The sequence below is a fragment of the Capricornis sumatraensis genome, chromosome 12, assembly GCF_032405125.1.
Source record: "Capricornis sumatraensis isolate serow.1 chromosome 12, serow.2, whole genome shotgun sequence".
NCBI lineage: Eukaryota > Metazoa > Chordata > Mammalia > Artiodactyla > Bovidae > Capricornis > Capricornis sumatraensis.
The window spans coordinates 62,514,304-62,586,392 of NC_091080.1; the positions used below are offsets into that span (position 1 = coordinate 62,514,304).

At 40.1% G+C, this 72,089-nt stretch overlaps 1 protein-coding gene across 1 annotated transcript; it reads right to left on the minus strand.

The window, feature by feature from the left end:
* Positions 1–27,772: 27,772 nt before the first annotated feature.
* EDNRB (endothelin receptor type B) lies at positions 27,773–57,352 on the minus strand. The gene is made up of 8 exons (XM_068984210.1): positions 57,255–57,352; positions 55,883–56,414; positions 36,163–36,275; positions 35,824–36,028; positions 34,055–34,204; positions 32,878–33,011; positions 32,169–32,277; positions 27,773–30,240 (listed from the first exon to the last, which is right to left on the minus strand). Exons 2-8 carry the CDS (start codon positions 56,360–56,362, stop codon positions 30,106–30,108), a joined length of 1,326 nt encoding a protein of 441 aa, XP_068840311.1. The 5' UTR covers positions 56,363–56,414; positions 57,255–57,352; the 3' UTR covers positions 27,773–30,105.
* Between the last annotated feature and the right edge of the window lie 14,737 nt (positions 57,353–72,089).

The following is a 72,089-nucleotide window of genomic DNA, read 5'->3' on the forward strand; positions in this document are numbered from 1 at the left end:
TTATTTTTAGCCATGGTGCACAATGAAATTCCCTGAGGAGATTTAAAATGATCACTGCCTCAGTATCCTCCTCAGAGATTATGGTTTAATTGACTTGGGGTATGTTCTGGGCACCAGGATTTTTAGCAGCTCCCCAAGTGACACTGATGGAGAGCCAAGATTGAGAAAGACTGGTTAGAAGTAGACCTGTTCAACTATGTGAGATTGATGGCTTATGTATTTATGTATGATGATTCTTTTATTGAGAAAGAACTTGAGCTAGGGTAAATAAGTTAGTTTACAAGCCAGACCATTGGAATTAAAACAAAACAAATCAAAAAACCCCAACAAATTTAGAACATCCCTATAAATGACTCTCAACTCCTCCTCTATGTGTGAATCATCCAGTGCGTGCTAAGTCGCTTCATTTATGTCCAACTCTTTGCGACCCCATGAGCTGTAGCTCGCCAAGCTTCTCTGTCCATGTGGTTCTCCAGGCAAGAATTCTGGAGTGGGTTGTCATTTCCTCCTGCAGAGGATCTTCCCAACCCAGGGACTGAACCTGCGTCTCTTCTGGCTCCTGCATCGCATGCAGATTCTTTACCACTGAGCCACTGGAGAAACCTCTTGAGTCATTTCAGAGAACATTTAAAATACTCTAGGACCTGGCCCCCACCCTTAGATCTGGCTGAATAGGCCCCAGATATCCAATATTGTTGAAACGGAAGATTCTAATGAGCAGCTAGGCTTGAGAACCGCTGAAACAAACTGCAGTACCCAAATAGATGCTACCAAGCACCTGAGATAAACATTTTACCTCATTCAGACATGAAATGGAGTGGTGTGTGTGTATGCAATCTAAGTCACTTCAGTCATGTCCGACTTTGCGATGCCATGGCCATCTGTCCACTAAGTTCTGCCTTAAGACCTAATAAAAGGGAGCTGAGTTGCCATCCAAGTAAGAATCCTGGGGTGGGTTGCCATTTCCTCCTCCAGGGAATCTTCCCAACCCAGGAATCAAACCTGTGTCTCTTATGCCTCCTGTATTGGCAGGCTGGTTCTCTACCACTCGTGTCCCCTGGGAAGCCCACATGGAGTGGTTCCTGGCAGCAAATCCAAGGGGAAAACATGTTACGTGGCTTCCAGTTTCTGGATGAAGTATACTAAACTCTTCTTTATTTTTAAAAAATTATTATTGTTTTTTTCTTTTTATTTTAATTGGAGGCTAATTACTTTACAATATTTAGAAATGACATATTTCTGGAGTAAAATTTAAGGTTGAATTTTCCTGGATTGACCCTTGTGTAAAGTCCTGAGCAGCGATTTATGGCTTTAATCTAAGTATTTCAACAGACACATATTATATGCCATGATGTTCAAATGAATACTTCTTATAAAGACCTGTTAGAGATGCAGAGGATCAGTTCAGTTCAATTCATTCTCTCAGTTGTGTCCGACTCTTTGTGACCCCATGGACTGCAGCAAGCCAGGCTTCCCTGTTCAACACCAACTCCCAGAGCTTGCTCATACTCACGCCCATTGAGTTGGTGATGCCATCCAACCATCTCATCCTCTGTAATCCCCTTCTCCTCTTGCCTTCAATTTATCCAAGCATCAGGGTCTTTACCAATGAGTCAGCTCTTCACATCAGGTGGCGAAAGTATTGGAGTTTCAGCTTCAGTGTCAGTCCTTCCAATGAATATTTAGGACTGATCTCCTTTAGGATGGACTGGTTGGATCTCCTTGGAGTACCCAAGGGACTCTCAAGAGTCTTCTCCAACACCACAATTCAGAAGGATCAATTCTTTGGCACTCAGCTTTCAGCTAAAATGGGTCTGTGAAGGAGATTTTGGCTAGGTAAAGAAGCAAGGAGACCTGAGAGAGGAAAGTCACTTATTATTAACCTAACTTATTAATAGATATAACTCAGTTACCCCATTAGAATTAGTTTGTATCTCTGGCTTGAGGAATCATTGTGTGGCTAGGAATATTCCTGAAGCCTGATTTGCACAGATGTCTCAGCCTTTCATGAAAAGGTACTATGAAGATCTATCTCAGCTTTGGCCTAGTTCCTTAGTTATCCTAAGTGACTTGCCTGGGGGTCATCCTGATAAAAGTTGAGGAAGCAACTTGAAGAGAAAAGGCTACTTGGATACTTGAGGGCTAAGGACTTGACTTCTGCCTTAAGACCTAAATAAAAGGGAGCTGAGCTGCAGTCCAAAAGTGTGACACTAAACCTCTCTGCAGCATGTGTGCACCAGAGCATGTGGATCTTGTAGCTAATATAGAGTACCTGCTCTATAAGTACCAGAAGGAGAATTCAGTCCTGAAAGAGCTCCCAATCAGCACTTGATAAAGGTTCAAAATATCTGAGTTGAGGCAGACTCTCCCACATTTATGTTGACATCATTAAGGTCCTCAAGTTCTGTCCCTAAACAACCCTCTTTTTTGCCTAGTTATAGTTGGTTCATCTCTGTTCATCACTTTGAGTCCTCTTTGAATTTTGGGGTTAGGCGCACCTAACCCCACTGGACTTCATGGTAGGAAACTGTTAATGAAGAACAAGATAAAGAAATCAATCATTTCCACCACTGTGGGGATTCCTATTCTGAGTCCTCTTCTTTCTAGCTAAAATTTGTAAAGGTGAGTTATTTAACTCTTTTTGTACCTCACTTCACTCATCAACAAAGTGAAGATAATTATATGAAATTGGTAATGTTGGTATAAGAATTAAATGAGATAATGCTTACCCAGGTCATTATATAGTTCCTGACTCAAAGCAATCATTTGATAAAAATTAACTATTTTTGTGGTCATCATTGATGATGACTATCATCATCATCCCCTGAGTGAAATACAAAGCTTTCCCAGGTAGGCAAGACAATAAGATAGACATCTATTTCTGGAGTGTCAATTTTACTATAAGACTGAAGAGTTGGATTGGAGAGAGAAACATTTTTTATTAAAACAAATATCAACATACTTTGAAATAAATTTCAAAAATCCCAAGGATATTTAGGCTAAAATATGAGCAATCTGTGCTTGCAAAATGTCATAAATCTGTGCAACTTCATGTAAGTCTCAAGACCTCAGAGGTCACACATCCGCTCTCTTCTGCCGTCACTGGAAATTTTCGGGAAATGTTGGAAAGTGTGATGTAGCAGAACTCTGTGATCAGTTGCATCTTAAGTAGTTCCTTTCCCTAGAAGAGTTAAACATCACTGCAATTCCCACTGGACTTTATACTGCACTGTGGGTTCTCCAGTGAGTGTCGGGTTGGTGTGGTGCTTGAGGAATCAGCTCAAGAGGCAAATGAGCAAATAGGCGCACACACACACATACACACAGAACCCTGGATGCTGTAGGGAGACAGGTGCTGAAGTTCTGTCTAAGAACAGCTGGGCGGAGGAAGAAACCACCTAGGCCTGGTGCTGACTGCGAGGGCAGCATCTGTTACCTGCTGCCCAGGGTTGCTTCATGAAGCAGCATACGGAATTAATCCTTAGTACTGGGACTTCCAGGATGCTCCATACCTCTCTGTTACCTCAGCATGAGTCTCTTGAAAGAAATGTGTGTGTGTGTGTGTGTGTGTGTGTGTGTTTGCCCACATGAACACACACACGCCCAAGGGAGAGAACCAAGAAAAAGTTAAAATTAGATTGGGATTTTTGAGAAGTGATATTTTTTCTTAATCATCATCGAGAAGAATTAACGGCATCTGTGGTGCGTCCCAGTGGGACTGAGTGCCTGGGAATTCAGAGGGGACCCTGGAACCCAGTGAAAGAGAATAATAGGAAGTAGGCAAGCAGTGTTGGTGTCCAAGGCAAGAGGGCTTAAGGAAGGACTAAGGGAAGCCAGAATTAGCCATCTCTGAGATTCTCTCTCAACTCTCAGATATTATTCAGATTCTTTTGAGTCAAAATGGAAGACTTAATAAAAATCAGAATTTGCCTCCATGATATTTTGTGGACTTTAATTTTTTTCAGATATTTGATGAAATTGAATTGTATTAATATTTCTTAATTTGACAGAGTAGGTACCCTATGTAGACTGAAGGAGGGCCACATTGTGCGTGCGTGCTCAGTTACTTCACTGAGTGGATGTCAAATGTAATCCTTTAGTTGTAACCTATAGGAGGATCTCATTCCTTTTGGGTCTGGTTTGAAGTGGAGCTTGCAGGTGGGGCCAGTGCATCAGAAATCTGCACTTCTTAAGCACTTGAAATCATGCATGATATAGTATTTTAAAAACACTGATGTAGCAGGAGCTGGTTCAAAGGACTCATATACCTCTTTTGAGTGCTGCTATTCAAGCAGTTACATTTTTAGTTGCTTATGGGATCAGAATATGGATTATGAAACTATTATAACATGTAATACACATAGCAAATACAAATATATGTATATGCATTGAAGATGCATATATAAGAATTCAAGTTGCATTTTCTTACTTATATTGGCAATAAAGAGTAATAAAGAGGCTAAAACCTTATTTTAAGTTTAGTTACATAAAATGGATTAAAGTTTTATAATTTTTCTAAAATGAAATGGAAAAAAATTATAGTCCACAAAATATCACCAAGGCAAATTCTGATTTTTATTAAGCTTTGCTGTTTTGACTCAAAAGAATCTGAATAATATCCTGTTATAACAGGGGATTGCAATGAATGTCTGAAATGAAGCAGGTAAACAATTTTGGCTCAAGTATACTTAAGGCAGCTAGACGAAATATGAACTCCTGTAGCCTAAAGCTTAAAGTGTGGGTCTCCTAATAGGAAACATATAACTAATAATTTCATCCAAAATCAGAATACACTGAAACTTGATAGAAAAAAAAGATAAAAATGTTTTAATAGGAAAGGGGATATTGCAAGGAAACTTCTGTTTTACCTCATTTTCGGCAATTTTGCTCACTGAGTCACTGTCATGAGAGCTTGAGGCCAGGTCCTCTGATATCATTCTTCTTTTCATATTTTATATATGATGCAGACTAGTCAAACAGATTACAACTCAATTTCTTTGAATCAGGCTGCTATGACAGATTAATCATGCTGAGTAATAGACTTGAATTCTTAAACCAGTGACGCTAATGCTTGTCATTGCATCTGACAAATTGGCTTATTTCCATTAATGATTGAAGAAAGAGTGGACTTAAAGCCATAATACTGTAAAATGGGCTCACAAAGAAATTGAAGTTAGACAAAATGCTTTAAAATGTTTTACCTTCTCAAAATACAATTTAAAAAATTTCCAAGTGAACATCTTTTGGGGGGTTCAAGGGGTATATGTGGATAGTTAGCATTATCTGTCTCTTTTCATTCAGAAGGCTAGTAGATCTTTGTGGGAATTGTTCTTTTGCAGATTTTCGAGAGTCATAATCTTTAAGAATCTGTACCTGGAATATCCTATGAGCCCACATGCTGCGCTTGCTCCTAGATGGTTTGTTTAGGAATTGTTCCCTACATTTGTCAATGTCTCTTAAATATATTCCACATGAAAAATTTCCTGTTAATTTAGGCCCCATGGAAACTTTTTTCTTGATTAAAATCTTTTCGTTTTCTGATTTTGGAAAATGATGTTTTGACATGTCAGCCTGCTCACAATCAATTGCACCCATTCATAGAAAAGATATATGAATAAATCTGAATTTGTTGTTTGTCTTTTTCATATATTTGATATATTCTCAATTCTAAATGATCAACTTCTTTAACCTGCCTTCTATGTTTTGGACTACCTCAAATCTCATATGGAAATAAAGTTGCTGTAAGTAGAATATCCATGACTTTTGGAGTCCATGTCAAAGTGTGGCTGGGTTATCCCAAATTTTTAACTCTAGTTAATCAAGACATAGTAAAGCTATAGTGTTTGTGCAAATAAATAAGTATATATAGGAATAAGATCTTTTAATATTTGCTGTCCTCAAAGAAGTTTTTAGGATAACCAGGTTGGGCCAAGTCATATTCTTACTATACCTTTTCTTTGTCACAACGAAATTCAATAAACTCACCAATCCTAAGTATTATATTCTTTATAACAATGGTGCCTTATTACAAGTAAATTCTAGGGACATCTATACTCACAGCCTAACACACACCCTAGTATATCTTCGCAGACTAGTGAAGAGGTTACTTTAAGATTCAACGGTTTTAACTTCTCCAGTTATCTCCATAGGCTGTTTTCTATCTGATACTTTTATTTGGTAACTTAATTAAATAGGTCTCCAGAGGTTCATAGCAATGCAAATGATTCCTGCTTATGGCAACACAAATGAATTTTGTCTGGTAGAGGAGATATGATTTTTAATATCTCTAATTTCTACTCGGCCCTCTGCTATTTGAGAGGTCTTTAAAAAAAAAGTCTTTATTGAATTTATTACAATCTTGCATCTGTTTTATGCTTTAATTTTTTTGGCTGTGAGGCATGTGGGATATTAGGTCCTAGATCGGGAATTGAACCCCCACCCTCTGCATTGAAAGACAAAGTCTTAACCACTGGGCCACCAAGGATGTCCCTGAGAGATATTATATCCAATGTCAACTCATAGCTCCTGGAGTCAATGTGAATGCCAGAAAAGCTGGTCTGAGAGTGGTTAACACCAGCTCCAAGTCCTGGTGGCTTGGTGGTAAAGAATCTGCCTGCAGTGAAGGAAACTGCCAGCAAGGCAGGAGATGTGGGTTTGATCCTTAGGTCAGGAAGATCCTCTGGAGAAGGAAATGGCAGCCTGCTTCAATATTCTTGCCGGGGAAATCCCATGGACAGAGGAGCCCGATAGGCTACAGTTCATAGGGTCGCAAGAGTCAGCGTGACTTAGTGACTAAACCACCATCTCTAAGTCAATCGGTGGAGACTGAAAGTAATGATGGGTGGAGAAAGAGGTGACTTCTGATAGACATATGACTGCCTATTTGCTGTGTCTGTTTAATCTCCCACAACAGTGAACATGCTGAAGAGCCAGCCTTCTGGAAGAGGACAGTGATGTTATCTCCCAGGCAAAGTTGAAAAGAGAATAAACAACAGATTCCTCTTCATTAAAGTACGTCACACAGCAGATTTTTTGCACATAAGAGTTTACCAGAGAAAATCTGGAACCACTAAACTCTACTTGCTCAATCAGGACCATGTAATCATAACATTTAGCTCTTTGGAAGACAGAAGAAGCAAGATGAGGAATAATTTAAATCAGCCAACGTCCCTCTAAGTGACAGATGCACCATTCATTCTGGAAGTCAATAGTGTTGGTCAGTTTTTAAGTCTGTAACTCAGTTAAGTTTGATAAGCATGAAAATACTATGTTTTCTCCAGTTGTATGAAAAGGAGATAAGCTGAACTTTCTCAGGCATTTCTCACTCTTTCAAAGGCTCTCTAAGATATAATGAAAATTCTGGGAAACTAGTGACTATACTTTAAAAAAAAAAACATGACACATTGTTAGGCTCTTTGACAAAATCATTTCTGTGATTATTTGTCCTTTTGCTTGAGAATAAACAAATAATCAAGACATACTTTAGAGAGAACTGTTAGATACATTTAAGGCTTCCCAGGTGGCTCAGTGGTAAAGAACCCATTTGCTAGTGCAAGAGATGTAGGAGACGTGGGTTCTATCCCAGGGCTGGGAAGATTCCCTGGAGGAGGAAACAGCAACCCACTCTAGTATTCTTGCCTTGGAAATCCCATGAACAGAGGAGCCTGGTGAGCCACACTCCATGAGTTCACAAAGAATCGGACACAACTGAGCACGCACGCATGTTAGATACATTAACCTTGGAGATTTTCAGAGAAAATCAAGGGCAGATTCTTCCAGACCAGTTAGACTGACTTCATGAAGTGCTTAGCAGATGAGAAGTTTTTGGAAAAGTGCACTTGAAAGTCTGGCTGATAGATGGCTCTTTGTTGCCCTCTCCTTCCCTGGTAAACTTTCAACTATCTGCTCTCTTATTTCATCAGATTTAAATATTCTTTGGATGGAAACAGATAAAACATGGAAATGAACAGATGAAAGGCAGAACTCTCTGTTACCTGCAGCTCCAAAGGAGAGAAGGCTGCTCAGCTGGGCAATCTCAGGGGTTGCAACTGCGTAACAGTTAGCTGGAGCTATGGGGAGAAATTATTAGTGCAAGGGGGTGGGGTTATCTTGGATTCTGGGCTCCCCATGAACTGGCTAATCTGAATAGTTTCAGGTCCAGGACAGAGGAGCTGTTCCTGGTTGTTGTGTACCTGGCCCTGGTGATTAGGGCTGTCTTCTTATAGTAGCCCCAAGTGTGAGAGCCTAGAAGGAACGTGGTTGGAGACTTAATCAATTGTTCAAAAAAAGAGAACTGATGGGCCTCTAACTAGCCAAGACCTCAATAGCCAGGTCAAGACAATGTTTAAAAACCCAACTCTATTCCATCCATACCTACCATTGTGCTTGGACTTCACAGGATTTATGGTGTAGAGCAGATGAGTGAGAAGATGTGCTGCTATTGAAGAAACATCCTCCAGAAGAGGAGGATGATTTCTGAGATCAAATTCCCAGGTGTATGCAATAGTTGCACAAGGTGCCTAATAAGGAGAAAAAAAGGTATCATAATTACTTCTGGCTTGGAAATTCTGGATGAGCTTCTGCAGTCTTCATCATTGTTTGGAGACTAACAGAGCACCTGGACCTACTATTAGACAATATTAGCTACAAAGCCCTTGATGACAGGGAAGAGATTTACTACACAGCACAGTCCTAGGTAGTAGGGTCAGTGAAAGGACAGGAAGAGTTGAATGGGCCCAACATGGCATTGGTTATAAGAACAATCCTACAATTGGTTTGATAGTGTGTTTGAAATGCATCTTTACCCCAAAGGCCTCTTCTATTCTATGAGGTGAAGATATTACCTCTGTCTTGGAGCTTACTTCCCAAGCTTAAGGGGAGGCATTCAGTTCCCTTTTGTTAGGACTCAGGGATCCAGGAAATGGGTTTGTACCTGTGTTCTTTCCTTGTTAGTCCCAGAATGCATGATGGATATTTCTGTATTGATTCCCTAACCAGAAAGTCATGAAAAGGTATGATAGATGAAAAGTGAGTGCTTATTTCAAGCTTCATCTGTGGTAAATGATTCTATGGTGATAAATACCTCAGAATTAATTACTGTGGTCCTATCATCCTTGGTTAATTGCAAGCACATAGCTGAAATACTTTGGAGTGAGAGATGGCAGACCTAACCCAGATTATCTGTGTTTCAAAATAATTTGTTTATGGAGGAGAAAGTTGGTACAAGGATATGAAGTTTGGATGAGGACTCAGAAGACCGATTATTATTAGTCCTCAAAGTGAAAGTGAAAGTGAAAGTCACTCAGTTGTGTCCAACTCTTTGTGACCCCATGAACTATACAGTCCTTGAATTCTCCAGGCCAGAATACTGGAGTGGGTGGCCTTCCCCTTCTCCAGGGGATATTCCCAACCCAGGGATCAAACCCAGGTCTCCCACATTGCAGGTGGATTCCTTACCAACAGAGCTATCAGGGTATCACTGATACTGGGCCTTGAGCAGGGTTCTGGGACATAGTTACATTATCCATAGAATGGAAATGGTAAAATAATGAGGATTTAAAAACTTAAAAAAAAAATATGACGTTTTCTTTTATCTGGAAGCCTAAGGTACTAACCAGAAATAAGAGGGTTCGCTTCAATTTGGAATGGGATGAGACGCTAAGCTCCTAACTTTTTGCATTCTTTGGTGGTTCCTTATCTCTCTCTCTCTCTCTTTGGGTAGCAATATTAACAGATCTCTAGGAATGTGCAGTAAGGAAATCACTGACAATATCATCTGTGAAATTCCCACTCAGTAACTAGGAATCTATCAGTATACAGCTTTTGAATTCTAGGAAAATTTCTTCTGATGCACTGTATAGATTTTGCTGTTGTTCAGTTGCTAAGTCATGTCCAGCTCTTTGCAACCCCATGAACTGCAGCATGCCAGGCTCCACTGGGTTCTTCAGGCAAAAATACTGGCTACCATTTCCTTCTCCAGGGGATCTTCCTGGATCAGAGATCAAACCCACATCTCCCTCATTGGTAGGGGGATTCTTTACCACTTAGCCACCAGTGGAGCCCACAGATCCTCAGTTGTATAGATTTTACCTCTGTGAATAAGCAATTGGCATTAAAGAAGCTCAAAACAACTTATTTATAATATTTTACATGAAACTCATAAGCTCAAAACAATGTATTCAGACTATTTTACATAAAATTTAAAGAATATCAGTTCAGTTCAGTCAGTCAGTTGTGTTTGACTCTTTGCAATCCCATGGACTGCAGCATGCCAGGCTTCCCTGTCTATCACCAACTCCCAGAGCCTACTCAAACTTATGTCCATTTAGTTGGTGATGCCAACCAACCATCTCATCCTCTGTTGTCCCCTTCTCAGGGACCAGGTCAATTATCCATAATCTAATGATTAAAATGCAAAAGAAATAGGAAGGTTCACTTTCATAATTTTGCCGTTCTTAGACTTCCCTGGTGGCTCAGACGGTAAAGCATCTGCCTACCATGCGGGAGACCCGGGTTCAATTCCTGGTTGGGAAGATCTCCTGGAGAGGGAAATGGCAACCCAGTACTCTTGCCTGGAAAACCCCATGAACAGAAGAACCTGGTAGGCTACAGTCCAAAGGGTCACAAAGAGTCAGACATAACTGAGCAACATCGCTAACTTTGATGAACTTCAAAATGCAATTTTTTTTTTTTACTATATAGTTATTACCTTCTTGATTTTTAATTTAAAGAATCTAGAAGAATACGACATACTATGTGGGCATCACCTCATGTCTTTCTACATACACAAGTTTTAGAAAATCTGTCCATTTATCTAAGCAATTATTGGAAACAGCAGTTCATAAGAAGAAGATGGTATGATCTACCAGAAAGACACAGGACAGGGAGTCAGGGGACCTAAGTACTCATTCTGGCTCTATGTCCAACCATCTATGTAATCCTGGGCAACAGCAGTCAACAAATACTTGGTGAACAAATGGATTGACTCAGCCAATATTTGTTGCATGTCCACCATATTCCAGGCACTGCTGTATGTCCTAGGGTTAGAGCAGTGAACCAAAGAAACCCTGCCCCTGTGGAGCTGTGATTCCAATTGAGAAAAGGAGAGCAACAAAACAAATACATTTATAGGGTGGCAGATCTGATAAGCACTGTCGTGGGGAAAAATAAAGCAGAGAAAGAAGAAGCTGTAGATTGAATGTTTGGGTCCCCTCAAAATTTGTATGATGAAACTTAATCATCAGTGTGATGGTATGTGGCAGTGACAACTTTGGGAGGTGATTAGGTCATGAGAATGGAGCTTTCACGAGTGGGGTTAATGCCCTTCTAATAGAGGCCCCAGAGAGCTCCCTTGCCCCTTCTGTCATGTGAGCACAGAGAGAAGACAGCCATCTGTGAACCAGGAAGAGGGCTTTCACCAAATATCAAATCTGCTGGCTTTGATCTGGGACTTCCCAGTTCCAGAACTGATAAAGGAGGTTGCTACTGAGGGAAAGGAAAGGACTTTGTTTTCTCATACAGGGCTGGGTTTTAAAAATGCTTTGGGGAGTTGGAGCGGGGGAGTCTCTCTGTGAATGCTCACACATGTGTGTGTGTGTGTGTGCACGTGCACACGCACCTGCGTACATGGTGGGGTAAAAGCAGGGTGAGGTATGTGGTTAGGAAAATTGCCCTTCTGGCTCCACTTGCAAGTACCACAGTTTAAAAGGCATGACTATGTGCAGATCCTGGCTGTGAGTGGTAGTTAATAGCTGCATGAGGCCTCTATCACATACACATGGGACAGAAGGGGGATGTCTCTTCACATCTACTCTCTGTCAGCTCCCTTTGTGTACCACATATTTATTACCAATCCCTGAACAGGAAGAACAACAGGCAGCATTCATTGTATTTTCCCCTTTGGTTTCATGCTGTGTGTGGTCTTACTTCTTACCCCTACTTTTGGCACAGCTGATTTCTTAGGAACCACACTATTTGGAAAAAGAAATCCTTCTGACTGATTCATGACTTCTTCCAAGTAATAGAGCTGAAGGTAGGTGCTAGATAATTGCATATAAGTACTTTTTAAGAGATGTTACCATTTGGGATGAACATTCAAGACAAGAAAATCAGGTATTCCTCTTATTGTCCCTAAATGGTGGATTGCATCACACGGAACTCATCATGACATATGGAGGAGGGCATGGCAACCCACTCCTGTATTCTTGCCTGGAGAATTCCATGCACAGAGGGGCCTGGTGCGCTATGGTCCATAGGGTTGCAAAGAGTTAAACACGACTGAAGCAACAGCACACACACACATCATGACACACAGTGGTGGGTTTTTGGATTGATATTAGCCTCATTGATTTGTTCTCAATTACTCCTGTGAGTTGAAAAGCATACAGTTTTTTTTTTTTTTGGATGTATTAGGGTATATATATTTATTATTTTATTTCTTATGCCTTGATCTATTGACACTGATTCACAACAGATTGAAAACTTAAAGCTGAATTTCAAAAATAACTTTTCAAGCAATAGGCCTGGAAACAAGGTGACTTTTTGGTTTATATTTTCTGGGTAAAGGCAAACTTAAAATGTCTTTTTGGAAAGAGCACATGTTTGTTAAGATGTCTGGCTGGGTAAGGGGGACTTACAAAGAGGCAGAGGAAGGAGAACTAATCATAAACTTCCAAGAAAACTATAATTTCAATTCAAGCTGCTGTCCAATATTTATAGAAAGCAATTAAGTAATTTTCTTATGTAATAATCTCAACAAAGTCCTGTTGTCCCAACCATAGTTTATTATGTATAAGGAAGGTTTTCTGTAAAATTTATGTATTGAATATCATCTGTTTCAGCATTCTAAATTGTATTTTGTAGATATACAATTATGTGTGTCTAAATAACAGCTTTTTAGAAGTCAAGGAGAAAATAGTGACTTGAACCAAGATTAATCAAAAGTGTTGTTTCTAATATAAAAGAGATGGGAATACCAGACCACTTGACCTGCCTCCTGAGAAATCTGTGTGCAGGTCAAGAAGCAACAGTTAGCATTGGACATGGAACAACAGAGTGGTTCCAAATTAAGAAAGGAGTATGTCAAGGCTGTATATTGTCACCCTGTTTATTTAACTCATATGCAGAGTACCTCATGAGAAATGCTGGGCTGGATGAAGCACAAGCTGGAATCAAGATTGCTGGGAGAAATATCAATAACCTCAGATGCAGATGACACTACCCTTATGGCAGAAAGCAAGGAACTAAAGAGCCTCTTGATGAACGTGAAAGAGGAGAGTAAAAAAGTTGGCTTAAAGCTCAACATTCAGAAAACTGATTTTATTGATTTGATTTTTCTCCCTTTGTTTCTTGATGAGTCTGGCTAATGGTTTGTCAATTTTATTCATCTTCTCAAAGAACCAGCTTTTGGCTTTGTTGATTTTTGCTATCATCTCTTTTGTTTCTTTTGCATTTATTTCTGCCCTAATTTTTAAGATTTCTTTCCTTCTGTTAACCCTGGGGTTCTTCATTTCTTCCTTTTCTAGTTGCTTTAGGTGTGCTAACTGCTAAATTGCTTCAGTCGTGTCCAAGGTTATTTATTTGACTTTTTTCTTGTTTCTTGAGGTATGCCTGTATTGCTATGATCCTTGCTGTTAGCAGAGGAAGGTAAACTTCCAAACTCATTCTATGAGGCCATCATCACCCTAATACCAAAACCTGACAAAGATACCACAAAATACATGCATACCAAAATCCTTAACAAAATTCTAGCAAACAGAATCCAACAACATATTAAAAAAATCATACATCATGACCAAGTGGGCTTTATCCCAGGGATGCAAAGATTCTTCAATATTCTCAAATCAATCAATGTAATATACCACATTAACAAATTAAAAAATAAAAACCATATGATTATTTCAATAGATGCAGAGAAAGTCTTTGACAAAATTCGACATCCATTTATGATAAAAACCCTCTAGAAAGTAGGAATAGAATGAACATACCTCAACATAATAAAAGCTATATATGACAAACCCACAGCAAACTTTATCCTCAATGGTGAAAAATTGAAAGCATTTCCCCTAAAATCAGGAACAAGACAAGGGTGCCCACTCTCACCACTACTTTTCAACATAGTTTTGGAAGTTTTGTCCATAGCAATCAGAGCAGAAAAAGAAATAAAAGGAATCCACATTGGAAAAGAAGAAGTAAAACTCTCACTGTTTGCAGATGAAATAATCCTCTACATAGAAAATCTTAAAGACTCCACCAGAAAGTTACTAGAGCTAATCAATGAATATAGCAAAGTTGCAAGATATAAAATCAACACACAGAAATCACTTGCATTCCTATACAATAATAATGAGAAAATAGAAAGAGAAATCAAGGAAACAATTCAATTCACCATTGCAATGAAAATAACAAAATACTTAGGAATATATCTACCTAAAGGGAGTTGGTGATGGACAGGGAGGCCTGGTGTGCTGTGATTCATGGGGTCACAAAGAGTCAGACACGATTGAGCGACTGAACTGAATTGAACTGAAAGAAACAAAAGACCTATATATAGAAAACTATAGAACACTGGTGAAAGAAATCAAAGAGGACACTAATAGATGGAGAAATATACCATGTTCATGGATCAGAAGAATCAATATAGTGAAAATGAGGATGCTACTCAAAGCAATCTATAGATTCAATGCAATCCCTATAAAGCTACCAACGATATTTTTCACAGAGCTAGAACAAATAATTTCACAATTTGTACGGAAATGCAAAAAAACTGAAATAGCCAAAGCAATCTTGAGAAAGAAGAATGGAACTGGAGGAATCAACTTGCCTGACTTCAGGCTCTGCTACAAAGCCACAGTCATCAAGACAGTATGGTACTGGCACAAAGACAGAAATATAGATCAATGGAACAAAATAGAAAGCCCAGAGATAAATCCGTGCACCTATGGACATCTTATCTTTGACAAAGGAGGCAAGAATATACAATGGAGAAAAGACAATCTCTTTAACAAGTGGTGCTGGGAAAACTGGTCAACCACTTGTAAAAGAATGAAACTAAAACACTTTCTAAAACCATACACAAAAATAAACTCAAAATGGATTAAAGATCTAAATGTAAGACAAGAAACTATAAAATTCCTAGAGGAGAACATAGGCAAAACACTTTCTGACATAAATCACAGCAGGATCCTTTATGACCCACCTCCTAAAATATTGGAAATAAAAGCAAAAATAAACAAATGGGACCTAATTAAACTTAAAAGCTTCTGCACAACAAAGGAAACTATAAGCAAGGTGAAAAAACAGCCTTCAGAATGGGAGAAAATAATAGCAAATGAAGCAACTGACAAATAATTAATCTCAAAAATATACAAGCAATTCCTGCAGCTTAATTCCAGAAAAATATATGACCCAATAAAAAAATGGGCCAAAGAACTAAACAAACATTTCTCCAAAGAAGACCTACAGATGGCTAACAAACACATGAAAAGATGCTCAACATCACTCATTATCAGAGAAATGCAAATCAAAACCACAATGAGGTACTATTTCACGCCAGTCAGAATGACTGCTATCCAAAAGTCTAAAAACAATAAATGTTAGAAAGGGTGTGGAGAAAAGGGAATCCTCTGACACTGTTGGTGGGAATGCAGACTAGTACAGCCACTATGGAGAATAATGTGGAGATTCCTTAAAAAACTGGAAATAGAACTGCCATATGACCCAGCAATCCCACTGCTGGGCATATACACTGAGGAAACTAGAATTGAAAGACATGTGTACCCCAATGTTCATTGCAGCACTATTTATAATAGCCAGGACATGGAAGCAACCTAGATGTCCATCAGCAGATGAATGGATAAGAAGGCTGTGGTACATATACACAATGGAGTACTAGCCACTAAAAAGAATACATTCGAATCAGGTCTAATGAGGTAGATGAAACTGGAACCTATTATACAGAGTGAAGTAAGCCAGAAAGAAAAACACCAATACAGTGTAATAATGCATATATATGGAATTTAGAAAGATGGTAACGATAACCCTGTATGTGGGACAGCAAAAGAGAGACAGATGTACAGAACAGTCTTTTGGACTCTGTGGGAGAGGGCGAGGGTGGGATGATTTGGGAGAATGACATTGGAACATGTACATTATCATATGTGAAACGAATCACCAGTCCAGGGTCAATGCATGATACAGGGCGCTTGGGGCTGGTGCACTGGGATGACCCAGAGGGAGGGGATGGGGAGGGAGGTGGGAGAGGGGTTCAGGATGGGGAACACATATACACCCGTGGTGGATTCATGTCAATGTGTGGCAAAACCAATACGATATTGTAAAATAATTAGCCTGCAATTAAAATAAATAAATTTATATTAAAAAAATGAAAACTGAGATCATGGCATCTGGTCCCATTACTTCATGGCAAATAGATGGGGAAACAATGGAAACAGTGACAGATTTCATTTTCTTGGGCTCCAAAATCACTGCAGATGGTGACTGCAGCCATGAAATTAAAAGACCACTTGCTCCTTGGGAGAAAAGCTATGACCAACCTAGACAGCATATTTAAAAGCAGAGACATTACCAACAAAGGTCTGTCTAGTCAAAGCTATGGTATTTCCAGTAGTCATGTGTGGATGTTAGAGTTGGACTATAAAGAAAGCTGAGCACCAAAGAATTGATGCTTTTGAACTGTGGTGTTGGAGAAGACTCTTGAGAGTCCCTTGGACGGCAAGGAGATCCGACCAGTCCATCCTAAAGGAAATCCGTCCTGAATATTCACTGGAAGGATTGATGCTGAAGTGGAAACTCCAATACTTTTGTTGCAGGAAGGGGGACCCCTTCCAGGGCCCCCAAATGGGCTCTTGTCTAACACTCAGAAATGAATTGTCCGAGGAGACACATGTGCTGACAAAGCAAGAGATTTTATTGGGAAAGGGCACCCGGGTGGAAAGCAGTAGGGTAAGGGAACCCAGGAGAACTGCTCTGCCACGTGGCTCGCAGTCTCCGGTTTTATGGTGATGAGATCAGTTTCCGGGTGGTCTTTGGCCCATCATTCTAATTCAGAGTCTTTCCTGGTGGTGTACGCATGGCTCAGCCAAGATGGATGCTTATGAGAGGGATTCTGGGAAGTGGACCAACAAGTGTTGTCTCATTTTGCCCTTTCCTGAACTCTTCCGGTTGGTGGTAGCTTATTAATTTTGTATTCCTTACCAGGATCTCCTATCATAAAACAGCTCATGAGAACGGTTACTAAGGGGCCTGACCAGGGTGGGCAGTTTCAGTCAGTGTGCTTTCCCTAACACTTTGGCCGCCTGTTGGGAAAAAATGACTCTGATGCTGGGAAAGCTTGAGGGCAGGAGGAGAAGGGGATGACAGATGATGAGGTGGTTGGATGGCATCAGCAACTCAATGGACATGAGTTTGAGAAAGCTCTGGTAGTTGGTGTTGGACAGGGAAGCCTGGTGTGCTGCAGTCCATGGGGTCACAAAGAGTCAGACGTGACTGAGCAACTGAACTGAAGTGACAATTACATCACTATTTTTAAAAAAGTTTTTTTTTTTTCCCTTTCTCTCTTCCCCAGTTTATACCCAGTCTCTCCTTCTTGAAATCCAATCCCATCTCCTTATGCTTTCTCAGGACTCTCTTCTTTACACCATTTCCCAAATCCTCTTCTTCTGTGTCTTCAAACCTCTCCCTCTCCAGCAATTTAACCCCATCGTTATATAAACTCCGTCAAGATTCTTGTGTATTTTTTTTAAAAGACAAATGTTGTAGAAGTTCTTCAAGTGTAAGTGACGCCAAGTCAAATATTTATATGTTCTCCCTTTTCTCTCGGCGTGTCAGGTGAGTGCGTGTGTGCGTACACACACACACACTCACACACACACACCCTTCAGAAGCATTAGCGGCTGCCTTTCTCTTGTGGCTCCCCCTCTCAGTGAACAACATCACCCAAGTCAGACACCTGGGATGTGTCATTGACTCTTTGCCTATCTGATGCCCACTTTTCATTCATCACTAGGTGGGATCCTGTTGATTTATTTTCTAAATATCTCTTTAGTCCAGCTACATCATTCCAGAACTATTACCCTAGTCTAGGGTGCAATATCTGTTACCTCATCACATATGACCTTTTAATCCATTTCTAGAATTCCAGTTTTACCCTCATTCACTGTCTGTAGTAGGTCCATGATCATCTTTCTAAGTGCACATCCTAGATTAAAAGTACTTAGTGTCTCCCTGATCACTGATTTGAAACTCTTATCTTTGAAGGGCCTTTCTGAACTGTTTACTTGTCTATCACTATTCTCTTGCTCTGATGCCACATACACACAGAGTTCAGATACACACACATACATATGCACACACAGACCCACACCCATGTACATACATATGCATACACACACACACACAGACATTATCAGAGATCATGTCCTCTCTCATCTCTAGGCTGTATGTGTGCTGTCCTCTCTCAGGAGAAATCTTGTTTTGGACCTTGGTCTGGCTAACTCCCACTTTTAGACTTCAGCCTAAAAGTCACCTGCCCTAGGAAGCTTTCCCTAAATGCCACAGAATCCAGGCCCCTCTGCGCTTCATTTTTCCTGTAAGAGTTCTTACTGAGTTCCATGTATGTTGTTGACTTTTGAGAGGAATAAATGAACGGTGTTGCTTATCTCAGATTTATAACTTGGCTTTCTCCACAATCTGTTTAATATGTACTGAACAGTGAGGCCAAAGCTGACTATGGTGTCAATTTAAGTACTTGAAACAATAAAAATTTTCCTAGTCTTAAAGCACACTAGGATAATGCTAACTGATACTACTAATTGCTAATTAGGATAATAGATTAAGCTATGTTTCAACCTCTTGGAAAAAAACAATTTTTCTAGCACCACCTACAATGTAATAAAGTGGACTTCATGCTCAGCCATTGTTTTCCTTTTTTCCTGTTTCCTTTGATTTGCTAAAAAGTTTAAACTTTCAAGAATTAATCTAGTAAGTCATTCAAATTTGCCTGTTTATTATGTTAAATGTATTACAGTTTTAAAATCCCCTTTGGAATTTATCTGCTTAATCTTTAGTAAACATTACAAAATGCTTCTATATTGCCTATTTAGTAAAATAGCCTTGTTATACTTCTGCCAACCCCAAAGCGTTCAGACACTCCGCAAATAATAAACACTCTGATTAATACATGGCATTAAAAAATCTAGCCAGAATGCTTACAGAGCTTACAACTCAGGAAATGTATTCATATGCCTCTACCAATTTCCACTTTTAAAGCTTAACTTTTACATTTAATATACTAACATATGTGCCCTAGTTTATTGTAAGAAGGTTTATAATATTAGCTTCTTCCCGCCCCTCCCCCATCCTTTGTTCCTGTGAATTCTGTATCCTTAAGTAATATCTTTCTCTTTTCCTAGCCTTTCAGCCTTTTTTCTTTCATATTTCTGAAAACATAATTTACTGCTATTTCTCAATTTTTCAGTTAGGTGTTATCTACATTTTTCCTTTTTTTTTTTTTTTTTCCACTTCTTAAATTGTGAACTACAACACAACTACAGAAGCAGTCATAAGACATTTATACTTAAATAAATAATTATACAAATTTAGTAGTATATAAAGTACATCATATTTTATGTACATGTATATATAATAGTATCAACATATGCATATATAATATATGCAAACTTACATTACATATATAATACATGTATGTATAATATATGTGTGTGCCTGTTAAGTTACTTCAGTTGCATCTGACTCTTTCCAAGCCTATGGACTGTAGCCTGCCAGGCTCCTCTGTCCATAGGATTCTCCAGGCAAGAATCCTGGAGTGGGTTGCCATGCCCTCCTCCAAGGAAACTTCCCTAGCCAGAGATGGAACCCAAATCTCTTATGTCTCCTGCATTTGCAGGCTGGTTCTTCATCACTAGTGCCACCCGGGAAGCCGCATGTATAATATAGGTATATTTAAAGTACATGTTGGGCTTCCCTGGTGGCTCAGATGGTAAAGAATCTGGCTGCAATGCAGGAGACTCAGGTTCAATCCCTGGGTCAGGAAGATTCTGTGGGAAAGGAAATGCAACCCACTCCAGTGTTCTTGCCTGACAAATCCCATGGACAGAGGAGCTTGGCAGGCTACAGTCTATAGGGTAGCAGAGTCAGACATGACTGAAGTGACTTAGTACAGACACGAAGTATATATTTATATATAATATAGTTGTTACTGTTTTTGTTTAGTCGTTAAGTCTTGTCTGACTCTTTGCAACCCCATGGACTGCAGCCTGCCAGGCTCCTCTGTCCATTTGGATTTCCCAGGCACGAATACTGGAGTGAGTTGCCATTTCCTTCTCCAGGGGATCTTTCCAACCCAGAGATCAAACGTACTTCTCCTGGAATTGACAGGCAAGTTCTTTACTGCCAGCTACCAGGGAAGCCCCTATATAATATAGTTAGGTATTACCATATATAGCCATATTATATACATCATATATTATGTATTAATATGCATGTTAGCATACAGAATACTACAAATTAATAACATAACAAATAATAAGCATCTCTCCAAAGCCAGTAGAGCCTCATGTATCTCTTCTAAATCACAGTGATCTCCTATCTCCCATGAATAACCATCATCCTTCCTGTATAATTATTTTCTTGCTTACCTTTATTTATTTATTGTCATCTATGTTTGCAATACTGTAAAATATAGCTTGGTTTTGCAAGGTTTTGAACTTCATGTTAATGAAATCAGACTGATGGAACTCAGTGGTTCTCAGCAGGAGGCAGTTTGGCCCCCACGAGGCACTGGACAATGTCTGGAGACATTTTGTTTGTAACAACTGAGTGGGTGGATGCTACAGGCTTCTACCAAGCTGAGGCTAGGAATGCTGCTAAACATCTTAAAATGCACAAGAAAGACTCTTTAAAAAAGAATTATTGGGTCAAAAATGTAAATAGTGCTGAGGCTGAGAAAACCATAGTAGAGTATATCACTCTATGGCTATGGACCACAAAATCTAGGCATAGAAGGTATCATGGATAGAGTTAGAGTTTTTCTGTTTTTGACTGAAACAAACAATACTTCTCTGAACATTCTGGTATCCGTATCCTGATTACATAAGCAGTATTTCGAGAAGTAGAAATTTTGGTCATAGGATAAGCATATTTTCAACTTTTTTAGGTAGTCAGCAATTGTTTTCCCTGGCATGCTGTTAGTCCATGGGGTCACAAAGAGTTAGACATGACTTAGTGGCTGAACGACAACAACAACTGTTGTTTTCCCAAGTCAATGTTAGGTTTTTATTATACAAAATTTAGATTTACCTCTGTTGCACCATAACCATTACACACGTTTCTTCTCCTTTTTTTTCTTTCAATTTATTTATATAACAATTTCATTTGTGTCACAGGATTATTTAAAACAATCTTCAGTGTTCACATTGACAACAACATATCCAAGTCATGTAGGTATGATCATTTATTTTTTCTCTACCAGAAAAAATTTTGGAGATGAATGATTACCTAATTACTTTTTGTTTGCTTACATTCTATGCAACTGTTATCCATTTATCCTCAGGTGCTTTAATAGACTTGCAAACTCCTATGCTGCTAAGTCACTTCAGTCGTGTCCGACTCTGTGCGACCCCATAGACGGCAGCCCACCAGGCTCCTCTGTCCCTGGGATTCTCCAGGCAAGAACAATGGAGTGCGTTGCCATTTCCTCCTCCTATAAATATGGTCAAATATGACAGACAATCTCTCTCTTCTGTTTTTTTTGTTGTTGTTGAGCTCCTCCCCTTGCTCTTCAGCTCTGAACTAAACTGATTGCACCGTAGACAGGTTAAACAGTACTTCCTCCCCCTCAGTTATCTTGGGAATAGTTTCTGAGCCTTTCCTGTGTGGGAGTCACCTGTTTCCTGGATTCCTTAATTTCCTTCCTCAGTTTAGCTTAAGCACGCTTTGGTAGAAGAGCATTACATTCTACTTTCCCTCAAGTTCATCTCTGAAATCCTTTCATTGTATTTTATTTTATTTCTCCTACCAATTTTCATTTTCCAGGAGCATGTTTTCCATCTTTGAACGTTCCTTTTGTTTATACAACATCCAGTATTTGCTGCTCATTATTTATTGCTCTGGGAAAATCAGTTATGATTTTGCTGCGTTTTTTTTTCACGTTTGTTTCCCCAGTCCCTTCACTTTTTTTTTTTTTTTCCTGTTTGTTTTGGGTTCTTTCACTTCAGATGTTTTTCTAAAATGCCTACTGATCTTTGCTTGATTATTCATATTTCAAAATGTGGCACTAAGGTAATTCTAGGTATGTGGTGGGGTAGAAACCCCACTGCAATGAGAACCTTCCCCACCCTCAATAGAGATATCTGTAGACATTATTTGTCTTGAGTTGAGCTGGTTATTTCCTCAGAACAGAATTGTCAGTCTCCTGCCGGGACATACAAGACTGCCAGTCACTCTTCTGGTGTGTCTGGTCGGGGATGAGGGCTGAAGCTCCCACTGTCTACAAGGCAGTCTTTGCTTCATCCTTTTGATTCCAGTAAGGGATCTCTTTCGCCTCCCACTTTCTCCTGTCCTCCATGTGAACACAGAGTTGACCTCCACGGACCATGATCTCCGCAGATAACCTGGGGCAACCTCTCCAGAAGTTCAGCCACATGTCTTCAGCGGACTAGGGGCACTCACTGGTTTGTACAGGCTAGAGATGGATGCTCCAGTCTGCTCTCTTAGACTTTTAATCAGTCCTTTTGTTTCTTGCTCCACTTCAGTCCCTTGTCTTCAAAGGGAAAGAAGACACCTGCCCCTCCAACACCTGAGTCTTCTGGGCTGTGAAACACGTCAACCTGCCTCTGCGGCAGTCACTGCATAGAGAACGCCCAAATTTGATTGAGTTGTTTCTCATCTTTCTGGTTTTCATCTTACTCACTTCTGTTACTATTTCTAATCAGCTGCTATCTTCTCTTTCATCTCTGTCTTTGTGGGTTTATACCTTAAAAAATTCTTTTTCTGTCATTTTAGTGGAGTTTTGGAAGGAGTATGAGGAAAAAAGCATATATTTTTAATACACTAATGTTAATCAAGAGCCTAATCTTCCTCTATTGCTAAGGTGGCATGATATATGACATATGTATGAAATACATATTAATGAGTGAATAGGAGATGAGAAAATGGAGATATATTGCCGTCGTCGTCATCATCATCATTATCTCTCTCTCTCACACACACACACACACAGAAACTGCTCCTGATGACGTCTCTGATGTTTTTCAAATTTCCAATTTCAAAGATCACTTTGAACATTCTCATTTTACTCTGATTGACAGCTTATTCCTTTGTTTCTGCACCACCTTCCCATGACTTTAGTGACACCAGCCTTCATTGTTCCTTGGAGTCTCTTCTGAATTTTTCTTCTCTGTTCACCCCTCTTGCATTTGTGACCCCTGTTATTTTTTTCTTTTTTCTACTTTTTCTGATTCTCCTTGAATCTTTCCCCCTTTAATGAGCATCTCTAAACTGTGGTGGCTCAGATGGTAAAGAGTCTACCTGCAATACAGGAGACTTGGGTTTGATCCCTAGGTTGGGAAGATCCCCTGGAGGAGGGCATGGCAATACACTCCAGTATTCTTGCCTGAAAAATCCCCATGGACAGAGAAGCCTGGTGGGCTACATTCCACGGGGCCATAAGAAGTCAGACTATGATTGAAGTGATAAACGTATCTTTGTCCTGAACCTCGACATAGCTTCTAAATTTCTCTGTGGATGTTCCATTCCACCTTAAACTCATTCCATCCCAAACAGACTTCATTTCATTCCCAGAATTCACTTTTGTCCTCCAATTTAATTGCTGCCTCTCTTTTCCTTTAATGTTGTTTACCTAAGTTGTGCCGGTGTGCTAAGTTGCTTCAGTCGTGTCTGATTCTTTGCAACCCCATGGACTGTAGCTGCCAGGCTCCTCTGTCCATGAGGATTCTTCAGGCAAGAAAACTGGAGTGAGTTGCCATGCTCTCCTCCAGGGGATCTTCCCAACCCAGGAATTGAACCCTATTCTCTTATGTCTCTGGCATTAGCAGGCAAGTTCTTTACCACTAGCGTCACGTGGGAAGCCCTTATCTAAGTTTGCTGCTGCTGTTGCTGCTAAGTCGCTTCAGTTGTATCTGACTGTGGGCAACCCCATAGATGGCAGCCTACCAGGCTCCCCTGTCCCTGGGATTCTCCAGGCAAGAACACTGGAGTGGGTTGCCATTTCCTCCTCCAGTGCATGAAAGTGAAAAGTGAAAGTGAAGTCGCTCAGTCCAGCCCGACTCTTAGCGACCCCATGGACTGCAGCCTACCAGGCTCCTCCGTCCATGGGGTTTTCCAGGCAAGAGTACTGGAATGGGGTGCCATCGTCTTCTCCGTTATCTAAGTCAGGGACTGGCAAATATTTTCTGGTAAAGGCCAAGTAGTAAATACTTCAGGCTTTGCAGTCAATGAAGTTTCTGTCACAATTGTGCTATTATAGTGAAAGGCAGTTATAGTCAATATGTAAACAAATGGATGTGGCTGTCTTCCCAGACCTTATTTAAAAAAAAGAAAGAAAGAAAGAAAGAAAACAGGTTAGCAGACTGGCTTGGCCCTTGGGCCACAGTTTGCTAATTAAGGTTAAAGGCCCACCAGCCAAAAACCTCTTAAAAACTTTACCTGCCACATCTTTCTGCTCTAGTAGGTTATGATGACCCTGTCTTTCCAGGTCTGTTCTCCATCCTCTCCACACACATTCTTCCCTCAGACCCTCATGTCTCTATTCTGTCTCCTTGCTTTCTGTCTTTTAGTCAGGCTCCACGCTGCTTCCAAACCAGTGTCTTATAGGAACAGAATTTACCCTGTTGCTTCTTATTTAAAATACTCGGTGTTCTGCAGACATCTACATTGCAGGGCTTCCTCAATGCTACATGCATAAGACCTACTTGAAATCTTCATTAAATTAAAGACTTCTGGGCCCCACCCCAGAGATTCTAAAGATATGAGTTGAAGGCCAGGAATCTGCATTTTAAACAAACCTCCAGATGGATTGGCACATGTGGTCCTCAAACATTTGAAAAACAGTAGCCTTAGAAAAAGGGCTTCCCTGGTGGTTCAGATAGTAAAGAGTCTGCCTGCAATGCAGGAGACCTGGGTTTGATCCCTGGGTCAGGAAGATCCCCTGGAGAAGGGCATGGCAACCCACTCCAGTACTCTTGCCTGGAGAATCCTATGGACAGAGGAGCCTGGCGGGCTACAGTCCACAGGGTCGCAAAGAGTCAGACATGATTGAGTGACTAACACTTTCACTTTCAGCCTTGGGAAAGGGCAAACCCCTCTGAATGGAGCACAAGTCCTCATGACCTGTAATCTCTCCAGCCCCACCTCTCACAACTCCTCCTTCAACATACTATGGGTCAGCCCTTTTCTTGAACTGGCCATACTGGTTCATCCTCTTTTTCCCCATTAGATAGTCACTTTGCCAGTAATGCCATTATCTCCTGGTCTGTTGGGTAAACTTCCTTTAAGGTTCAATTCAAGTTCCAACAGCTCTGATGAGTTTCCTTGAACTGTCTATTCTTACTGTGTATGTATCCATATTCTAGAACCTATAACATATTAGCTCCTTGAATTTATTTGTCTACTTCTCCCATTAGAGTGTGAATTCCTGAAGGACAGTGACTATGTCTTCTGCTTTTGAATATACCTATGTTTTAGAGGGTACAATAAAATTACATATTAAGATTGATGCTTTCAAACTGTCGTGCTGGAGAAGACTCTTGAGAGCCCCTTGGACAGTAAGGCAATTAAATCAGTCAATCCTTAAGGAAATCAACTCTAAATATTGACTAGAAGGACTGATGCTGAACCTGAAGCTCAGGTTAATGCTATGGCCACCTGATGCAAAGAGCCAGCTCATTGGAAAAGATCTTGATTCTGGGAAAGATTGAGGGCAAGAGGAGAAGGGACAACAGAGGATGAGATGGTTGGATGGCATCACTGACTCAACGGACATGAGTTTGAGCAAACTCCGAGAGACAGTGAAGAGCAGGGAAGCCTGGCACACTGCAGTTCATGAGGTCGCAAAGAGTTTGATACCACTTAGTGACAGAATAACAACAATGTTATAAATGTGTTGATTTGATATAAGAGTTAGACTAAGAGTGTTCATATCTATATTTTATAGATAATTCAACTGGAACTCAGAGATGTTAACTGACTTGAGATCAACCAAAGTGTCAAAACAATCAAGGGTATCACTTTTTTTTTTTACATTTGGAGTTTTTTCCATTACACATGCTGCCTTCCTACCATGATGGAGTTATTCCCTGGGCTGGTGAGCCTTACATTCTGGAAGTGTTCAGTGGGATTTTCTGATTTGGGTATACACATTCGGTTCGTTGATTATTTAATGTTGTCACTTCTGTGGCTGACTAATGACTGAAAGTGAGTCAGTCCAGCCAGATACATTATTCTTCATGAGTTTGGCCTCTGCACTGTTTGGATTTCTGGACATTTCCATCTTAGTGCTGCCACATCTTTTGGTTTTCTTCCAAGAACCTAAATTATATTTGTTTTGCTTACATTTACTATCATGAATCATGTGGGCATTATTATTATTGTGACTCCATAACTAATATAGTTCAAGAGAAGGAAGGCTTTTTGTTGAATCCTTAGAGAGGATTCTGCCTAGGTTTTGCTTTCTTGTACTTCTCACATAGCTCCTGAATTCAGAACTTCTATATCTCAAAGTACATGGGGGCTTCCTAGATGGTGCCAGTGGCAAAGAACCCACCTGCCAATGCAGGAGACATAAAAGATGGATATGGTTTCTATCCCTGGGTTGGGAAGACCCCTTGGAGGAGGGCATGGCAACTCATTCCAGTATCTTTGCCTGGAGAATCTCATGGACAGAGGAGTCTAGCAGGCTGCAGTCCATTGAGTTGCAAAGAGTCGAATGCGACTGAAGTGACTTAGCACACAAGCATATCTCAAAATGCCCAGCTCAGATTAGGTAACTTGCCATTCAGAAAAGGTGAGGAATAACTCATACAAACCTCTGGAACACTAGGGTGAGTTTAAGATAATTATTTGGTAAAAGAATAAATGCAAATTCTTGATTATTTTTATCAGGGGAAGAAAGAGATTGTGTACTAAGAGATACAGGCATGTGAACCGTGACAGCTGCAAAACACAGTTATTTAGTGGTCACTTCATTTTGTCTTGTACTATTTTTGCTGTCATTTCTATCTCCTATCCAGTAAGAGCCGACCTCTTTATTTTCTTAATTTCATCCTATCTTTCACTTAGTAAATACTCAAAAGGAGCTTGTGAAATGAAATGAGTGATTCCAAAATCTCATTTCAGCCTTTCACCTTTCATCTATGATACAGTAATAATTAGACAATGAAATGCTCCCCAGGCAAGAAACCAGAGGTGGAAAGACATAAGGTGCCATTGGCAACTATCAATCAGATAACCTCGGAAAACTGAATGTATATATGTATCTGGTTATTCACAACAATAAACCATAAACCATTAACAGAAACTTTGGCATTTTAATTTATGAACTTTCATATTTTCTTGATGGTTGTGTGTTTAACATAAGTAAAGTCCATTTGTGACATTTATATTTCCTTTAAATTTTAATACTAAATTAGTGTTTAATAAATTATTGTTTGCACATTGAAAAAAATAAGCTGGTCTTTTTCAAAAACAATTTAAATTTTTATTGATTTTGTTTACATCATAAAGAATTAGCAACTATAGTAGTTGCCACTTTAAGTGACCTCAGAAAAAACAAAATATATAATTATTTTACATGGTTATATTACAATTTTATAAAGTTAGTTACAGCATACTCGTGCTTTGTTATAAACTGTATTCCTTTGGCCATATGTTATAAGCTATCAATACTAATGCACACCCATATTAGCAAATATAAAAGAGAAAATCTAAAAGTGTCGTAAATCTTTTAAGCTTTCCAACCATGTTAACACTACTTTTGTCCATTGTTATATTATACAGTCCTTAATACTAGAAAATATGTTTGAAAATTAAACGGTAGCCCCTTTCCCTGTATTGATTTTATTTATGCTGAGAAATCATGTTTGTTTCCTACCAACCTTTGTCAGTCTGTTTAAATTTTGAATCAACCATTTTTAGAAAAGCTACGGAACATGAGTTCATTATAAATAATGCATGCATATACTTTCTGTGTGCAGTTTAAAATTTGGCAAGATGTTGACAGCCCATGATTCTGACACAGAGAAAAGGCATTATAATGTAAATGAGGAAGAAATGAAATGGTCACAAAATGAGCTCAAATTTAAATAGGAATTAAAAAATCCATTAACAAACTGAAAACAGTAGTGACCCAAAGTTAATTTAAGATCCGAAGTTTAAAATGTCTTTTGTGATAACAAAGATCTGAAAATGATTAGGAAGACATTAATAAACAAGACTGTGATGTGTAAATAAATTCTATGTGGCACATGAATCCATGACTTGTCTTTCCTTTCTGGCATTGTTGGGTTTTTGGTATCATCACATTAGGTGCTGGAAAGCAGCATCGCTCATTTATTCCCAACATGTGGCTCTGGGTTACCAAAAAAAAAAAAAAAAAATTCAGAAACTCTGTTATATTTTAAGACAGAGTTAAAGCTCTTGGGCCCAATTTGTTCCTGAAGCCACTCTGAGAACATTGCACTGTGTTTTGCTGGAACAGAATCAGGACCTTTTGCATTGATGTAAAGGGCAATGACGAACATCAGGCTAAGAATGGGAATCTGTCCCCATGGGTCTCTTCCCGCCCCATCTCATTTCCTCTGTCTTCCGTTTTTCTCTCGTACATACTTTCACACACATCTCATCTGAGTTAACCTAAGGCACTTTGCTGGGGAGATGAAAGAATTCGGCAAGAATGCACAAAGTTAAAAGGTTCTTAACAGTCTCATATAGCAGTTTTGCTGTGACAGGAAAGCACCGCATCCAGAACTCTTTTCTATTAGTTATTTACAAAAATAATATAAAAGTTAGTAATGTTTTAAAGGTGTCTCTTGCACTGACTGTAATAGCTATGATCTTAGAGACAGTGTTTTAACTATCATATGGTACATATGCCAGATTCCACCTTAATTGCAGAGAAGATGCTGCTGTTTTCTTTGCCATATGGTCAACGCTCCAGGCAACTCACATTCTGTCCATGATGGGGTTACTGGCATCTCTCCATTGTAAAGGTATGAACACTGGGGCCTGCCCTCTGTTTAATCATCTACACATCGTGTATTATAGCTAAGTATTTACAGATGACAAAACTAAACGTACAGAATTTAAACTACAGTGGTAAAAGAAGAATGCTTTAATAATCCTCAAAAAAATTGTAGGTAGTCCTTTCTTTGCCAAGTACACGAATAGGCGATTTCAAAGCAGTATTTTGGCATGGCATTCCGAAACTTCTCTCTCTGTCCCTTTGTGACATTTGATCTTATCTGAATGTAAAGTTGCATGATTTTCAAAAACCTCAGTCTCTGATTCTCCCTCCTGATCATTTAAATATGTCTCTAATGTCAAAAGTACACCAGCCGAACTATTTTCATGTGTTGTTTCCAAATATAGTCCCACCAAAGGTGTGAAACTTTAAAAGATTTAAAAATTTTTAAATTGAGTAATTTAAATTTCATCTAAAAATTCTGTTTTGCAGTGACACTTTTTTCCTTTACATCAGATGCATCTTAATTTACAAAAATAAACATCTTTCACAGGAATTCTGAGTGAACTCAAGTTAAATGTAAGTGGTGTATGAATAGACCAGAAGTTCTGAAGAGCTATAACAGTGAAGTGCTAACTGTAAAGAATTAAGTGCTTTCACAACGAGGCTTTCTTAATTCTCACTGCTTGTCTTCTCATGCTGGAAACAGCTCGTCAAATGTCATGTGGAACTCTTGAGCGTGAAGAAAATAATCACTCTTAGATTTGTACATTGTTTTGTGCAAACACACACGTTGTTTTGTTTCACTTTGGCAGACACCTCTTTGTTTGAATGATTTCTGTCCAAAATAAAGAAAATGAATATTCCTTCTTTCAAGATGAGCTGTATTTATTACTGGAACGGAAGTTGTCATATCCGTGATCGTTAGCTTTGAACTTTAAGCATGACTGCTTTTCCTCCAAGGACTGCTTTTCTTCAAATGATTGGCACCAGCAGCATAAACATGACTGCCCAAAACAAAGTAACTTTGTTATAAGTTTACATCAAGTTACACTATCACAACCCTCCCGGCTCACCAGAATTCTGGCTTTCTCTGCATGAACAGCAATTCTTGGGCCACTTTCTTGCCATGCCCTCTTATTTTCCCCTTAAAAACATATAACTACAGAAGTAGTATTTGATAATTTTTTAAACTAGAAGCTACACCGAAGAAAAATGTATATAATTACATTTCTTCATCTTTTAATTAAAATGAAATAGAAAGACACTCAATTCTTGGATACTTACTCTTGATTACTTGAGAAATAGTCTTAATATTTGATAAATATATAACTCAAACCTTTTTTTCCTATGCAAGTGGAAATATTACCATACCCATACATACATAATAATCTGTAACTTTGTGGGCATCAAAATAATTGTAGCTTGTTTCACCCGTATATTTAAGGACACAACTAGAATTGTCAGCAAAGAGATGCTACAGAACCATGTTGACATCTTCCCCTCTGAGAATATGGTGCCCTAGGACTTCACCCCTAATCCTATAGAAATGGAATGGTGGTTGACAGTGGGGGAACTGAAAACAGCTCCTTTGTCCCTTTCCTGTTTGCCTATTTCTGTTTACTTCTAACCTTAAAAGAACCTAATTATAGGCTTCTCTGGTGGCTCAGAGGATAAAGAATCTGACTGCAATGCAGAAGACTGAGGTTCAATCCCTGGTTTGGGAAAGTCCCCTGGAGAATGGAATGGCAATCCACTCTAGTATTCTTGCTTGGAGAATTCCATGGGCAGAGGAGCCTGGTGGGCTATAGACCATGGGGTCACCAAGAATTGGACATGAGCAACTAACACACCCCTGGGGATTTGATCACTAAGCAATTGAAACTAACTCCTGACTTAATGCTCAACTGAGTGCACAAGATGCCTTGTCTAACCTGTTGATGCTTCTCCTAGATAAAACGAAGCAGGACTAGGTCTGCACCCACAGCAGTCCCCGCAAGGAATCCTGGGAGCAGATCACTTGGCAAGATAACATCTGAAGAGAGAGCCAGACAGTCTGCCTTCCATGGAGAGGCAGAGCCCAACCTTCTGCCTGGATGATTCACTGAGATTCTTCTCCCTCCATTTTTCCCTTTAAAAATTGTCGTGACTGAACAGAATCTTTGGAGTCGGTCTCTGGACCTGAGTCCACCATCTCCCTAGATTGCTGGCTTTTCTGATGAAAGCATTTTTCTCCATTTTTTCTCCTTTATTAACACTTGCCTCTGGAATTATTGGTGTATGAGTGGCAAGCAGCCAACCTGGGTTTGGTTACACTAGGAACAAGTGGATATAAGGGAAGGAATGTTTTATTCCATACTAGGTAACTGAAGGAGTGAATGAATGGATGGATGTTACACACAAATGGAAGCAGCCAAATGAGGAATAATTTCATCTATTCTATATCAAGGAAGACTGCTATCGAATGAAGGCAAAAAAGTGAAGGTAGAACTTGAATTAAGCTGCTTTGTTTGACTTGTAATTCTCACCTGTGTATGAAAAGGAGACTAACTTAGTTATAATTAGCAGTGTGTTACCTAGTCCAAAATCTTCCAAAAAGGGAAATAGTGCATTTAATTCACGTGTAGCTCTTATTTTATCATGTGATAGCATTCAGATATCAATGCATGTAATTTTTTATTCATTTTCTGAGTAATTCTATGAGTAAGACTGATTGGTTGAGGCAGTAGTGAATGGTTGACTGGGATTTGTAGGGAGAAATCAATTATAGTGATTTATGAGCAAAATTTATATTTAAAGAATCATCCATCATGTAATACAAGGGAAAACTATAAAACAATTGACTAGATCTCTCTGGTTAGAAATATTAATAGTTTGTAAGGGTTATATTTGATACCAGATTAAAAGGGTTTTTGATTTTTGAATACTCTCTTACCTTAAAGCAGTTTTTGAATCTTTTGCTCACCAAATACAGAGCTATTGGGTTAATACAGGAATTCAGGGAGGCCATGTTGATGCCAATGTAGTCCAATACCAACAAAAAGCTGCAAAAATAATACAAAGATTTATTTATGTGCTATGAGCACAAATCCTTTACAGACATTTGTACTTTATAAATTAAAAAACTACCCATTTATAATTATTTTTACTTTATCACTAGTCTTTGCTGATTTTGATCTCTCTCTGTCTCTCTTTCACTTTGCCTCTGTCTCTCTCTTTCTCTTTGCTTCTGTCTCTCACTTTCTCTTATTCTCTGTCCCTGTCATATCCTTAATCCTTATTCCCACTCCCATGCTCAATTCTCTGCCTTAAAATAAAATATATTTTGTAAGTGCTCAGGCTGTCTAAAAAACAAAGGATTTACAAAGTGCATTGGAGAACCAGATCTGATATTTTCAATCATGTCATTCACTCACTTGGACAGCCCTGGCTCTCCATTCTCAGTGCTCTCCAAAGCTCCCCTTACTTCTCCGTTGGAAATAGAAGTAAAAGTTAAAAGAAAAGCTGGGGAGGGGGGGCCATCTTAAATTGCTCCCTTAGGATTAGAAAAATGGTACTTTCTCTTCCTGCCAATGAAAGGAATCAATGGAAAAACTTCTGAATGGCATTTATTTACACAACTATTTCTATTTTACCTTACTTACCTCAAAAATTCACATCTACGGGGATCATGCTGATCATAAAGAGTGAGTTTCAAAATCCTGCTAAGATGAAGAGGAAGCCAACACAGAGCAAAGACAAGGACCAGGCAAAATACTGTTTTGGCCACTTCCCGTCTCTGAAATAAAACCACAATCAGACTCTGTAACGGATGGCTCATTATAATCACAGCATTCTCTCTTTCCAAACAAAATGTTTAATAATGTTTACAAAAAGTGAGTGGCATTTGTAAAAATTCAGGATACAGAGTTTTAAGCTGAATAGTTACTTTGAATTAGAACCTAAATGACTAGAGATTCATCTTTTTCTTTAAACTTTTCATTTTGCATTGGAGTATAGCCAATAAACAATGCTGTGATAGTTTCAGGTGAACAGCAAAGGGACTCAGCCATACATATACATGTATCCCTTTTCCCTCAAACTCCCCTCCCATCCAGGCTGCCACACAACATTTAGGAGAATTCTATGTGCTAATATAGTAGGTCCTTGTTGGTTATTCATTTTAAATATAGCTGTGTGTACATGTCCATTTCAAACCTCCTAACTAGCCGGCCTTTCCTCTCATCCTAGAGATTCATCTTTAAAAAGTAATGGCTTATATGTGGAATCTAGAAAAATGGTACAGATGAACCTACTTGCAGGGCAGGAATAGAGACACAGACACAGAGAAAGGGTGTTTGGACACCAAGCAGGGGAGAGGAGGGTAGGGTGAACTGGGAGATCAGATTTGACGTAAATACACTACCATGTGTAAATGGACAGTGGGGACCTGCAGTGTGACACAGAGAGCTCAGCTCAGTGCTCTGTGATGACCTAGCTGAGTGGGATGGGCGGTGGTGAGAGGGAGGTCAAGAGGGGGGGATCTATGTACACATACAGCTGATTCACTTCACTGCACAGCAGAAACTAACACAGCACTGCAAAGCAATTATACTCCAATAAAAAGCGGTTTCTCTAAAAAAGTGATGGCTCTTTTTACATTCCTTTAGATTATGTAGGATACCTCCAGGTAGATAGCATAAAACATATTAAAAATATCAGACTAAGAAAAAGCAATTATGCTCTAGTAGATGATACTTTCAGTTTCTTGTCACTATAATAATTTTCATATTCATAATTGGAATTGTAATCATGAGTCAGCAAATATTTCTATTTCCTTACCTGTTTTAAGTGATCATTTAAAGCAATTTGCATACCACTCTTCTTTCTCAACATTTCACAAGTCATCAGGGTATAAAACAATGCAGTGATGGCCAATGGCAGGCAGAAATAGAAACTAAATAGCCACCAGTCTTTAGCTGTCTTGTAAAACTAAGGGGAAGAAAGGATGCTATAGTTAATATTCCTCTGTAAGAAACTCTTACATATCAAATATTAAAAAATGCTCATCAAGGAATAATCTTCTAAAGTAGATCCATTTTATAAATACTATGTAGAATCTTTCAGTAGAATCTTTACTCTACTATGCAGAATTTTTTGTCTGCTGAACAAAAAATTACATTAAGTGAAACAAAGTTTTCCTAAAAGGTGTTTCAATTCTCTAAGGCAGTGTGCTATAATTATATATAAAAATGTAAGCAATTGGGCAAATTTTTAAATACTTGATAACTCAAATATTTTTGTCTTCACATAAGTGAAAGGAATTCCTTACCACATCTGGATGTGTAAAGATATTCTAGTGTTTTGGGGAACTTCTCACTTTTTAACAAGTTTGTTTCTGGGGAAAGCAGGTAGGAAGAGGTTTATAGTAAACATTTAGCTCAGGGATGTATACATCTAAACTAGCAACTAAAAATCAAAATTGCTTATAAAATGACTCCTCTCTTACTTGTTCTTTTTTCCTTTTCCTTTTAAAGATTGTTGTTCCAGATATGTCTCTGCTGGAACAGAAGCTATGGAATCTATGCAGTACTTTGGGCTTCCCAGGTAGTGCTTATGGTAAGGAACCCGCCTGCCAATGCAAGAGACATAAGTGATGTGGGTTCGATCCCTGGGTCGGAACAATCCCCTGGAGGAGAGCACAGCAACCCACTCCAGTATTCTTGCCTGGATAATTCCATGGACAGAGGTGCCTGGTGGAGTAAGATCCATGGGGTCGCAAAGATTGGGACATGACTGCGACTTAGCACACACCCATGCAATACTTTTTCCATTGTAACTAATAAGAAACAAGGAAACAGCATTTTCATTTTCAGTTTCCCATTAAAGCCCCTCTTTAGTCTTTTGTTTGCCATGATCTATACACATATACATAAAGTCTTATATAAACTTATGTGTAAAGTAGAAAATAATTATTTGTGACATTTGGACCCACTCCTTTTGCATTAACTCCTCTTTACCCTTTCTGTTGGGAAGAGCCTTTTTCACTTACGGTCTATTTTCTGATGACCAGCATTGCTATTTTTCCCCATTTCCTAATTAAACACTCTCAAATAAATTGACAAGATGGAGTTCTTTGCAATGGTAGTTTTCCTTTTAGAGACAGGACAGGCTTGTCATTCATACCAAGATTCATGGAGTCATGTAGATTTCTACCAGTCTATCCATATCAGGGTGAGTTCCACTTGATCATCCCTTTAACCACACACTGCCTCCAATGACTGCTGTGTTGCTTACTGCAAACTATGTTGTAGCTGCCAGTTCTTATGTGAATTTGAGTAGGAAAGCTATAAATTCCAATCGACTCTCTTATGTCAACTTGGCTTATCTGTATTCCTGAGAACCAGGGGATTCTTGGAGAAGTAATGACCTAGCTTCTTGCAGCATGGGTCATTAGTCCTGCTGTTAACCCTGAGGTCCTGGGACCTACACTTCTAATTTATGCCAAGGACAGTCATAAATCAATAATTTCCCAAGAAGAGGAGATTGGGGGAAAATAGCTAAACATTTATAAGGCAAGAGCAGAAAAGGGAAAGAAAAGTAAAATTTACCTGCATAAATGCTGTTTTCTGAGTGGGATGGAGCAAGCAGATTCTCAGATTATTTCCTATGTGATCACTCGTAATTATATCAAAACCCACGGCCTCAGGGACAGCCAGAACCACGGAGACCACCCAAATTAAAACAATTTCTACTGCTGTCCATTTTGGAACCCCGATTCCTTTAATCCGACTCCAAGAAGCAACAGCTCGATACCTGAAGAACAAAACAGAATCAATTGCCAAGCTGGCAGAGCCTGGTTATTATTGAATTACAGTTTACTTTCTAAGTAACGTAGCAACCACTAGGATTTTGGTCAGGATATATGTTGCTTAGATACACGCTCTTACCTGTCAATACTTAGAGCACATAGACTCAGCACAGTGATGCCCACGGAGGCCTTCTGAATGAAAGGCACCAGCTTACACATCTCAACCCCAAAGGGCCAGTCCTTGGCGAGCAGCTGCATCGAGGAGACACAAAGCTCTGTTAGGGAGATGTTCACAGGGTGCTCTTGAACTGTATTTATTACTTAGTGGAGGTGAATGAGCTTGTGGAGTAAAATAACAAATTCCAGTTCTTATTCTTTTTCTCATGGACTCCTCTGAAAACCACCTGCATTTGTTAGGTATTTGGAATAAGAGTGGGCTGGCAATCATGAAAGGGCAGCCAATTCAGGAGAATTAGCTACACATGAACAGGAGCTCAGGGTCCAAGTCTCTTCTACAGCAGGGCCAATTGCTTAAGTTCTCCTTACAAAAATGGGAAGCTGCTGTATAGCACCAGGAGCTCAGATTAGTCTTCTGTGATGATCTAGAGGGCTGCCATGGGGGGCAGTGAGAGGGAGGCTCAAGAGAGAGAGGATATATGTATACATATTGCTGATTTACTTCATTGCACAGCAGACACTAACACAACATTGTAAAACAATTACATTCCAGTTTTTTTAAATATTTAAATTGAGCCTGTAAAAATAAAAATAAAAACAAATAAATAAATTGAACCTGTAGTGCTGAAAATGCCTCTCATACTCTTATGAAGTCTCCAATGCTCAGTTAATGGCCAAATCAAAATAAAGATTAGTCAAAAATAGGTGAAAAGTGTTCCTTAGTTAGACTAGATGCCTCCCTGGGGTTCCCTGGCACCTCAGCTGGTAAAGAATCTGCCTGCAATGCAGGAGACCTGGGTTCTATTCCTGGGTTGGAAAGATCCCCTGGAGAAGAGAGTGGCAACCCACTCCGGTATTCTTGCCTGGAGAATCCCCATGGACAGAGGAGCCTGGTGGGCTACAGTCCATGGCATCGCAAAGAGTTGGACATGACTAAGCGACTAAGCACAGATGACTCCTATGGAGAACACAGTGTGTGTTCGTGTCCTTACTCTTCACTCTGGTCAACTGCCCTGTCAGTCAGCACACTGTCCAAATGTGTTCAACACAAGGCATGCTTCTTCCTTAAGACTTCACCTGAGTTCTTCCTTCTCCCAGAAGGCTTTCCCCGCACAGATCCACTTGGCTAAAACTTTTACTTCTTTTAGCTCTTGCTCAAGTCTCATCTTTTCAATATGACCACACTGCTAAGGATAGAAAATGGTCAGGCCTCCCCATCTCTGTCTTTCTATTCCACTTTCCTTTACACCTATAGCACTTGTTAACTCTTATTGTGTGTAGTATAGTATACTTGTTTGTTTTGTTAAGTTTTTGCTGTCTGCAACCCCTAGCCTATCAGACAGAATACAACTTCTGCAATTGCCTAGCACAGTTCCTGACACAGTAGATGCTTAAGTATTCAAGTCCCTGAAATACATAGGCACTGGTTATTCAGTGAGCAAAATGACTTAGTTCTTGCTACTATACATACATTTCTATTTCAAACTAACTATGCAGCCATCTTCTGTTAAACTCATGATTTTTCTTTTGTAGGACAACTGGGTATGCCCCACACCCAATGTAAATGAATCATATTAGGTAAACATCTGGGTCAAATGTTTACACGGTTTGAAAAGAAACTGTTTTAAATCTACCTATGTGTGTTTTAATGTTTTAAAGAATAACCTTCCAAAGTTGAAAACTAGTTTGAAACATAATTAAGTCTTTCCATTCTTCTACTTGTAACATTTCTTTGTAGAGTTTATCATGCTGGGTAACTGTTTGGCAACTAGAATGGCACCCAAAGCTGAAACGTGTGTCTCAGTATGAATATGACTCAGAGCTCCAGCATGAGACCAATTTCATTTCTAAGACAGACATGAAAAATTACACCGACATGTAGACAAATGTTGGCAAACTTACAGCAAATATGCTTTTTCTAGGGTCGGAAAGCCTGCAAGGCCAGACAGATCACACAAGAGTGAAGGCAGCCAGGTGCAAGAAAGTCATTGGTGTCAGGAAATAATAGAGGGCAGAGGGGTCTGCGGTAAATCCTGTCTAAAAGGAGCCTGTGCTAATAAACATGATGTGATTGTTGATAAGAAATCCCCAATACCAAAATATCTTGATTTTTATCCCCAAATGTTTATATAAATCTCACAGTTTATAAAAATTGTCAACTAATTCAAATTTTTGAAAAAACAAAAACACTAACAGATAATAACATCATGTTAACAAAATAATTTTATGTGTCAGACCAGCCTCTAACTTGTGACCTTTGGATTAAAATGGGCTGGCTCATAACTCTGCTTATACATTTATTCACTCAACAAACATGTATTCAATACCCACCATGTGCCAACACCATTTGGAGTATGGGGGCCTATCAGTGAACAAGGCAAACTCCCTGCTCTCATGGAGCTTACAGTCTAGTGAGGGAGGCAGAGGAAGAATACCTAAATACTTAATATGGTGTTCACAGGATTTGTGGCAGCTGATGCGAAGAGCTGACTCATTGGAAAAGACCCTGATGCTGGGAAAGAATGAGGGCAGGAAGAGAAGGGGACGACAGAGGATGAGATGGTTGGATGGCATCACTGACTCAATGGACATGAGTTTGGGTAGGCTCCAGGAGTTGGTGATGGACAGGGAGGCCTGGCGTGCTGCAGTTCATGGGGTCACAAAGAGTTGGACATGACTGAACAACTGAACTGAGAAATTGTAATGAAATTTTGGGTGCTTTCTTATTTTAAAGATAATTTTGATGTGGACCATTTTTAAAGTTTTTATTGAGTTTGTTACAATATTGCTTCCACTTTATGCTTTGATTCTTTTGGCCATGAGGCATGTGGGATCTTAGCTTCCCAACCAAGGATCCAACCTGTACCCACTGCGTTGGAAGCAAAGTCTTAACCCCTGCACCACCAGTCAGGTCTCTCTCACAAGTGGCAACCTTCAGTAGGGATTTGACTAAAATAAAAGAGTAAGCCATGCAGACTGTATTTTAGGCAGAGGAAAGAGCAAATAGAAAGGTCCTGAGTGGAGAGTGAAAAAGTTGGCTTAAAGCTCAACATTCAGACAATGAAGATCATGGCATCTGGTCCCATCACTTCATGGGAAATAGATGGGGAAAGGGGGAAACAGTGTCAGACTTTATTTTTTAGGGCTCCAAAATCACTGCAGATGGTGACTGCAGCCATGAAATTAAAAGACGCTTACTCCTTGGAAGAAAAGTTATGACCAACCTAGAATAGCATATTCAAAAGCAGAGACATTACTTTGCTGACTAAGGTCCGTCTAGTCAAGGCTATGGTTTTTCCTGTGGTCATGTATGGATGTGAGAGTTGGACTGTGAAGAAAGCTGAGCGCCAGAGAATTGATGCTTTTGAACTGTGGTGTTGGAGAAGACCCTTGAGAGTCCCTGGCGTGCTGCGATTCATGGGGTCGCAAAGAGTCGCACACGACTGAACGGAACTGAACTGACGTCAAAATAACCCTAGTGAGAGGAAGAGATGAAAAGAAGGTTCTTAAGGCTGACTGGAGTGGTCCAGACCAGTCTAGATGTAATTAGAGGGAGGAGTGTGATTTGTTTTTTAAAGGAAATTCATTGCAATATTTTGAACATTGAGATGGCATCATCTTATTTATGTTAAAAGAAAATCACTCCAGGGGCTTTCCTGGTGATCCAGTGGTTAAGATTTCACCTTTCAATGCAAGAGTTGCAGGTTTGATTCCTGGTCAGGGAACTAAGATTCCACATGCTTATGGCTAATAAAACCAGAACATAAATAACAGAAGCAATATTGTAACAAATTCAACGAAGTCTTGAAACAAATTGGTCCATATTAAAAAAAAAAAAAAAAATACCAAAACCCCTTTCATTCTAAACACATAAAAAGATCACTCTGGATGCTCAAGATAAACTAGAAAGTGGAACGGTAGACTATGAATAGACTAGATAGACAATGATAAACTAGAATAGTCAAGAAAAGAAGATTTGATGAGAGATCACGGGCTGAAACTTGTGGTGCCTTGCAACTGAAAGGAATGGATTACAGACAGGACATATTTTGATAACAGAGCTAGCAGGACTTGTTGATGGGTTGGATATAAGACGTGAGGAGCCAGAACACTCAAAGAAGTTGATCATATGAATGGTGAAGACATTGACAGAAATGTAGAAGACCCAGGATCCGGCGAATCTGAACCAGTGACAAGCTCGAGGTGGTTTAGAAGACTTGCCAGTTACCCTTGCAAACATAATAAAAAGATTCCAACCGGTTGAAAGAATGCTTCCAGACACAGTTTGGTATAAACTATTGCATCTAGGTGATAGTCTTTCTAATCATTCTGTCTTCATATCAGAGGGGGAAGAAAAAGGGAAACTAACACTTACAATGGGTTAGGCACTATTCTAAGCCATTTACCTATGGGATATCATTGAATGCCCAAAGCAATCCTATAAGGGAAATTACTACAATCTGCATTTTAATAGGTTAAAAGGCTGAGAGGTACTTAGAAGTTTATTAACTTGCTGTGTTGGTTTTTTAGGGCTCCCCTGACAGCTCAGACAGTAAAAGAATCCACCTGTAATGCAGAAGACTTGGGTTCAATCCCTGGATCGGGAAGATCCCCTGGAGAAGGGCATGGAAACCCACTCCAGTATTAAACACGCCCGCAGATTCTTTGACAGTCCTCCCTTCGAAAGGTGAAGCTCATTTCCCTCCCTTTGAAGCGGCAGGGCGCGGGGAGGGACTTAATGATTCACATTTAGTGAATAGAATGTGATGGGACTGATGATGCCTGACATCTGAGACTAGTTCATAGATGGCATTCTGGCTTTCTCCTTGCTCACTCTTGGATCATCACTTTGAGGGAGTTGCCATGTCAAGGAGGAGACTCAAGGGTCCCTGTGAAGAGGCAACATGGAAAGGGACTGAGGCCACCTGAAAACAGCTGGCACTGATTTGCCAAGTGTCCAGCCTTGGACAAGCCTTCTCATGACTGCAGCCCCGCCAATAACTTGACCCTTGTGAGAGACCCTGAGTCAGGAGAACCTAGGTCTCTCGCATTGCAGGTGGATTCTTTATCAGCTGAGCCACCAGGGTAGCCCAAGAATACTGCAGTGGGTAGCCTATCCCTTCTCTAGCGGTTCTTCCTGACCGAGGAGTCAAACCGGGGTCTCCTGCATTTCAGGTGGATTCTTTACCAACTGAGCTACCAGGGAATATATTTGTCCTTGGTCACTCACTTATGTGAGGCCTCCTGCATGGCGTTTGTGGTCAAGGACCCACCTGTCATTGCAGGAGACATGATATTGTGGGTTCGATCCCTGGGTCAGGAAGATCCCTTGGAAGAGGGCATGGCAACCCACTCCAGTATTCTTGCCTGGAGAATCCCATGGACAGAGGAGCCTGGAGGGCTATAGTCCATAAGGTCGCAAAGAGTTGGACATGACTGAAGTGACTTAGCATGCACACACATGCTAACTTAGGTAAGTAATAGATAACTCCCTAGCTATTTTATTCATCTAATGTACAAAAATTCAGATAGTTTCAATTATTTTATTGTCTCGAACAATCTCTAAATATGCAAATGTGAGTATCACAGGGTATAGTCATTAGATGAGTCAAAATGAATGAGTGTCTGGTCACTGAAGGGAGAGACGTCTGGCCAATGGAAATGAGTTCTGCATTGAATCCAGGCTCTGTTTTGAGGTTATTATTGCTTTTGGCTCATACTAGACATTGGATGATTGCTCTTCATACCACTGGGAGGCCTGCAGTCCAACCTCTGACCCAAGTTATCACAGGGGACAGGGAAACACAAACTGAAAATTGTAGCAGTTCTCTTCAAGTTCAACACAGAGATAGTCAGCAACTTAATCACAACCGACAGATTACAATTTTCTAATCTACCCTTCCAAAGGAAAAGAGACTGCCAAAAAACCCTTCATGATTTCAGTTCAGACATGAATGCTGCCAGTCCTGAGAGGCCACAGAAGGTGAGGGATTAAGTGCCCATTTCTATTATTTTGTAGTCAGAAGGATGGCTTTGGCAATCTCTGCTTCTCTCATCAGAAGGCTTTGTAGAGACGCTGAGAAGCCTGATCTCCTGTGACATAGACCATGCTTACTGTTGATGCTCATCTCTGCCTAAATGGCCTCCATCCAGAATATCTTGGCAATTTAGGGCTTGGAGCTTATTAAGAATGCAAAGACATTAATCTCTTGCCCTGAGTGGAGGAAAAGCTGTGAACTTAAAAAAAAAAAATCAATCTCAACCAAGATGCCACTTTAAAATTTGGTGAAAGAATGTTCTTACAGGTTTTCATAATTCCTGGAAATTATTTCACTATTTCTTGACAAAAATAATGACACCCAATGCCTATAATCTGAAGTTCAACGATTCAGTTTTCCTTTTGGTAGAGGAAATGGATTCTCTTTTATTGCAAGAAGAAGCAAGTCTAACTTTAAACTTAGCAATAACACATTCATATTTCTTATTTGCAGTTTTGTCATTCAGTTAGATAACTTAAGGGCAAAACCTGAGTACTGAAGACAAATCATGCCTGTAATCAAATCTCTCTGATTGCAAAAAAAAAAAAATGTCAGGGATCAATATTGTTTCTAGATCCCTGCCACGTAACTTAAATGTTTGGGGCCTGCTTAAAATTAAGTTTGAATACGTATTACTTATCATTTATCAAATGTGAGCCAGTCAGAAAATATTCCCATTACTGACACTGGTTTGCAATGGTGATGGCTCATTTGAGAAAGAGCTTTTGTTAGTGTTGTTCCTTGGAGCAATGTAGTGTCCATTTGACAAATGATAGCCTCTCCTCAGGCTTGCCTCTTTCCCCTAAAGCTTCCACTGCTTTGCTAGCACATTTCTTTTGTATAAATAAACACAAATAAACAAACAAATAAACACTAGATTGAAAACAGTCATAGTAATACTGACTATAAGGTTTCTATTCAAAAATGCCCATGATTTCATAACTTTATGTTGAAACAGCTGTTTGAGAAAGAAAAAAGGCAGCAGAATACTACAAAATTTCATATCATATTGTAAAATTATTTTTACAGTACATAGTTTTACTATGTACTATATGCTATTATAGTATATCCATATTTTTATATTACATAGTTTAAAAAATTTCTAAAAGGATAAACAGTATGAATAGAAAATCAATGTCTTTTCTTTAAAGGTATTGCTAAATGAGTCTTACAAAATCTTTCCAACTGGGGAAATTTATATTTTCCAATTCTTTTTTTAATTAAAAATTACATTCTTGACAAATTAAATGGAGAAAATCCTATTAGTAGATACCATTCTTAATACCCAATGGAATATAGACCCATAGGGTCAGGAAATGCCAAAGGTAACCATCTTGCACTAACAAATGTTCAATTGTCTCATTAACCATAACCACCATTCTCCGTTCTATTTTTCAAAAAAATTAACAGGATGCACTGAGCTTTAACTGGTTCTTAGTTTCAGAATATTCTACAACAGTTTTAGTGGCTAGCATAGTGCCTGGCACACAGTGACTGCTGATTAAATGTTGCTGTTCAGTCACTAAGTCGTGTCTGACTCTTTGCGAGCCCGTGGACTGCAGCATGCCAGGCTTCCCTGTCCTTCACCATCTCCCGGAGTTTGCTCAAACTGACATCCACTGAGTCCGTGACGCCACCGAACCATCTCATCCTCTGTCGTCCCCTTCCCCTCCTGCCTTCAATCTTTCCCAGAATCAGGGTCCTTTCCAGTGAGTTGGCTCTTAATGATGAATGAATGAGTTCATGGATGAGTGAATGAATTTGATCATAAGACAGACATCTTGTATTAAGACTTGTCATGAGCTTTTCAGTTCCCATATTTGAAACAGTTCTTCTGAGAATTGAAATGACTGGGCTTACTACTGATTGATTGATTTTGTACTGTCTAGTCCAGGTCCTCCTCCCTACCAGATAGATCAAGTCTTCTTGACACATAAAGCCAGGGCCTCCGGAAATGAGGCGTTGGCTCTTCTCTGGGAGTTCCGCTTGCCAAGCAGACAGGAAAAAGTAGAAAGCAAAATTCCTCCCCTCCCCTCTCTCTCTCCTCCTCAAACATGTCAGGGAAATGACTGGTATAAAACAGAACCCACTATTTCTCACTATCTGATGGGATTCTATGAGGTGTGTTATTTGTAAACGTGGCGGAGATGAATGCAGAAAGCACAGAGATGCTTTCAGGAAGGTGGGTGAGCAACACATTACAAGTGACAACCAGGGTTACTTTGCTAGACTGCTGTCATTCCATCTGGTGATGAACTGTGAACATTTCTTTCAAATGACTGATATTATAGAAATATTTTTACAGTCAGAGTCAAAAGAAGGAAATAATGGAGCGGCTGTGTTTCACAAGTTTGGGGAAGGGTGTATTCTTCTGCTTTTATCTCTGTTTCCTGTGGCAGATAAGAGTTTTTCTGCATTTGAATGGGCGTTTTAATAAGATAAGACACCCTCATTCAAGGATTTCCCATGTCTGATTGATCTCCCTTTCTTCTTTTTCTTTAATTCAAACTGGAGCTCTGTGACAACCTAGAAGGGTAGGGTGGGGAGGGAGGTGGGAGGAAGGTTCAAGAGGGAGGGCACATAGGTAGACCTATGGCCGATTCATGTTGATGTTTGGTGGGTACCAACACAATATTGTAAAGCAATTATCCTTCAATTAAAAATAATTAAATTTAATTTTTAAACTTACAGTGAGAGTTTAAGCTGCTGGTCAAGTGCACAGAAAATATTTTCTTGACTTACATCGTACTTGTGCCCTGGGGACAAATATCAATTACAAGTTCCATCTTACATCCATTAAAATAAACTTAATCACTTAAAGAATAGGCCAGAGATGCCATTTAAATACACTGGAGAAGGAAATGGCAACCCACTCCAGTATTCTTGCCTAGAGAATCCCAGAGATGAGGGAGCCTGGTGGGCTGCCGTCTATGGGGTCGCACAGATTTGGACATGGCTGAAGCGACTTAGCAGCAGCTGCAGCAGCAGCTATTTAAATAGACTACGGTATGAACAGCACCCCCTGGAGTTGTGTAAGACAGAGACCCTGTCCTAGGACTCTGTTGTGTGCACTCCAGCAAAGAAAGGGCTTTCCACTGCTCTGAAAAGATTCCTAGGACTGGCTGAAATAGATGAACGACTCCATTAAAATGAGTTAAGTTTCCAGAAACAAAAGCTCTGAGAGCAGCAAAGAAACAGAATAAAAAGAAAAAAAAATAAATATGTCTTAGGAGTAAATTAACTTCACCTTAAATATAAATATGTCTTAGGAGTAAATTAACTTCACCTTAAATATATATCCCTTCTCAGGTTACAATGAAATTTATTTCCACGTCTGTAACAGGCCAATAAATAACTGGATGGCTACTCTTCTATGATCTGAACCTGAAAACTTATCCTCAATTTGTGCTTAAAAGCTTTCATTGACATGTCACATGTGTTGAAAAGATTCAAGTAAGAGCATTAAGAAATGCTATTCACAAATCTAGCTTTATGGTCAAATTCACTTCTCTGAGCTGAATCTTCTAAGATCACTGTGACACCTAAAGAAACTAAAGAATTATAACCTGATGATCTCATGGCTCAGAAAGTGACTCTCAAACTTAATAAATTCAACAAATCTTATTAAGTCATTTCATGTCTTACTTGAACCTAATTCTATCCAGAGAATGGTTTATGGAATAATCTGTGCTTAGAAAACATTTGATTACTATGGAAATCAAAAGCTCTTTAATATAAATTAAAAACACTGTGTGAGGGGGAAGGAGACATATAGAACCTAACACCCAAAGAATTGGGTTACCCCTTTCTGGAAAGTAAAATGAAGCTAAGGAGGAGAGAAGTAGAAACACAAGGGTGAGAAGGCACGAGTATGTCTGGAAAGGAATCTTGGGGACAAAATGCCTCAGTCAACTTTGCTGATATATTTCTTTCTTTTTTTGATGTGGACCATTTTTAAAGTCTTTATTGAATTTGTTACAACATTGCTTCTGTTTTATGTTTTGTTTTTTTGCCTGTGAGGAATGTGAAATCTTAGCTCCCTGACCAGGGATCGAACGCATACCCTTTGCACTAGAAGACAAAGTCTTAACCACTGGACCCCCAGGGAACTCCCTGCTAATAATTTCTGACTCAAGAACAATCCTCATTCTCTCTTCTTTCTACCACTGCATTTTGGCCATTTTCTTATTTCTTTACCATTTTCACCAGAGGATCTTTTAGGAAAGACAAATAGTAAATCTCTAAAATAAAAGCATTGGAAAGAAAAAAAAAAGTCTAAAATTAGAGAATTTGCCGGCTAAGGTACATCCATATACCATGCTCAGCTGTCTCCCAGACATAACCAACCTCTTCTTAATTTTGCAAAGCCCTCAAAGAAAATGCTTCACATCATAAATTATATCTAGAATTGCTTTTCAGCTCAGGCTATATCTGTCAACACCCTTGAAAGCACTTAATCACTTATTATTAGGCATGTTTCTCTAAAGATCATCAACCATTGCATATTAGCTACACGGTGAAAACCTTATTTGGTTTTCTTTAGAGAGTGAAGACCCTGGCTCCCTGGCTACGAAACAACATGGTCTTGGCTGTACCATCCTCTTGTACAACTATGGAAATACCTTCAGTCTTGAATTATTCATTTAAAATGAGCAAAGAAAAAAATGTAAAGCCTTTGATGGATAAGCCTTACCATGTTGAAAGAGACATTGCCTTGACATTTTAAAAGCCTTAGATTTATGGAGTGACCGAGTGACAGATCAAAGGCAAACACAAGAAGAATCATAGAGTTAACCCTGGGAAACCTTCCATTGTCCATGGCCAAGGGTTTGCCAATCATTTCATCACAGGCAACCATGGGCAAAATGTGAAGCAGTGAATCAGAACTAGGAAGTGTTGAGTTTTGGGGTTATTTGACATCTGCTATTCACGTTTCACTTTCATGCATTGGAGAAGGAAATGGCAACCTGCTCCAGTGCTCTTGCCTGGAGAGTCCCAGGGACGGGGGAGCCTGATGGGCTGCCATCTATGGGGTCACACAGAGTCAGACACGACTGAAGCGACTTAGCAGCAGTAACATTGGCCTCTTATTCTGCAATGGCCAATAGCCTCATATATATATAGAAAAAAGAACAAAAATCTCTTCTTTTTCATTTGGACAGTTACAAAAATATGAGTAGAACATATGTCAACAAGCATTTGTCTGCAGTTGACTGTTACAGGGTATTGGAGTGTTATATTTATTAATCAACTCAAGGTTATTCAAAACGAATAGTCTTACCCTTTATTAATACTTTTAAAATGTTACTATTTCAAATATGATTAATTGGTGATCCTTAATTTTTTTTTTTTTTGCTTTAAATAAATGAATCTCAGAATTATCTAGGTTCTGTTCTAGGTACAAAATTCTTCTTCTACTAACATATCTTTACGTGCTCAGCTGTATCTGACTCTTTGCAACCTCATGGACTGTAGCCTGCCAGGTTCTTCTGTACATGGAATTTTCCAGGCAAGAATACTGGCATGGGTTGCCATTTCTACCTCCAGAAGATCTTCCTGATCCAGGGATCAAATTTGTATCTCCTGCACTAGCAGGCAGATTCTTTACCACTAAGCCACTGGTGAACCCTAACATATCTCCAGATATTACTAACATGCCACTAAAATATCACAGTTACTTAACTGGACATATGAACAGTATTGTTATCTTGGGCAAAATTAGACTTGCCTACTCAATGTCAGGGGCTTCTCCGATGCATCAGCAATAAAGAATCCACCTGCCAATGCAAGACACACTGGTTCAATCCCTGAGTTGGGAAGATCCCCTGGAGAAGGAAATGGCACCCCACTCCAGTATTCTTGCTTGGGAAATCTTCTGGAATGAGAAGCCTGGCGGCCTACAGTCCTGGGGGTTGCAAAAGAGTCAGACATGACTCAGTAACTAAACAATGACAACAACAACCTCCATGATACCTTTATTTCTTGTGTTGCGCTATACACATAAACTTCCATTTATTAATCAGAGAAGTATAACTTCGAAAGTTAAACTTGATGGTGCTCTGTTCACTTCTACTTCTAACTATGAAACTAGTTAATCATACACAGACTTGTTAAGTGCTAGAAGTAGTCTAAGATTGAAAAGTGAGAAAGGTGTTTTTGATTGAAATATAGCTTTGATTGTGTCCCAAGCAGGAAAGCCTGACTGACAAAGTCACCACAAGGTCATTTCACTCAAAACTCATTTGAGGGTTCAGTGAAGCAATTCCCATTTTGACATACCAGCATTTTAATGTTATATGCATTCCACCTGAAGTAGTTACATGTTAAAGATCAGTAGTTTTTGCCTCTCAGACCTATGAAGGCAGCCTCTTTGCCTCCAACAGTGGCCTCCAAAGTCTTAACAATAAAACCATCTAGAGGCACTCCAAATAGGTCACCAGCTTAATTTTTAGAAAGCTCTCCACAGCCACTAGATGTCAGATTATACTTGGATCCTTATCGAAATAATGTCCATGTAGATATCTGTCATCAGTTTATAAGGAGATTTGTTTTCAAACGCAATTTGTGTGTGTGTGTGAGCTCTGTTGTGCCTGACTCTTTGCAACCCCATGGACTGTAGCCCACTAGGAAAAAAAAGTCTATGGAATTTTCCAGGTAAGAATACTGGAGCAGTTTGCCATTTTCTTCTCCAGGGGTCTTCCCGACCTGGGATTGAAACTGCGTCTCATACCTTTAGGATCTTTACCAGTAGGGCCACCTGGGACAATACTAAATGCAATTTGCTTACACATAGAGGAAACTATATTTCTATTATTTACTATATTTATGTTAACTATATATATCAACTCAGTTATCCATATAAATACAGCATAAAGAGAGTGAATTTGTTATAATTTAAAAGTTTGATATTTGCTCAAGCATTTTTAACTTCTTGAGATGTTAAGAGAAGTTGAAGAAATTTTCAATTCAAGGCTTTTAAAAATATCACTGCTAATCCAAACGAAGCAAACCAACTAATCAATTAATCACTAGCAACACATAAAACTTCACAGGATCTATAGGTACACTCAGCTCTTCCTATGCAACTTTGACATTGGTGCTACTCCAGGATTCTATAGGCAACAAACATCTAGATTATTTCATTCATTTTAGTCTTACAAGAAGGACACAATAAGTAGTTTGTGAATAAGGAGAGATTCACCCTACCATCAGATACTTAAACACTAGTTTGTGGGTCAGTACATCAGTTCAGTTCAGTTCAGTTCAGTCGCTCAGTCGTGTCCCACGCTTTGCGACCCCATGAATTGCAGCATGCCAGGCCTCTCTGTCCATCACCATCTCCCGGAGTTCACTCAGACTCACGTCCATCGAGTCTGTGAGGCCATCCAGCCATCTCATCCTCTGTCGTCCCCTTCTCCTCCTGCCCCCAATTCCTCCCAGCATCAGAGTCTTTTCCAATGAGTCAACTCTTCGCATGAGGTAGCCAAAGTACTGAAGTTTCAGCTTCAGCATCATTCCCTCCAAAGAAATCCCAGGGCTGATCTCCTTCAGAATGGACTGGTTGGATCTCCTTGCAGAACAAGGGACTCTTAAGACATACATAGCCCATATAAATACTGGCATAGTGATTCATGTTATATTTTAGAGATAGACATTGATACATATAAATGTATGTATATGTGTGAATATATATATATAAGGGCTTCCCTTGTGGCTCAGCTGGTAAAGAATCTGCCTGCAATGTGGGAGACCTGGGTTCAGTCCTTGGGTTGGGAAGATCCCCTGGAGAAGGGAATGGCTACCCACTCCAGTATTCTTGCCTGGAAAATCCCATGAACAGAGGAGACTGGCGGGCTGCAGTCCATGGGGTCGCAAAGAATTGTACTTGTCTAAGCAACTAGCACTTTCACTTTTAACTTTTCATATATATATATATATATATATATATATATGAAACTGAAAGTCTCTCAGTCGTGTCCGACTCTTTGTGACCCCAAGGACTATACAGTTCATGGAATTCTCCAGGCCAGAATACTGGAGTGGGTAGCCTTTCCCTTCTCCAGGGGATCTTCCCAACTCAGGGATTGAACTGGGGTCTCCTGCATTGCAAGCAGATTCTTTTAATGTCTGAGCCACCAGGGAAGCCCGTATAAAGAGGACTTCTGACCAGGGCTCTCACCAGGGCTCCTGAGTCAGGGAGGAAATCCTGATAGACAGATGTTGTGGGAGACTCAGCAAATTGAAGCTCTAAAAGGGTTTCAGATAATCATGTGAAATGCTGGAAATAAAAGCTTATTTCTCCTTCTCAGCAACACACACTGGGGTTGTCACTGCATTGCATAAGAACATCCAGATGAAAAATGAAATGCAAGCATCCAGAGAGGATATTTAAAAATATGTAAGTATATATGTATATATATATTAATGTGTGAATATATTAAATGTTATAAAAATGTACAGATAAGTAGAGAGGTGAATACTACTGGTTAGAGTACCTGGTACAATGTAACCAAGTAAAAATGTTATTAGAATGTGTATGAGTGTATGTGTGAATAAGAATGGAAACTGTTTTTTGTGTGTTTGTTTTAGCTTTTGCCATTATAAGCATGACTACAAATAACATCTTTGTATAGCCTTGAAACATCTTACATAAACTCGTGATTCAAACTAAGAGTAAACAATAACTTTGGGGGACAGTATAGCAATGTCTATCAAAATTACAAAGGCACATATCCTTTGATTCAATAATTCTAATTCTAAAAATTTATCCTTCAACTATAGTCACACATGTGTACAAAGCCATACAAAAAGGTTACTTGTAGTCAAGTTTATAATGCAAAAGCTGAAAAACAAAACAATTTCCATTCTTATTCACACACACTCTCTCACACATCCTAGTAACATTTATTACTTGGTTACTTTGTACCAGGAACTGTGACCAATGATAGTCACCTATCTACTTATCTATACATTCTTGTAACATTTAGTGTATTTACATATGAATATGTATAAAGACATATGTGCATGTGTGTGCTCAGTCGCTTCAGCCCTGTCCTACTCTTTGTGGCCCCAGGGATGGGAACCTGGCAGGCTCCTCTGTCCATGGGATTTTCCCAGCAAGAATACTGGAGTGGGTTGCCATGCCTTCTTGCAACTGACTCAGGGATCGAACCCACGTCTCCTGTGTCTCCTGCATTGGCAGGAGGATTCTTTATCGCTGAGCCACTGGGGAAGCCCATATACACATACACATATATTTTTAAAGGACCTCTTTGGATGCTTGCATTTCATTCTCATCTAGATGCTCTTAGGTAATACAATGACAGCCCCAGTGTGTGTTGCTGAGAAGGAGACTTAAGCTTTTATTTCCAGCATGCTTACATGCCTATCTGAAGCCCCTTTCGAGCTTCAGTTTGCTGAGTCTCCCACAACATCTGTCAATCAGGGTTTCCTCCCTGACTCAGGAGCCCTGGTGAGAGGACTGACTCTGTCTAGAAGTTTCCAGAGAACGGTTCTTTGAAACAGTTGAGGCAAAAGAGACACATGCTCTCAGGTTTGTCAGCGCTCACAGCAGCCCCTCCCTGAGAAGTCCCATCCCGTTTCTACAGCTGCATCAAGGAGCACGGCTTTCAGCCAAATCTGTGACATTTTGTGGTTTGTCAACTTTATTGAACTCTAGAATTACTGAAGAGAAGTCGCTCAGTCATGTCCGACTCTTTGCAACCCCATGGACTGTAGCCCACCAGGTTCCTCGGTTCATGGGATTTTCCAGGCATAAATACTGGAGTGGGTTGCCATTTCCTTCTCCAGGGGATCTTCCCGACCCAGGGATTGAACCCGGGTCTCCTGCATTGTAGGCAGACGCTTTACTGTCCAAGCTACTAGGGAAGCACTGAACTCCAGATTAAAATTACAGATTCATGTTGAAGTTTCCATACCCTGGGTAAACCAATAGATGAGTTGCAGTATTCTATGAACCCTCGGAAACTGTGAATGTATATTATATTATGTATTCATTACAATGTGCAGATGGTATAGAATCCACCTGCAATGAGAGAGACACAGGTTGGATCCCTGGGTTGGAAAGATCCCCTGGAGAAGGCAAGGGCTACCCACTCCAGTATTCTTGTCTGGAGAATTCCATCCTGGTGGGCATGGGGTCACAAAGAGTTGGACAAGACTGAGTGACTAACACTTTTTCTTTCATACATAAATTATCTATTTGTATATTAATTTATATAGCATATAACATAGATAATTAAAACTGGATTTTCAAGAGATTAGTAACACCCCAGAAAAACAAAATTAGAAATCACTAGAATACCCCACTTTAGGCTAAATTTAAATGACACTCATAATTCACTTAAGTTCCTTTGCGTAAAGTATAATACTTGAATACTGTGAAATTCTAAATGCATTTTTTAAAACTTCCTTATATAGTGACACAATTATTTAAAGAAATAAATGGCTTTTAACTAGTCCTGGATTCAATGTTTTTGTAAATAAAGACTTTAGAATAACAAATAGTGATATTATCAATGTTATACATTATAGATCATCTGAGGGAAATTTCAGCAGATAGGAATCTCTAGATTATGAAATTAAAACTGAAAATGCTTCCCAAGTAGACTACTGTGTGGTAGTATATCATGATGTAATTGCACCATTATACTCCAATGAGGTCCTAACAATATTCCAGGTTGGAAGAGGTCATGCTGTGAGCAGCTCAGTCTGTGCAGGATGGGAGGACCATGGGTTCTAGGGCCAGAAGGCCTGGGCTCAAGCCCTAGTTTCATCATTTTCTAGTGGTGTGACATCATCAAGCAAGTTACTTCTTCATCTCTTGAAAATGCAATTTCCCCATCAAACAGGGGTGATAACAATACTCCCTCCATAGGCTTTCTTGTAGTGATCAAAATGAACAAAACCAAGTACACAGTGCATAATAAATGGTAACCATTATTATTATATTATGTCTCAAGTAACACATTTATGCATATTACAAACACAAACCAAAGGCCACTATGTAGGATTCAGTGATGGCAAACCTAGCAACAGGACCTAATTCTAAGTGATGGATTTGTTCATAGCCAATAAGGATGACTACAGGGCCAGATTTGTAATGACTCATTAGTTTGTTTATTTCAGAAACAGAAACACAGATTGAACAGACTTAATGGTTTCAGGGAAAAGAATGTAACTTCCTAGGGGAATCATAAAAGAATTTGAAAGGGAAGGAAAACCTGTGTGCCCCTTTGGGAACAGGCTTGCCTCTGGCTTATTGAATGTAATCATTTGGTCAGGCAGAGAAATTAAGATGGTCCTGAAGAGCTGATTTACATCTGATGCCCTCAAATCTATCTTCCCTACAGGATTTCACCTGCCTGCTGACTTAGGAGTTAGGAGGATATCTAAGTGGGCTCATTCACCACATGAGGTTTCCTGGCACCTTCCTTAACAGATCTTTCATAAAACTAGCAAAACTAGATGTAATCTCCCTTTTCAGAAGGATCTTATGATGCTGGGAAAGATTGAGGGCAAGAGGTGAAGGGGGTAACAGGATGAGATAGTTGAGGAGCATCACTGACTCAATGGACATGAGTTTGAACAAACTCCAGGAGATGGTAAAGGACAGGGGAGCCTGGTGCACTGCAGTCCATGGGTCGCAAGGAGTTGGACACACCTTAGTGAATAAACAACAGCAAGAAATCACTTACTTTAAAGTTTTTCACAACACACTGTACTCTGAAGTTTCTTAAGTCAGGTTTGAGGAATGCCTCTGCCACATTAGAACAGTAAGACTTGGTCTGTAGGACTTCTAAAATGGGTTAGTTAGGTTCTACTGGAGATGGGACTGCATATAAGGGATGCATTTCAGCCCGTGCTTCTCCCAGGAAATCCTCAGAGTTCATCAGAACTGGTAGTCATGCAGGAAGTTAGGGTTTCATCTATTTATCCCTCATTTCTGGGAGTGTTTCTTTGTAGGACCTGGCTCCTAATCTAAATATTATTTCTACATCTTAAAAATCTCTAGAATTCCTTAATGTATGATTTTTTGGATTAGGATTTCCAGAGATTCATAAAAGGCAACTTAAAAGCATCCTATCTGGTAACTTCTCCTGTCACAAAGCTCCAAGAATTCCCCACAACGTTTTCCTAATCCTACATGCCTTCCCCCTCCGCGCCCCACCCCTTGTACTGAGCCCAAAGCTAGCTTTAGGCAAATCCCCAAAGTACATTCTGAGTCCCTCACACTTTTGGTTCTGTGTTTATGGGTGACTTTCTATTGCTGATTACTATGGGGATGCAGAGTTTTACATATTTGCACAGTCCTTTAAAATATTCCATCTCTTTCCCTTAGGCTGTTTTCTCAATGCCACAAAATTCCAGTTGGTAGGTTCCCTGGTGGCTCAGATGGTAAAGTGTCTGTCTGCAATGCGGGAGACTTGGGTTTGATCTCTGGGTCGGGAAGATCCCCTGGAGAAGGAAATGGCAACCCACTCCAGTACTCTAGCCTGGAAAATTCCATGGACAGAGGAGCCTTGTAGGCTACAGTCCATGGGGTCACAAAGAGTGGACACGACTGAGCGACTTCACTCAGCAGCTTACTGTAGAGTTAAGGACACTGAGGTCCAGAGATGTTAGGATATGTTCAGAGTTTCAAAGCAAGTGAGAGTCAAATCATGTGGAGGTTTGTGTCCTGCCCTAGCTCTTCATGCCCATTTCCTCTGATGCCAGTGGTAATCACACAATGAATGATGTTAGCTACTGAAACTGTGACAGACTGCAGTTGAGTGTTCTTGGTCTTGTCCGCAAAGTAATTGATGCGGTGCAGTTCACACTTTGGAACCTGACAGATTGGGCCTGATTTTCCTCAGCTCCATCACTTACTCCTTGTGAGACCTTGAGCATCCTATCATTGATAAAATGGAGTCATATCTACTCATAGGTTGTTAGAAGGAGGAAGGAAAAGTAACACATTTATCCCAGTGCTTGGCCCATCATAGGCATTCAGTAAAGAAAAACCAGATAGGATACAGTCATTCACAGCAGATGAACTGTGTTCTCCCACTCACCTATCTGGGACTTTTTCCCTTAGGTCATTCGTTTTCTAAAAATCTATTCGTTTCCCAAGGTTAGTATGCATATGAATCACATAGGTATTGTAAGATGCAGGTTCTGATTTAATAAATCTGGGGTGGACATGGAGCTCTAACAAGCTCTTTCAGGTGATAACAATCTGCCAGTCCATGGTCCATCAATCTGTGAGCAGAGCGAATATACCTTTGTGAACTGAATTTAGGGACAAGGTCCTTCAAGACCAGTACCTTTCAAACTTTACCTGGGGGTTTGTTAAAATACATTTCTAACAAGTTCCCAAGTTATATTTAGGCTGCTGGTCTGGGGACTATGCTTTTTCTAGGCTTAGCAGGGGGCTACTGAAACCAGAAGGGTGTTTGGTTCCCATGATTATTGGAAGTGCGGGGGGTGGGGGGAGAGCGGGGATGTAGGGCCAGAGGGTGGATGTAGGGGAGCCGGGGAGGGGGGATGGCTCTTCTTGAGGAACCTCCCTGCAAAGACTTTCCCATCTTCCCGGTCCTGAGGGTGCGCCCTCCCATCGCGATCCTAGCAGGCATCCCTTACCTTGTAGGTATTGATGGGGATATCAATGATAATGTGCAGCAGGTCTCCGAGAGCCAGGCTGGCTATCAAGATATTTGGACCGTTTCGCATGCACTTGTTTTTGTAAATGATTCTCAGCAGCGTGGAGTTTCCGATGATTCCCAGCACGAACACTAGGCAGGACACCACCGTGTTGATGTACTTGAAAGTCTCCTTGATCTCTATAGGTCCATCGCACGGGGGTGGGGTGCGCGGTGGGATTCCCACCATCCTTCCCCCTCTAGGAATCTGCGGTGTTGCGGAAGATCGCGGCTCGCTGGCGTTGGACCTCCCTGGCCAGGAGGTCTCAGTCGGGGTCTCCATCATCTCTGCGGTCCCCAGAAGTGGCTGAGTGGCCCCGGCTGGCGGGAATTCCCTCTCTTCTGCTTGGATCCCTGCCACGCCGCAGGCAAGGATCAGCGCCACCAGGGCGCGTCCGCACAAGCTGGGCAGCGGCTGCATGCTGCTGCCTGCTCCAGAGGGAGTCGGGTGGCCGCTCCTCAGCTTTCCGAGTCTAGAGACCAGCAAGGGAAGGAAGACAGGACACCCGGGTCAGCGTCCCCAGCCACGCCCCTGCAAGCAGCTGTCCCGGAGCGCAGCAGCGCCCGCACTCTCAGCGCGCGAAAGTATTAATAAGTCGAGCTGGCGCTGCAGTGGGGAACTCTGGCGCGTGGGACTCGCCTGCGCCCTAGACGGTCCCTCCAGAGCCAGCTTTCGCTGGTTTTTCCTCCCCTGCGTCCCCTGAGGGGTAAATGACTCGCAGTGGGGCGGGGTATCCTGGAAGGGGTGTGACGGGGAGGAAAGGATGGGTGTCCAATGCAAAGCTTTGAGCTCCTGGTGTGAGCAGAGGGAGGAGTATTCGTTCCGGCCAACGGCGCGCGGGTACAGGGGAAATCAAGGCACCTAGAGATCAAGGGCATCGCCAGTCTCTGCATTTGACTCCACAGCAACCCCGGATGCCGCGTGTCTGGACTCCCAGACCCCTCCCTTCCCGGCTGCCTGTGGTCGGGCTCCTTCGGCACCGCTCCCACCCCCCCATACACACCCCAGGACTGCGCCGGCTGATTCGGAAAATCTCCCGGACTTCTCCACTTGGTCTGATTGGAAGAGTCTCTATCTGCATTAACTCTGAAGTTTCTATCCCCTCCGAGTGACTTCAAACGCTCAAGCCCTCCTTCACTCCAATCCCATTTTAATCTGTTGTAGCTACAGGTTTTAAACACACACACACACACACACACACACACACACACACACACACACACACACACACACACACAGAAGTAATCCAAACTGAAGCCCCAGGATAAGGTTCAATCACAGATTTGATTTAAACACCAAGCAGAACGGTTACCTCTTGGTCCGGACGCGCCGGGCAGGGACCTCCTTCCCCCGGCGCGCGGCTGGGTTCCCGGCGGCCTGGGAGTAGAGCGCGCCTCCCTTCAGCAGCGGGAGGGTCTGGCTCTGACGAAACGCCGAGGGAATGCCTGACCATGCAGCCTCTGCAGTTTGCTCGGGATCCTTGCTGTCCCAAGACAAGTACTTTTATTCATTCGTCCCTTCCCCATCAATCACCACCAGACTCCTCCCGTCCCTAGCGACCGCGCAGCAACCTTTCCCCTGGGGCGACGCCTGGACAGCATCAGTCGGACCTGGCCGCTGCCATACTGGGCAGTCCTCTGACAGAGATGCGTCCTGAAAGGCTGTGGATGTATCATGGCTCAAAGCGCTTCAGATGACGAGCCTCGGCCAAGGCCAAGTTTTTACACAACTCCTGGCCCTCGAGGCTCGAGACTAGAACCTGGCTCTGAATTAAATGTGTTTAATGCCCGCTTCCTAGGTGGTGCTAGTGGTAAGGAACCCACCTGCCAATGCAGGAGACAAGAGACTAGGGTTGCATCCCTGGGTCGGGAAGATTCCCTGGAGGAGGATGTGGTAACTCACCCCAGTCTTCTTGCCTGGAGAAGGCCCTTGGACAGAGGAGCCTGTCCGGCTACAGTCCATAGGTGGCCCAGACTCTGAAGTGACTGAGCATAGGCACACGCAACGTCTGCTAAGACTCCCCTGCCCCAAAAAGTTAAACATCCCACGGTGATACCTAAACTTCGATTAGTTGGGGGTGGAGGGTGCTCTTGGCTTAAACAAAAACTATTTATTTATTTTGTTGTTGTTGTTGTTGTTTTGAGTTTTCTTTTTCTTTCTTTCTTTCGTTTTTTTTTTTGGAGGCTAATTACTTTACAATATTGTATTGGTTTTGCCATACATCAACATGAATCCGCCATGGGTGTACATGTGTTCCCCATCGTGAACCCCCCTTCCACCACCCTCCCTGTACCATCCCTCTGGGTCATCCCAGGGCACCAGCCCCAACCGTCCTGTATCCTGTATTGAACCTGGACTGGCAATTCGTTTCTTATATGATATTATGCATGTTTCAATGCCATTCTCCCAAATCATCCCACCCTCTCCCTTTCCCACAGAGTCCAAAAGACTGTTCTATACATCTGTGTCTCTTTTGTTCTCTCGCATCCAGGGTTATTGTTACCGTCTTTCTAAATTCCATATATATGCGTTAGTATACTGATTGGTGTTTTTCTTTCTGGCTTACTTCACTCTGTATAATAGGCTCCAGTTTCATCCACCTCATTAGAACTGATTCAAATGTATTCTTTTAAATGGCTGAGTAATACTCCATTGTGTATATGTACCACAGCTTTCTTATCCATTCATCTGCTGATGGACATCTAGGTTGCTTCCATGTCCTGGCTATTATAAACAGTGCTGCAATGAACATTGGGGTACATGTGTCTCTTTCAATTCTGGTTTCCTTGGTGTGTATGCCCAGCAGCGGGATTGCTGGGTCATATGACAGTTCTATTTCCAGTTTTTTAAGGAATCTCCACACTGTTCTCCATAGTGGCTGTACTAGTTTGCCTTCCCACCAACAGTGTAAGAGGGTTTCCTTTTCTCCACACCTTCTCTAGCATTTATTGCTTGTGGACTTATTTATTTATCTTAATTGGAGGACAATTACTTTACAGCATTGTGATGATTTTTGCCATATATCAATATGAATCAGCCATAAGCATGTATGTGTCACCCCCAGCCTGAACCCCCACCGTCACCTCCCTTCTCACCCTATCTCGGCTTTGGGTGCCCTGCGTCATACATCAAACTCCCTGCTGCTGCTGCTGCTAAGTCACTTCAGTCGTGTCCGAATCTGTGCGACCCCATGGACAGCCTCTGTCCACGGATTTCTTCAGGCAAGAATATTGGAGTGGGCTGCCATTTCCTTCTCCAACATCAAACTCCCACTGACTGTTTTACATATGGTAATGTATATGTTTCAATGCTGTTTTCTCAGATCATTCCTCCCTCTTCTCCCACTGAGTCCAAATGTTTTCCTGTTAAGTGTCAAGCCTGCACTGGCCCCCACCAGCATGGAAGAGCTTGATCCTTTCTTCTTAAGCCTCATCACTGCCCTGAGAGAGAATTAAAATTCCTCCCTCATTTTCTCTAGTAATGGCTCTTTTCTCTTCCTGCTATGTCTTAAGGTACTATTGTCAGCCTATCTCCAGATTTTATTACTGTCAGAACCTGATACCTATCAGGGGCAAGAAAATAATCAGAAAGGTAACATTCAGATTTAGGATATTTATCAGCAGAGCCATAAAGTGAATTCTTCCTATCCATTCTTGAACTCAGTTTTTAAGAGGTAGAAAGAAATAATACTGGCTGAGAATTTTGGCCAGTTTTAGCTAGATTGTATAGAACGGAAGTCAGAAATTCAGGCTGTACAGCATATACTGGATGTTACTCCGCTGTCCCCCAGTCAGCTAAGTCCCTGTTGATCTGTGAAATTTCAGAACCAGGAGGAGCCACTCCTTGCAGCCTCCAAGATTCTGGTGGGACCAGAATCTTGGACTTTGGGGCTTCGATACAAAGTTTTCTGGGAAAATCTAAGTAAGAAATCAATTTCTATTTTAAAAGGTGAACTTTAAGTGTGAAATATGGTTTAAAGAACATGATTAAGAAGTAATGATAAAGGAATGAGAAATATGGTCTAGAATTGTGAGTACTAATTCCAGATCTGGCTATTTTGAGCCCAGTACTCATCCTTCCTGTCTTGGTAAAAAACAAAGTAAACATTCAGTTGCTTCAAAACTGAGTCAAGTGACAATACAGAGTGTTATGTGAATGAGAAATTAAATGGATGCATTTGGAGTATATTGTGCTCAGTTTTGGACCTGTCCTTCTCCCCTATGGCAGGCACATAGAGCCCTACAGAAGGGGTTACTTTCTTTTCCCTCCTAAGTCCCCCACTTTCACTGCCATCTCCAGTCATGTTTGTGCCGCCGAGTCCTGGATGTCTATTCTAAGCCTCACTAAGATCTCACTCTCCTTTTTCTCTCTTAGCACTTTAAGACTGTTAAATACAACTGAGCACTTGATCACATTGAGGCGTTCATGGCTCAAGGTTGATTTCATGTGTATTCGCTTCTTTTGCAGGGACAGAATGATAGGTTCTTTCTGAACCACCACAATAAACCTGCCGCAAGCTGAGCTCCAGAAATAATTTTTATAGATGTGATAATTACATTTTAAGTTATGTAATTGAATTATATTTTAACAATTGTAGTCATAAGTCTCAGGGTCAAAGCCAAAAATTAAGGTAAATATACACATTCCTCACCTGAAACTTAAAATACAATACTGGATACCTACTTCAGGACCAGGTAACCTGGGATTCCCTGGTGGCTCAGATGGTAAATAGTGTGTCTGCAGTGCAGGAGACCTGGGGTTGATCCCTGGGTTGGGAAGACACCCTTGAGAAGGAAATGGTAACCCACGGACGGAGGAGCCTGGTGGGCTATACCCCATGGGGTCACAAAGAGTTGGAAATGACCGAGTGACTGATACACATACACTACAGGAAGAGGAGCTATGAGTCTCCTGATGAGGGTGACACAGGGGAGTGGAAAAGCTGGCTTAAAGCTCAACATTCAGAAAACGAAGATGATGGCATCCGGTCCCATCACTTCATGGGAAATAGATAGGGAAACAGTGGAAACAGTGTCAGACTTTATTTTTTGGGGCCCCAAAATCACTGCAGATGGTGATTGCAGTCATGAAATTAAAAGACACTTACTCCTTGGAAGGAAAGTTATGACCAACCTAGATAGCATATTCAAAAGCAGAGACATTACTTTGCCAACAAAGGTCCATCTAGTCAAGGCTATGGTTTTTCCAGTGGTCATGTATGGATATGAGAGTTGGACTGTGAAGAAGGCTGAGTGCCAAAGAATTGATGCTTTTGAACTGTGGTGTTGGAGAAGACTCTTGAGAGTCCCTTGGACTGCAATCCAACCAGTCCATTCTGAAGGAGATCAGTCCTGGATGTTCACTGGAAGGACTGATGCTGAAGCTGAAACTCCAATACTTTGGCCACCTCATGGGAAGAGTTGACTCACTGGAAAAGACTCTGATGCAGGGAGGGATTGGGGGCAGGTGGAGAAGGGGACAACAGAGGATGAGATGGCTGGATGGCATCACTGACTCAATGGACATGAGTCTGAGTGAACTCTGGGAGTTGGTGATGGACAGGGAGGCCTGGTGTGCTGCGGTTCATGGGGTCGCAAAGAGTCGGACACGACTGAGCGACTGAACTGAAACTGAACTACAGGACGTACTAAGCACCTCATCCACAGGATCTTATACTCCCTTATCATAATCTTTGGGTTAGGAATTGTTTTTCATGATTTTATAGGTAGGGAAATTGAGCTATAGAAATCAGTGTAAGATCATGTGGTTGGTTAGTTGTTAGGATTATGATTTCAATGTAGGATTCAAATCTGAGTCTATCTGGTTATACAGACTGCACTTTCGACTAACTCCATAGATTCTACACATATTTTTTGTTTTATTAACTTGGGAAAGCAGTATTTTAGACATTAGAATATTGAATTGAAGTTTAACCTTCAATTGAGTGATAATGGTAAAGGTAATGATGTGAACGTTTTCTGACTTGCTCATCTTGAATGACTCTAATCAAGTCACAAGAAGTTGAGTCTCATTTTCCTCCTTTGTAAAACAGAGGGAAAGGACTAGATGATTTTTTAAAGGTGTCACTTTAATCCATCAGTTTGACAGGTAAGCTAACTGATCCTATAAGTGTGTGAGTGTGTGTGTGTGTGTGTGTGTTTGCGGGTGTGCTCAGTGACCTGAAAATCAGAAAAGTGAGGAGAGATCTTATGCCAGACCTTATTTTTCTTCTTTGTACTTTCTCTGCTACTCATGCCTTGGGCATTACTACTACAGATACAAGGGTTTTTCTCACCTAATGACTTAAAAGCCTTTATTGATAAACGTTATTTATAAATTCACCAGTAGTTAAAGTGTTGTGTAAACACTTTTCAGTTGTAAATAGGAGAAAAAAGTTGGATTAAGTTTTAATAATTCTTTCTTGAAAACTTTTGGGTTTGAACTAATTCCGCTGTTAGCATTTATGAAGGGAATTTCTTTTTTTTTGACTTTGTAAATATGGACTGTTTTACAAAGTTGCTTTTATGAAGACACTTTTTGAAGTGTCCTAGGAAGTACTTCAAAATCCTAGATTAGCTAAAGTCACCAGAGAGAGAGGGTGGTGAAGAACAATGTCCCACAATCCCTTTCAAATGGTTTAACTAGAAAGTCTGGAAGACATGGTTGAATGCATTCCAGAATTAATTTCTCAAAGATGTTTGAGAAACGGGGAGCTCACTCAAAGCAAACCTTTTCCCCTGGTAAGAGAAAAAAGAAAAAAGAAATCCCTTACAATCACGAGAAAAAGCTAATGCTTTCATGTGATCCCCTTGCTATGAATGTACCTTTCGAAATCTACCTGCCATTCTCTAAACCATCAATGCTGGGGAATACAGTGCATGAAAAACACAGAAAGAGTTGGTTTAGTTGCTCTCCACACATCTCCCCTAGGAACAGATCTGATGATCAAATAGAGGTTGAAGTAAGAGCAAACAGAAGATTTAAAGTGACTGTACAAATCAACAGCAAACAGCCTGAGCCTTTCTATTTTTGAATTTTTCTCATATATTAAGTGACCGTAGCTATTTGGGCCTTATGGCTGAGGATGCCTCTTTAAGGCTTTCAAAGTGAAACTATAATTTACATATAGCTAAATGGACAGGCTTCCCTGGTGGCTCAGTGGTAAAGGAATCCACCTGCCAATGTGGGAGACATGGATTTGATCCCTGGGGGAGGAAATGGCAACCCACTCCAGTATTCTTGTCAAGAAAACCCACGGATAGAGGAGCCCGGAGGACTACAGTCCATGGGGTCGCAAAGAGTCAGACATGGCAAACAACCACAAGTGCACAGTTTTCACTATTGGAAGACTTTTGACAAATGCATGTTCCCTGTGACCCATACTTACCAGCGATTTTTGAAAATGCATTTATTCTTCTTTTAAAGTAGCAACATTTGAATATTTTGGATCTGGATACTATTCCTATGAAATTTTTCATTTAGACATCGTTTCTACTCTAGTATCTTATTTTATACATGGTATCAGTTTCCATGATTGAAACATGATTCATTAGAGGTGTGCTTATAATTTACAGAATCTAAAGTTTGAAGCTATATTGATAATTGCTTGACAATACCCCTAAAGTAACGAAAGTTTGATAGGCTTTTAGTAACTAGAAATAAGACATAACTAGTTATCTGCTTAGAGGAAATATGAAAAATAGCAAGGTCACACTTCTTTTATTTCCTGAGAAAAACAGCATAGTTCAAATACCTCAGGCTAAAGTCTAATTAAAGGACTTAATTAAAGGATTTGCTCCTTGCTTATGGCTTAAGCAATTTTTATATTTCTTTCTTTGATGTACTTTTTGGACACCAGTGTCAGTAAAAGAAAAAAAAAAGAGTATAAGCTGGTCTACAAAATCCTTAAAACTGTTCACAAGAACTACTTGGCACAACTTAAAAATGTATTAGAAATCCCTTCTAAGCAAGCAGTCCGACCTGGGCTCTCTTGGTTTGCCAGAGCACACTTAGCATTTACGATAATTATTCTTAGTTCATTCAATCATGGACAAAACACTCCCATTTTGTGACATTAGAATAATCCCATCATATGCCAGGAACTCCTTTTGGGAGCTGTTATTTCATTAGGATATAATTTATGATGAATTTATAGATCATTTCCTCTATTTTCTTTAATTTTCACCTTTCCTCATTACCATTCTTTTAATATCCCCAAAAGAGTGTTCAAAAAGATATTCGTCAAAGAAAGTTAGAAAGAAAGGACAGAGTGAAACATGGGGATTTAACAATTCACTCTTGAATAGAGGAGAATTGCTATTTTCTTAAAGAAAGGAGTTCTTTGCAGTACAAAATAGAATGTGCTAGGAGACGAGAAAAAGAATTTCCACAGCAGGCTTTAAAAAAAATTGTGTTTGACCAATGAGGTGTTTTTATTTCACTTTTGCTAATAATTAAAGTTTGAGTTTTAATGAAAATATTTTCAATCAAATTCTGCTGACATCTTTAGAAAGTTTCCTATCTGTTGAGATCTATTAGTGGAAGAATAGAAAAGTTTGAACTGCAAATGTAAAGGGAAACTGAATTTCCTGAAAGTTCATTTACCTTACATAAGATGAAAATTTTGATCTCCAGTCCAAACTAAAGTAAATAGCTCAGAATTATGACGCCTTTGTTAAGGTGAGGCATTATCAGGGGTTTTCAAAACTGTGCCTGATTTCATAAGGCTGTTTTGGTAAATGGCTCAGTGGTAAAGAATCTGTCTGCGAAGTAGGAGAAACAGAGTCAGTCCCTGGGTTGGGAAGATCCTCTGGAGAAGGAAATAACAACCCCCTCCAGTATTCTTGTTGGGAAATCCCATGGACAGAGGAGCCTGGTGGGCTATAGTCCACTGGGTCGCAAAGACATGACTTAGCGACTAAACCATGATAACAATGACTTAGAGATGGATGAGCAAAGAATTGACTCTTCTATTTCAGGCCTTCTAGGAGGAACAGTTATTGCTACCTATGGAAACAGGGATTCTGAAGTGGTTTATCAGCTATTAATTATTGACATTGCCCACATGCTCTCATAGGAAATGCACAGAAGACATCCTTCAGGGGCTGCTGGTCATTTAAGGGGCCCCTGCAGAGGCAGTGGGCACCGAGCAGTTAGGTAGGGAGGCAGACAGGAGATAGCAATAGGGAATCTGGCAAGTGGTTCCTCCTTTGAAAATCTATATTGCTTATTTTTTTATTGTGATAAAAAACACATAACATGAAATTTACCGTCTTAATCATTTGTAAGTGTACAGTTCACCTGTGCTGGGAATTGTTACAGGTCTCCAGTTTTCGTCTTGCAAAACGGAAACCTCTGTACCTTTTCCCTTACATCCCAGGCCCTGGCAGCAACCATTCTAATGTGTCTATGAATTTGAGAACTTTAGATACCCTTGTAATTGTCTTTTTGCGACTGACTCATTTCGCTTAGCATAATCTTCAGCTTTATCTGAGGATTATTTATCGTAGATAAATCTTTAGCTAAATCTATGTTGTAGCAGGTGACAGGACTTCCTCTCCTTTGAAGGCCCAATAATATTCCTTAATAATCCATTGTATGTTTAAAACCACATTTTGTGTAACCATTCTTCTGTCCATGGACATTGGGTCGCTTCCACCTTTTGGCTATTGTGAATAATATGGCAGTGAAGAGGTGATATGAACAGAATTCATATGTTGAAATCTAACCCTGTGGTGGCAAGCAGGAAATCACTGGCTGGCACTGGTGATCAGAACAACTTGGGCCAAACTGATGAGAAGGAACCACATGCTGGACTTCTAACAAAAGTTTCCTGAGGGTCAGAGCCCCTGGTGTCCTGTATGTGGGCTGCAGGCATACAACCTGAAGCTGAGTTTCAGTCCATGTGAAAGCTTGTTTATTTCCCATCCTTACTCTTAAGAGGCGACAGCTCTGAGTGCAACCCCAGATGGGGGATAGGGGCCCCCACTCAAGGTGTGTCCTGGACTCCAGCTTTTGTCCTCCTAGCTCTGCAAGGCTGGGAAGAAGCTGCCTCTTGGCACAACTGAACTGTTCAATGCCTGGGGGTGGCAAAAGCAGTATCAAAATGACAGGCTTACTTCTCCGGTTTTACCGTTTCTCTGAGAACTTGGCCTATTAATTCATTACCTTGCTAAATCTTTGGCTTCGAGCAATACACATACACGCACAGTATATATAAGATTAATACATATCTTTTCCCATCTTCATGAAAAAGATTGTCCTTTTTTTCATTATGGTTTATCACAGGATATTGAATATAGTTCCCTGTGCTGTACAGTAGGACCTTGCTGTTATTGATCCTATATGTTAATATAATAGTTTGTATCTGCTAATCCCAAACTCCCAGCCCTTCCCTCCCCCACCCCTTCCCCCTTGGCAACCACAGATCTGTTCTCTGTATCTGTAAATCTGTGTTTGTTTCATAGATACGTGTATTTGTGTCAAATGTTAGATTCTACATATAAATGATATCATGTTATTTTTTTTTTCCTCTAACTTTGCTTAGTAGGATAATCTCTAGGTCCATCCATGTTGCTGCAAATGGCATTATTTCATTCATAAGAAAGATTGTTCTTAATTGCCTAGTTCTCTGTTCATGGTCGTAGAAGTCAGAGATTCAAAGATCCCTGTGTGAGCACTGAGCCTTCACATCCTTGATCTGGGAGCCTCAGTAAGTTCAGAGATTCTCAAGTTGAGGTAGGTTGAGGGCTGGACTCTAGAACTGTACTGTTGCATTCAGAACTTGCTCTGGATTTATGTAGGAATTGGACAGGCCTGAAATTGTACAAGAAGGATATTAATAGATCCATTTGGGGAAATGTGAGGACTGGGGAGGTCTGTGTCTAGAAACCAGGTCAAGAGTTAACAAGGGTGGGTGTACTCAAGATAAATTTAAGACAAATTTCCCCTTTTTGACAATTTGGTAAAAGACCAGCTGTGGAGTTTAGGTGAAATAGACAGTCAGGAACTTCATAGAAATGTCTTCATGATATTGTTCCCATTTCAAGGTAGTTGAAAAAGTAGGTGAATGATTATCATCACTGCAGTGCTTTCAATAAAATTTATCCTGAGTAAGAGCTATAACATCTTTAGACTTTCACAGCTGCTTTTCTTCTACATTTATCTATCCATCCATCCATTCATCTATCTAGATATTTATAGTAAATAATCCATATCTTGTGGGTGAGTCAAGTATTTGTAGAAAAAAGCATATTTGACCTTTAATATGCAAGCAAAAAGACAAGCAACTAATCTTTTATTTTATAATCATTTGGGCGGTAAATAAGATGCTACTTTTATTATGTATACATATATGTGTAGATGTATTATAATATTACATATGACTATAACTGTTTTGCCAAAAGTTTTACTTTCATTTTAGGTTGGAAGGAAATTTGTTAACAAAAGAAATCTCTTGTTACTCACAAATAAACAATTTAAATTTTTTATAGAAAATTATTTGACAATTTCAATATACAGTCATTTTAAAGAAAAGCTGTAGAAACAATAGAGAGAACAGTGCATACATCACCAAATTGGGCCAATAATCTATATCCAGACTTGAACAGCACTGGTAAGTCCCTTGTTAATAGCAACCCAGAGTCTCAGTTGTGAAAGGGTTCCAGGCGGTGCATCTACCCTACAGGTAAGCCTTCAGATGGCAGTATGGGGGGCTCCTGTTTATAATCCCAGGCTGCAAACTGATACCATCATCATCAGTTTGTGTGCAAAAATGCAGCTCTGTTTTAACTTTTGCAATGTTTTTACAATACTGTTACAGTTTGTTTCATCTGGTGAGTCATTAAGACTTCTTAGACCCTGGGAGGCTGGCCTGGTCCTCAGGGGCTTAAAAGAGATTCCAAGACCCACTCCCTTTCTTATCTAAAGTGTTGTCTGACTTGCTGTGTTTGCAGGCAGGCACGGAATCCAAGCAGAGTCCAGGTTAGTCAGGAACAAGTCAGAGGCCTGCTTTCTTGCTTCTGAAGACTGAATAAGACTTTCTCCATTTTAGTTTCCATGACAATAGTAAATCATCATATTTTTAAAAATGTAATGTTAACCACTGTCTTATATCAAGAACCAAGTGACCTGATCTTTGGTGGTCCTCTTTCACCACCAAGAAATATTCTGAGGAATGTTTCATCCCTTTTGCTTACCACAGGGTGGTTCTGTGCTGGTATTGTTACCAAATATTTTATATATTTTTTTCATGACAGTGTTTTTTGGTATAAAATTAGCTAGAGTACAAGATATTTTAAGGAGATTTGTTTCCAAAAAGAATGTTTTTTCCGGAAAAAGTTTACCACTGGAGGCATCAACAGTGTGTTCGGCTGAAAAGTAGCTCTAAAAACACATATTTAAGTTATTCCATCTGAAACATATAAATGAAAATGGCTTTGCCTGAGATTAAAAAATGGCCCTTTCCCCTTGGATTTCCAGACATAATACAGCTTCTTGGAAATCAAGAGACGATCAAGTCAGGGAACAATGTGATCCTTACCTTTAGGGCAAAGCTGTATTTGCTTGAGGGATGAAGGTAAAATGTCATGGTCTTGGTAATGTTTTCACCAAATTATTTAAGAAGAATTTCCTAAGTATTTCTTAAAATATTTCTAATGCGTAATTTAGCAACAATCATTGTCCAATCTCCAATTGTTAAAATAATTTCTCTAAGTATCAGGTTTACTTAGAGCTCAGACTATATCAGCAGAAGAACCAAAGCAATATGACTGAAGCATTTTCAGTTGTATTCAGACATGTATCACGTTGAAAGTTTAGGTGCAGACATTGACGAGGGTCAAAAGGTGAGTGATTCATTTCCTGTACTTGTCAGGATGCTGCTTGTTACAACAGATTTCTGGAAGTGACTGACAGTGGAAATAATCATGTGAAGGGATTGTTTGTTTTGCCTGAGCAAGTGTAATGTGGGCCTAATACCAGGAATTGTTTTGGTTATTAGAAATTCTCAGAGTATATGAGTGAGAAAACCAAAATATACAGGATTCTGTCTTCCTAAACAGTTACTAATATATGAGGGAAAAGGGTAAGATAAATATCTAAGATCTGGTCGTACAGACTGTACCTTTCAGCTACATGTATGTGTGACTCTTCTTTGATACTTGGTGATGTATATTGGCTTCAGCTTAGTCTTACAACACAGCCTCTGTTTTCTTTGGTTGTTATTTTTAGTTACTCAGTTGTGTCTGACTTTTTTGCATCCCCATGGACTGTAGCCTGACAGTGTCTTCTGTCCATGGGATTTCCCAGGCAGGAATACTGGAATGGGTTACCATTTCCTTCTCCAGGAGAATCTTCCCAACTACGAATTGAACCCATGTCTTCTACATTGCGAGTGGATTCTTTACCACTGAGCCACTGGGGCAGCCCATCTGCTCTCTTTAGATGGCCTTTATTTTTTAAAAAGTACATTAGAAGACTTCCTCTTCTATGGCTTATTTGCTATTATTTTTGGCTAAGATCTATCTATCATTATTTTGAAACAATGAAATATCAACTGTCTTATTTCTTATATGAATTAGATGTTTCTATCCGAGGCTGCTTAGTTGCTTCATCTGTGTCCAATTCTGTGTGACCCCATAGACTGTAGCTTACTGGGCTCCTCTGTGCATGGGATTCTCCAGGCAAGAATACTTACCTGGAATATATATACCCAGAACTCAAATTGCTGGATCATATGGTAGCTCTATTTTTAGCTTTCTGAGGAACTTCTATGCTGTTTTTAATAGTGGTTGCACAAGTATGTGGATTTCTTTTACTAAATATGTACTACAATAGTATGCTGGCTGTGCTTAGTCGCTCAGTCGTGCCCAACTCTCTGTGACCCCATGGACAGTAACCCACCAGGCTCCCCTGTCCATGGAATTCTCCAGGCCAGAATACTAGAGTGGGTTGCCATTCCCTTTTCCAGGAGATCTTCTCGAACCAGAAATCAAACCGAGGTCTCTTGCATTGCAGGCAGGATTCTTTACCACTGAGCCACCAGGGAAGCCCCTAGATAATTCTTAAGGACCTGAAAATAGATCTGTACATGGCAGGTGAACTTTCCAATGCTTTATTTATTTGGCTGTGCCAAGTCTTAATTGCAGTCTGTGGGATCTAGTTCCCTGACCATGGATCAAACTGGGCCTGCCCACTGACAGCATGGAGTCTTAGCCACTGGACTATCAGGGAAGCCCCTCCAATACTTCCTTGATATCAATCTTCCGTTTAAACCCCTGGACTAGAAAAAGGAGAGGCTTATGCCTCTTACAGAAGAGATGGTCTGAAAAGCAGATAAGAGCATGGGCCTTAGTCACTCTGAAATCTGGTCAGTTATTTAGCTGAGAACACTTAAGTGAATCATTTTACCCCCATGTATCTCCTGAGTAAAAAAGGAGTAAGAATAGTGACTCCATTGTAAAATTTAAGTTCTACAGTTTGTAAAGCATTTAGAATAGTGCTGGTCTTCCTTGATAGTCCAGTAGTTAAAGACTTTACACTCCCAATGCAAGGGGCCCAGGTTCCATCCCTGGCTGGGGAAAGATCCTGCATGCTGGCCAGTGGGGCCAAAAAAAAAAAAAAAAAAAAAACACCACTTAAAAAAAGAATAGTACTTTGGATAGAGTGACCATCTAGAAATATCAGAGATCATTTTCATTAATATATTTTCTGTTTGAGGGTAAATACTAGGGTGGGGACACTGCATGATGGAGTCTTTTGGATGAGGGCTTGTTTCTAATAGAATTGATGTATATTATGATTGACTGATAGATAGCTGAGTTTATGCCATCACTCTTTCTTGCATTGGATTGCTTTCTTCTGATAATCAATTATATGATGACCGGAAATGAGCAAGACTGACCATCTTGGTGACAGTTTCATTGTCTTCAAATACATAGCCATTGCCTTTATGACCACTTGAAAGCCAGTCAAGAAAACTGAAAAGCATGAGAATTAGTTATATGGACAGTCGATTTTTCATCACTTACAAAGTTAGAGCTGCATAGATTCAAATGCCTTGTTTATTTCAGTAAGTTCTTAAAATGCACTTTCATGTGAGAAATATACTCCAGTAAGCTACTTTTGGAGAAGACTCTATAAATAACTGGTTCATGGTGGTGTCAGTTCTAATTTTTACTTCAAAATACATTAATATTTTATATTTAATATTATTAAATGTCTGTAACGTGGCACCACAAATTAGCATAAATGATTTCTTCACTCTTTGGATGCTTGTGCTCTGGGATACAATAGCACTGTGATGGAGCAATGGTTTGGGGGAGAACTTTCCATGTTGGTGGACATGAACCATCCATCAGTGCAAATCTGAGATCAAAATCATGTCAGAAATTGTGATAGTTTGTAACATACTAACTTTTCAAAAGTACATACAGAAAGCTACTGAGAAAAGTCCAGCATGTTTTGATACATCTGTTATGTGCCAAAATAGAACTTTCAGCAGTTCTGAGATGTTTGCAGAAATAATGAGACTTGGCTAAACCCTTGCGGTGCCTAAAGTGCAGTCTTTGAGGAGTTTAATATGCACAGCTGGGTCTTGTTATTGGTGCCAGTGGAATTTGGAGCACTATCTATTTTATGACATTTCTACACCTATTTTTACCTTATAAGGTAGAGTCCCAAACTCTAAGTGTGTATTATACACAAGCCTATATTTAGCAGCAAAATACCAATTTTTGCAAGCCAAAGAGAAATAGAAATTCAGTTTCCAGATGCTGTTTTTGAAAAGCAGCATCTAGATCATTGCTGCCCTGTGTCACGAGGTTGTTGACTAAGATAATTTCAGCCTGTTTTCTTAAAGCCATTGTATAAAGCAAATTTCTGTTTTTTAATATAATATATAAAATATTTACATGGATAGTTGAAACTAAAATAAAATGAAACTTCAAATATTGTAAGGACACCGATGAAGTGGCTCAGTTTTATTAGAGTTTATGTTTAAAGTCATGCCCCTCCCATATCTGCCTTTCCTCACTTTATTGAGGAATTTCCCAAATTTTGTGTGAGAAGTCATATCAAACAGCAATGACAACAACTTATAATCAAACTGCTTATAAATAGCAATCTTGGAGAAGCTTCCTGATCCATA

Bases quoted from the DNA above. Each gene is read 5' to 3' on its own strand.
- EDNRB (XM_068984210.1), bottom strand. From the start codon at position 56,362: ATGCAGCCGCTGCCCAGCTTGTGCGGACGCGCCCTGGTGGCGCTGATC. The intron at 34,205-35,823 runs GTAAATTTTACT...TCTTCCCCTTAG, and splicing joins AGAAAACAGCATTTATGCAG to TTTTACAAGACAGCTAAAGA. The intron at 33,012-34,054 runs GTAAGGAAATAG...GTTTTATTTCAG, and splicing joins TAAATGATCACTTAAAACAG to AGACGGGAAGTGGCCAAAAC.